Source organism: Planococcus citri, chromosome 4 (genome assembly GCF_950023065.1).
Source record: "Planococcus citri chromosome 4, ihPlaCitr1.1, whole genome shotgun sequence".
Classification (NCBI taxonomy): Eukaryota; Metazoa; Arthropoda; class Insecta; order Hemiptera; family Pseudococcidae; genus Planococcus; species Planococcus citri.
This window is the reverse complement of record NC_088680.1, coordinates 50,331,364-50,403,452: the sequence shown is the minus strand read 5'-3', so window position 1 is coordinate 50,403,452 and position 72,089 is coordinate 50,331,364. Positions and strand designations below refer to the sequence as shown.

Below are 72,089 nucleotides of genomic sequence, written 5' to 3'. Positions count from 1 at the left end.
CACACATACATGCACGAGTCCACCTTTTTATCAGAGAAAAAAAAACATACTACGTACGACCAACGCGAAGGAGAGGGTAAAAGTGAATTCGCATTTTTTCGTATTTCCAAACAATATTGAAATTTCCGATCGGTACCGAACGCAGCGCAGTTTTTTCTCCTCTCTTTTTCTACTCGCCTTGTTTCTGTTGTCGTCGTGCTCCTTCTTTCACACACTAGAATTCTGTAAACGCGCCAAAGAAAAAATAAAACGAAAAAAATACAATTTGGCGTTTAGGTTTTTCTTTTTTTTTTTTCAGTTCTTCTTTCTGTTTTAATTATACGTCAACCTTGTGTTTTCTTTTTCGAAGAGGGGTTTTTTCTTTAGACTTCTTTGCGAGAGGTTTTGGGTGGATTTATTTTCTACTAAGAGTTTGGCTATTGCAAAGTTAGCCTAGCAGCATCACATATTAGCATGTCATTGGTACAATAGTTGTACGAGGGGGGGGGGGGGGTATATTTGGTGTGGAGTTTATTTTAAGCTTCCAGCTTAGAGCTTGAACTTATCTACCACCGAACGAAGGTTTGAAATTTTGGAACTGTGATAAAAGCTAGGCCTTGGAATCGCATCTCCTCAAGTATATGGACTTTTGCATTACAGCTGAACTCGACGTAATAATTTTTAATTTGGATGCTGGATGGAGCTCTTTTTTACAGTATATGTATTAGAATATGTAGTTTATGGAAAAAAGTGGACTGCAGAATTTGAACAGATTTTACGGAGTTCAGTTCTTCATTTTCAGTGGAAAGTCAACCAGAAAAAAAACATTAGTCCAGTAGATGTTCTTGTGAAGGTCCTTCAGGTCGAGAAAGCATTTCCTGAGAAACTGAGAATTTGGGGTTCTAACTCTTATACCTGATCTGTTTTGGAATGAATGGCTAAGTATATAAATTCTAAAAAATATTATTTGAGATTCTGCGTTGACATAGCTACTGTCATCAAACTCCAAGATCACCTTTGAAGTTTTACCTATTGAGTGGCTTAAAATATGCAAATCGACAAATTCTTGGCTAGGTACCTAATTTTCTGTTCTTAAATATTTTTCTTTTCGAATGTGAGGCTTGATAAGGCATTCACTGTGCCAACACAATTTATATTGATTGAAAGATATCATTTTTTGGGGGGGGGGGGGGGGTTCTGAAACTGATGAAATATTTTGGAATTCACTCAGTTGTTGTCAATTTCAAAAACTTGAAAAGTCTATCTAATAAATTTGTGGTTATTTTTCTCAATTTAAAAAAAAATTAAAATGAATATTTGAACTAATTTTGCTAGAAATCCAACGTTAAGTCTAAAGTTTCAAAAATGATTTCTGTCACTTCAAATCCATATTTTGATTTTATTTTTTCTCAAAAACAGAAAAATTCTAAAATTCGCTGGAGACTAAAGAATTGCTTAAAAATCGACCAATCAAATCAAAAGGTTAATTAGTAATTAGTAGGGTATGTACGAGTACCAAATTTTAGTATTTTTAAAATGTTGATGCATCCTTAAGCAACAAATAAGTAGGTACCTACTACCTACCTTACAAAAAAAAAAATTGGAGAAATTCTTGGAGACTTGAATTGGCAGGAATGGATTTTGGAAATTGTGCTAAAATTGATCGAATATTTCATTTGAATTTTTTTATGTGGACACTTCTCCAAAACTAATAAATTTGAAAATTCTTCTGGAGGCCGGCCCCTGAACATAGGTCTCAAAAGATTTAATCTGACCAAAACATTTTGAATTGGCCAGATCAAATTGGATCAAGGGAATGACAGATTTGATCAGAAGAGCCTGAACAGATCTAATCCGATCAAAACTTCAAACTGACATCATATCTGATTAGATCTATTCAGATCTAGTCAGATGAAATTGAGTCCATGACTGCTCAGATCTTATCATTTTCTGCTGAAAACGCTCATAAAATTATTATTAAAATTACCTAGTCCTATATAAAAATTAATCGTTATTGAAACTAAAAAATAAAAAAAAATAATGTTAAAATATTCATAAAAATCATATCTAAATATTCAACTAAAAAAATGTATAAAATTTGAAGATCTAAAATTCCAGGCCCAGGGAATTTCCAAATCAGATCCAATCATTTTTTTACCAGATCTAATCCGATCAAAATTCGGAACCAATTTGGCCTGTTCAGATCAAATTAGATCTAGTGAATGTTCAGATCTGAACAGATAGGCCCATATATATGCTTCTTTTATTAAATTCGATCTGGTCTGACAAGGGAACGTCTTGAGGTGTCACACTCCGATTTGAACGGGACCATGATTTTTAGAAAGAGCATAGTCTAAAACCCCCAAAACCAACTTTTCAGCTGCCCAAGTTCATTTTTCGATTTTTGGCGAATTTTTGAAAATTCAAAATTGGCTGTTTTTGGCGATTTATGCTTTTTTCTAAAAGTACGTACTTGATCAGTAAAAATGGTCAAAATAAGTCCCAAAACTAATATTAATTACCCAAATTCAAATTTCACCATTTCCAGCCACTCTGGAGCCTCCAGCTAGATTTTTCAATTTCTCCAGAATTTTGAATTTGCTCTAGAAGGCGTGAATATGAAGTTGGGCAGCTAAAAATCGAGTTGTATATTACACTGGACCTGTTTAACGAGTTTATCCACATTTGAGCCGATTTTGAGAGTGACACTTCAAAAATGGCTTTTTGATCAGCTTTTTTCAAAATTGAAAAATCCAAAAAATCAAAAGTTTCCCATTTGTGTGGAAATTTTCGAAATTTACACAAATCGCTGTATTTTGTCCAAAACGAACCCCCCAAATCCAAATTTCACAATTTCCAGCCATTCTGGAGCCTCCAGCGCGATTTTCAATTTCTCCAGAATTTTGAATTTGCTTCAGAAGGCGTGAATATGAAGTTGGGCAGCTAAAAATCGAGTTGTATATTACACTTGACCTTTTTAACGAGTTTATCTACATTTGAGCCGATTTTGAGAGTGACGCCTCAAGAGTGGTTTTTTGAGGTGTCACTCTAGCTCCAAAACGGCCGGAAATGGTAGAAATTGCGCTCCGGGGGTTAGTTCTTGAAGAAATACAATCATGTTTTTCATATTGGATCTGATTAGGTTTACAAGCTACAACTTTGGTGGCCTTAAACTTCAAAGCATACAGGAAAACAAAGTTCAAAATATATGAAGATTTCAATTTTTTTTTTCTAGAGTAGATCATTAATTTTGAGCCTAGATTTTAAAAACCAGCAAATAATCTTGACGAGAATTATTCTCTTGAGCAGAAAAGTTTTGAAGCCAAAAAAATCATTTATTCTAAAAATTCTAAAAAATGGATTCCTATAAAAAAAAATGACTAAAAAATCATCAAAAAATTTATTTTAAAAAATTGGAGTAATAGTGCAAAAATGTGTTAAAATTTCAGTAAAAATTGTCTAAAATTCATATAGGATAACGAATTGTCCTTCATTATGCTCATTTGTTGATTCCACAATATTGATTTCTTGAGTAGGTTTTCTTCTTAGAGCTGATTAAAAGACCAAAAAAATTACTTCACCAAATATAATTTCTCTTCCTCTTCCTAAAGATTTATAGCTGAATCGTTTGAAGCATGTGTAATTAATTAATTGCACACATTTTGCTTTTACAATAAAAGATATAAAACTAATACCTACCTACGTATAGGCTTACCATAAAACTTGAAAACACTGAGAGACCAAACACCAAAAATTAAAGCACCCTACAAAGTAAGAAGAATTTCCCAAACAAAGAAACCCTCTAATGTAATTTTTTGTCTGTCGGATTACCCTTTTTTTTTTTCTTTAAAAAAAAAAAGAAAAAATTAACGTTTTAGTATAATTACGTATTCGTAAAACTGCGAACGGTTAAAAAAATTAGGCATCGCTATACTCGAGCGCGTTGAAATTGAAAAATTCATCAATTAAAAAAATCAAAATTAATAAGTAGGATTAAGAAAATCTGATAAATTTGCAAGAAGCGTTAAAAGAGCCCCTTTACCCCTTTACTTATATTTACTCGCAGGATAAACTCGATCAACGCTCAACGCTGAATTTACACATCCATTACTCCAACTCTTCAACTTCAACCTATAAGAAGTTACTTTTGGAATTCAAATTTTCATAGCGTAATATTTCGCCTAAGCCGTCTAAAATCTTCGACCATGTTGCTATTTACGAGCTTTTAAACCGAGCATAGAATATTTTCCACTCTTGGCACGTAATAAAGTTCTCTGTTCAAGGTCGATATGTAAATAAAAAACCGCGACGAGTTTAAATTTTAAAGAAAAAAGTAAAAAACGGTGAACTGAGTAGCACTTTGTTTTTCTGCTTTTTTTTTGTTTTTTAATTTCATTTAACAAACAATTTGCAGAACATTTCACATACATATACTAAGCTAATCATAAACAACTAAAAAGTTTTTCCATTACGACGAAATAAATCTTCATTTTCGTACGTAACGTATATATATACCATGGTGATATTATTTCTCGTCGTACAATGAAATAGTAGGTAAGTGTTTCTTATACATGAGGGCAAGCTGCGAAATGTATGAACTATTAAGACGCGAAAAAGATGAAGTGTAGCAGATAAACCGTCACTTGAGTGCCGAATTCCATAACATTATGGACTGAAAAATTGATATTATAATATACGTAATTTTGATCTATTTAAGAGTATTACTGATTGATTTTAAGAGATGAATAATTTTGGGTCGGGCTGAGAAAAAGAAAACATATTAAGTCAAATTTTATGAGCTGAATTTAATTTTCCAATTTTTGCCAAAGTTTTCAAGATTCAAGTTTAGATTTGTGAGCTGGTTATCATTAAAAAAAAAACCTCTTATAGCAAATTTTTGAATTTTCTACTTTCCAGTTTTTGAAAAAAAATTGTCATTAAAAAAAGGTTGAAATTGAATTCATTCTCTATAAACTCGGATTCATTATTTTTATGACTCCAGCTTTTCAGAAAAACATTCTTCAATACTGAAGGAATTCTTAGTGACAGAAAAAAATCGAAGTAAGAAAAATGGACAAAAAATATCAACATCATCGGACCAAATTCCAGGAGGGTAATTTTATTTTTCAATTTTTGGAAAATTTTTAATTTTAAAATTTTATTTATACTAGATAGGTACATATTTTTAAAAAAATCAAAATTTGATCAAACTTGAAAAAATCGATCTCCTGAATTAATTTCTGAACATTAATGAGTAATTCCAGCACCTACAAAGGATTTTTAGATATTCCAAAGAACGTGTTGAAAACGTTTCATGAAAAAGACTGAAAATGAAATATGAGCACCTACAATGTTGAATTAATCGCTCATCTTACCTTCCTGATCGTTTAAAACATCAATTTTCAAAATCATATTCCATCAGTTAAAATCCAAAATTTTTCAATTTGAAGAAAAATGTCTCCTTAGAAAGAATTAAAATGAAATTGAACTAAAAATAAGTACCAGCATTTGAGCTTTTTCAAAGCATTTACTTATAGGTATCATTATTTTTTTCGAAAATGATTTCGAGAAAAAAATTTATCCAATCAATTTGCGTGATCAATAAATTTCAGTTTTCTCTCTTAATTCGATCAAATTTTGAAAATTTAATAAAAAAGTTGAATTCACAAAAAAATTCGCCGAAAAGAAACAAAATGAAATTCATCCAGAGGCATGCTGAAGGTACGAGGGGGGGGGTCTCACCGCCCTGTTCCCCGGGCAGAAAAATTTGGGCGAAAAGTTGAGAATTTTTGGTCAAAATTGGATGGGCTGAGAAAAGTTGAGAGGCCAAATTTGGGAAGAAATTGTGTAAATAGGGAAAATCAAAGCATTACTTGTAAAAACCATGGGTTCAATACGTACCTACTTCTTAAATTCAGATCATTTTCCTTTTCTTTTCTCCGACTAAAGTTAAAGAGTGAGAAAATTGACTTCTCACATTAAAAATAATGTTGTTTTACTTGAAATTTTCCACAAAAAAAAGGGTTCTCCAATGCATTCGAATCAGAACTGCCACAAAGTCCCAACTTTTGCAGAAATACCAATAAAAAAAATGTTTTATTTTTCGCCGAAAATTCGGAAACGACAATTTCTAATTTTTTCCAAAATTGCTTGTTTTTGAAAATAGAAATTATGTCTTGAAAAAATTGAAGGATTACGAATTTTCGAGAGCTTTTGCCCTCTCGCCTCCGGGCTAGATAGTTGGAAGGTTGGAAAATTGACTTCTCACATCGAAAATAAAGTTTGTTTTACTTTTGAAAAATTATTAATTTTCAAAAGCTTCTGCTCTCGTTTCGATCGGGGCTTTATTCCTATTTTTGATTTTTTGAAAATATTATTATTTCCTGAAAACTATTGTTAACATTTTTAAATGTTGAAACTATGAAAATCGCACCCTATTTTTTCTTGCATTTTCATTGTTCGACTAATTTTAGACAAGACCCCTAATTTCAAATCATAAAAATAACAAAGAAATCCTTTAGTGATACACTCGTAGGTACGCAGAAATAAACGAATGAGAAGGGAATTTTCTCAGCTCGAAGTACGGAACGGCATACCAAACGGAAAACACTGCAGGACAAAATTATTGCGTCAAACTTTATACATCATCTCTTTAATGAGGCGGGTAAAAGTTGAGCGGTATGAAAGTTTCTTCGACTAATTCATAAAGATGTGCGAGAGTCACAGACGCGGTGGCGCTGCTCGTATTCCACTTTATCAGACTGATTCGTGTGGACCAAGGTGAAATTCGCCTTCAGCTTCGCTTCAATTGTAGTACATACAAGTACGAGTAGATACGAAAGTGTACTGACGATGGAGGAGGATAGAAAATTGTGGATTTTCACTGGCTCAAGTGAGCATTAGAATTGGCGAGTATGCGACGTCGAAAAATCAAATCGATTACCGAGACGCATGCTGAAAACACGTTGGTCAAAACCGAGGTGAAGATTTCCAAGATATTTTGATAGTTAGAATAATAAATATACACGTACGTGAGTATATAGCACGGATCGATGGTGTGTGTGTATGTGTAGGTTTGTCGGTACATCCAGGGACAGGGACTACGGCTAACACGGGCGGCAAGACAAAAGGAACGTCCCTTATGCATCGATGACCAGTGGCGAAGCTTTATCTCGCTCGTATAATACACGCGCTATATGCTACGCTAATGAGAAACGTTTTATAAAGTTTCTCAAAATTCGCGTGCGCGCTTAAGTGTGTGCTCGCCTTGCGCCATCGTACGTGTATATGTAACGAAAACAAAATTAATTTTCTGCATACGTTTAACCCGTCGTTTTTCAGCATAACGTGCTATATACGAGTATATATACAGCTTCAGCAGCACCCAAGTCATCGGCCAATGTCTATGTATGCGAGAGTATAAGAGAGCTAGAGCTTGGAATATTTTCGTATATGTGTAATATTTAAATTGAGAGAGGAAAATGGTAGCGGGGTGTTGGAAAAAAATACGCATAATAAATGGACGAACGAACGAACGAGAGAACGAGAACGAACCTTCTGTGCTGTGTGGAAGAAAGGCTGGACGCAATTAAAAGTGCATTAACTTTTTGCTCTGTGTGGAGAGGAGAAAAATTTCGCTACGTAAAAAATTCTCTACTCCGACACGTATTTATTCGGTTTTGCTCAACTTTATCACGAGCTGTGGAAAGAAGAGCAAAAAACGCGGCTGAAATAATTCGTTAATATACGAGAAACTGAGTGCTGGAGAATTTTTTGAGATTAGTTTCTGGAAAATTTGATTTTTCGTGTGTGAATAGTACTTTTGGATGAAGCTAGAGAAGAACCTACAATAAAGAGGTGTTTCAAAAAAAAAAATAATAATAAAATAAAAGATTTTTGCATGGGATAGATTTGAAAAATTCAAGGAACATTCAAAAATATATAGAGCCACAAGCCAGCCACAACACTCATGTAAAATCTCAATTTTTCTCACAAATTATTCAGATCGAATTGAGCAAGAAAACTGAAATTTGATTCATTCGAAAATTGATTGGATAAATTTTTCTCCCTCAATAAAATTATTTTCGAAAAAAAAATCATCTCAAACAAGTAAATGCCTTAAAAAAGCTCAAAAGGCTGCATATTTTTAAGTTAATTTCATTTTCACGTCTTGTGTTTTATTCAACACGTACATGGATCACATGGTAAAAGAATGGCAGAAAACGAAGCCAAAAGGAATCAAAACAGACAGAAGGCAGGAAATATCAACAGTACTATTCGCAGATGATCAAGCAGTAGGGTATAAGGTTGCCCAAATCTACCACTTTTTAGTTTTTTCAACCTGAGCCGCGCTCTATTTTTTGGAAACCATTCATTCACCAAATGGTACCTTAGTCTTTTGCCTGCCTTTAAACACAAAAACGAAAATTGCATCTCAAATAGCAAAGGCGCTATTTAAATCTGAGCAAAGGTCTCAAAATGGTATGATTTAGAGACCTAGTTGCTCAAATCGTACCACCAGTTTCTCAAATCATACCTATGAATGAAATTGATAGAAATAAAGCTCTGTGGCCTCCCACCACCTCAAAATCAAATTTTAATTTTCCCTATGTGACCATATAATGTTTTCCCTCCATTTTTACAATGCCTCTAAAATATCAAAGAATGGTGGGCTTGGGTATTTCATATTTATACAGCAGCATTCCTTCAAACCAATTTTATTTTCAAAAACACCAATGATTCAATGTGCTCTACATTGGTATCAGGGACATTGAAATGCAAGCTAGTAACATATTTTATTGGTAGAAAGTGCTACTTGCGGATAGTTTCTGGGATAGAGGGGGTGGTATGATTTGAGCGCCAGTATGATTTCGGCAACCTTACCCTACTAGTGAAACAGAAGATGACCTACAGAGATCAACGTACAATCTAACAAAGACATTGAAAAAGTATGATATGAGAATATCATCAGAGAAAACAAAAACAATGGATTTCAAAGGAAAAGAACCAGTAAGAAGCAAGATTGTAATAAATGGAGAAATCACCAAACACTACAGGTCAATAATTCCAAATACCTGGGAAACACGATATCATACCAGGGAGAAGTAGATGTTGGTAGAAAGATTGCAAAGTTCCTGAGAGTCACAGGACTGACAAATAGGACTCTGAGAAGCAGTAATGTGTGAAAAAAACAAGATTGAAGGTGTACAATACCCTTGCAATACCAATGATGACTTATGGAAGCAAGGTATGGGAACTGAAGAAATCGGATAAAAGAAGAAGAATGGCCGATGACATGAAATTCACAAGGAGAATGGCAGGGTTGACTCTTAAAGACAGAGTCCTATCTGAGAAAATAACAGATTTCCAGGGCTTGAAACCCGGATAGATATCACTCTCGGTTTTGGTTTTATATTTTTTGAAAAAGTAGGCTAAAGGTTTGCATTTTGGTTTTGGTTTTTTAAAATAATTATTTCTCTCCTTCAGGTTTTGCTTAAAGGGTTTTATTTCAAAGGACTCGGTTTTCAGCTTCAGTTTTGATTTTTTCTGGTACTTTGGCAGTGCCAAATTTGTCAACTTTTTTAGTTTTCTGGCCTTTTCACCTTTAGCATAAGTTTTCACTCAATTTTTACCAAAAATGCAGTATTAATTAATTAGGCTAATTACCTACCTGAAAAATTCCAAAACCAAAACCAATTCAGTTTTCAATTGGTTATGCTCTCATTTTTGGTTTTGAAGTTGGAAAAATAACGCTCCTGGTTTTGGTTTTGGCTTTAGTTGTGGGAAAATAACACTCCTGGTTTCGGTTTTGAGCAATTTTAATTGGTTTTTGGGCGTTTCAGTTTTGGTTTCAGTTTGCAAGCCCTGCAGATCTCTGAGTGAAGCCATCCCATTGGGCGAAACTCTGCCATTGATATGTGACAAAAAATTTGGTGGGAATTGCAACACTTTCTGCCAATACTTTTCTGCTCATTAATCAGCGCACATATTTTTTATGAGATAAATTCTGCCAATGTCCAATATTCATGAATTTTTTTGGCTCTGTCGTGTCCGGGATCTAACCCAGGTCTCTGAGCTGGAGAGCTACTTTTCTACTTACCTAACTACTGGGACATGTGATGGAATGAATGCAAATATTTCTATACTATGCTAAAACATTCACATAAAATACTGCATTTATGCGTGTTATTTAGCAAATACGCAAAAGAATAGGCCAAAAAACAGGTTGGTGGCAAATACTATCAACGGACAATAGAGCATTTACAAAATTGCTGCATACCCTAGCGCCTGAACCGTGAGAGGACAACTTCGCCGACGCTACTATAGATGCCTACGACTTTTCATGTAAGAAACGCAATTTTTTCGATTGTACTCGAGTTCGGGTGAATTTTTATGTAGTCTCAAATTAAAGACAATAAAATTCTGTATCGATTGATGTTAAATTTTCATCATTTCGCGTAAAAATAACGATTTTATGAATACTTCTATTTTACTGATTTTTGAATACTATGTACGTACGTCATCTTTAAACTAAAAATACTCGAAATTTTCAATGAGCACATATGTGTTTTGAATGATTAAAATATTCAGAATTTCATCCTCTTTAAAATGAGTTTTTCCCGAAAGCTCTAGCTTTTACCGTTCAAAAGTTTTCGAAGCTTCAAGTTGCAAAAACCAGCTGCGGGCAGTAATTATTGAACTTTGAACTGAAATTAATCGAAATTTTCAGTGAACACACAGGTATTTTAATACAGCGAAATGTTCGTAATTTCATTTTCTTTAAAATGGGGGTTTCCCGAAAGCTCTGCCTTTTACCGTTCATAAGTTCTCGAAGCTTGAAGTTGCAAAAACAAGGCGAAAACCAGCTATGAGAAGTAAGGTATTGAACTTTGAACTGAAATTAATCGAAATTTTCAACAAACACATAGGTATTTTAATACAGCAAAATGTTTGTAATTTTATCCTTTTTAAAATAGATTTGTACCCAAAGCTCTATCTTTTACCATTCAAAAGCTCTTGAAGATCAAAGTTGCCGAAAGTGGTCAAATTGTATCATCAATATCAGTTTGCGTTGATATTGATCAGTGATAACTTTTGCAACTTTGATCTTCAAGAACTTTTGAGCAGTAAAAGGCAGAGCTTTCGGGAAACCCCCATTTTATAAACAAGACGAAATTACAAACATTTCGCTGTATTAAAATACCTATGTGTTCACTGAAAATTTCGATTAATTTCAGTTCAAAGTTCAATAATTACTGCCCGCAGCTGGTTTTTGCAACTTGAAGCTTCGAAAACTTTTGAACGGTAAAAGCTAAAGCTTTCGGGAAAAACTCATTTTAAAGAGGATGAAATTCTGAATATTTTAATCATTCAAAACACATATGTGCTCATTGAAAATTTCGAGTATTTTTAGTTTAAAGATGACGTATATAGTATTCAAAAATCAGTAAAATAGAAGTATTCATAAAATCGTTATTTTTACGCGAAATTATGAAAATTTAACATCAATCGATACAGAATTTTATTGTCTTTAATTTGAGACTACATAAAAATTCACCCAAACTCGAGTACAATCGAAAAAAATGGCATTTTTTACATGAAAAGTCGTAGGCATCTATAGTGGCGTCGGTGAAGTTGTCCTCTCGCGGTTCAGGCAGAGGGTAAACTATCCCGCACAGCGCTGATATGACAATGCTCTATACTGGCAACTCCATCAAAAAATTGTGTTTATCCTCCTAGTGGCCAGGGGTGAAACTAAACTTTACCACAAGCATCTGATTTGCTGATTCAAATCTTGTGGGCATGCAAGATTCAAACCAGTTGAACTCTGGTGACAAAATTGAAAAGGTGCGAGAAGGTGAACAACAAACCTTCCGCCATCCTCTCTGCCCCCCTCAAGAACAAATGGAACCATTTATATCTGAACAAAACAATGCTGTGATTGGTTGTCGACGTTTGTTGTTCACCTTTTTGTTACCTACTCAACAATATGCACACTAGCTCTCCATACCAATTCTACGTCCCAATAAACCAATGAATCAGAGCATTTTTGATAGGAGTTAGTTTCAACCCAGGCCGTTCAGATCGCGCTATTGTTGCGACAAAAACACTCAATGTGTTTTAAATGGAGTTGCCAGTATTGTTAGATGATAGCATTTGTTAGTGGTGTATTTTGTAGTTTCTTCCAACACGAAGAAACACGCCACGTAATTTGAAAGTGCTGTGGCTTCATGTGAGAAAAATACACTACAAACGCCTTCTAAACAGCGCTTTTTCATGTGTATATTCAGAATACAAGTAGTTACCTACATCAATAAACCAACTGGTTTTGGCGTCTTTTTAAGCGTATTGGCAGATTTTCCCCCAATGGGGCAGTCATGATGAAGATAAAAAAGTATAGGAAAGATTGGAGAAATCATGTTGAAAGGATGGAGGAAACACGATCGCCGAAACAGGTCCTCCAATATACACCAATGGAGAAAAGATGCAGAGGGAGACCAAGGAGGAAACTCACCAATACCTTAGACTCATCCCCAACAAGTTCCACACCATAGCAGACAGGCCAACAGGCCTACCGCTTATAAGGAAATGGCAACAACGACTCTTTTTTAAACTTTTTTTTTCAAATTGAAAAATTTTGGATTTGGACTGGTGGTGGTGGAATTGGATTTTGAAAATTGATTTCTTAGACAATCTCAGCGATGAGTGATTAATTCAACATTGTATGTAGGTGCTTCTATCAGAGACGTGCCGAAAATTAGTGGGAAAAGATTTAAAGAAGGATTAAATAAAACCACCAAGGTACTTCAAAAAATGGTAAAAAATAATTTTGACTGGAAAAAATTCGGTTTAAGCTGAGTGTAGATTGATAGATAGTCACATTAAAAAAAAAAAAAAAACTGGAGAAATGCAAAATTGACTAAAAAAATGAGACTTGAACTTGACAAATTTCACCTTTTCAAAATTTCTATATTTTTTCACCACAGACTTACAAAATTAACGAACAGATGATAGTGAAATAAGAAACAGTCTTGTATTTGCCTCAAAACTAGAACTTATACACCGGTCGACATTTTCAACATTTCCATATGAAGAGTCGAGTAAGCACAAGACGCAGATAAAATAGTATCTAACTCAACTGTTAACGCCAAAACCACTTTGTACAAACCTCACAAGATAATCAGATAAAGCGCAAATTAAATTACCAAGTCATCGTACTCGTACAATCCATCGGCAACTTTCTCGCTGCTCGACTGAATAAAAGCTCCCTTAAAACCCAACAGTTCTATCGACTGAATTACCGAACGTATTTTGAATAATAAAAATAAAACAAAACGAGAATAAAATTCCTACTCCCAAGTTGAAATAAATTCGAAGAATATCATTCTTTTTACACATATAATAGGTAAACTTATCAAATTACTCGTTGGTACCTTACCTACCTATCACATTCAACTAAAATAAATTGAGAATTTCACAATTACTTAACAACATTTTGATCAAAATTAATCAAATATTGCTGTCAAACAACTTGAAGTCTTGTTTACAAATATATCAAATCAAAAATAAGACAAACTTACAGACCTACTTTTGAAATTGGAACATTGAAGCAAGTTTGAAAACTTTAACAACTTCATAAAATCTTTTTCAATTACTTCTACATAGATTCTAGTTTATATACAATTATGATGACTATTTTAGAAGCTAGAACGATAAATAGGTACTTCTATTCAATCATTATTTTTTACAACATTTTTCAAACTGTAAAGCCTCAATTTTCTATCCCTCCCCAGTCCCCACATTTTTTGCTCTTTCTGTCTTGGTGAAAGATTATAAAAATTCTCAAGAAACTGCAGGATCCTACTTTCTTTGAGTTACAGCACAGACATAAATAATTTTTTCATCAACAGGGTGTCCAAAAATTCGCGATTTTTTCTTCATTTTCACTTCAAAACTTTGAAAAATAGGTAGGTATGTAATATCAATTTTTTTAATCCAAAAAAGTAAACTTACAAATACTCTGAGTAAAATCAGTATATAAAATTGTGTGAAAACACAAAACTCGTAAAAATTATAATACCATAAAACCATCGAAACTCGTAAAAAAAATCATAATAAAGTGTCGTAAGTAGGTACCTACAACATCGAAATAAAGAAAGAACTTCTTTCTTCATCGTCGGCGTTAAATTTCAGCTATTGAAAAAAAAAAAAAGAAGAATGAAATACCCAACTCGACCTTATTTTTACATCAAAATGAAGACTCCCAAGATACAACTTTACACCATTATTTTGCCATATACCTTGGTAAAAATAATTGTGGGTTCATAGCGATGAATTATTTAAACTGAAAATAACTTCATCGCGGCGAGGACCGAAGACATCATCGATATTATTTTTTAAAACGGTTCTCAAAGGTTGAGGAAAAACGGCGAAAAAAACGACACTATAAAAGTTTACATTCAATCGAACGATTAAATAGAAGCAATACCATTTAAAAGTTTTAAAAAAGCTCGTAACTCGGGGTGTACAGCGCGATGCGGTCAAATTCGTATGCAAGGAATAAAAAAGAGAATAAATTTGGAGCGTGCGTAAAATGCGTACCCGTTTGTATTAAATTTATTTGCTGCAAATGGCGAAGAAAGCTTGTATAAAAAAAAAATACAAGAAGAAGAAAATCACAAACGGACAAATTGTAACAGTTCGTTACTTTATAAAAAATCTGCTTCAATTACATTACATCCAATTCCTTCCGTTTCTCTTTTAAGCAAAGTTAAACCTTTTTCTTTCCTCGCTTCTTATTTTTTTTTTCAACGTGAAAATTCTCAAAACCCGATGTTCATCTTTTTTCTACCATTTGTATGGTTTTTTTTTCGTGCGGAATTTTTTTGGTCTTCGTTAAACACAGGTATTGGCGAATGAAGATGTCCGGGAGAAAAGTATTTTCTTCCTTATGGTAAGAGCTGAATTAGTGGTCATCGTGAGTGTAGGTATAGATAAGTAAGTGATGAATTGAAATACCTATTAAGGTATCCATAGGGTTTAGCAAGGGAATTGTGTAGGGGAAAAGGGTCTTGGGAAATTGACTATAAGATTAATTTTATGATACTTTAGGGGTAGGTATAACGATCGAGTAAATATTACTTTAATTCGATTCGCTTCAGCTTCGGTTTTTAGTTGATGGACAATGTTTTAAAGAGGTCTACATTCGGTTCAATTTTTGAGAGTAAAATACCACATGGATCACACTACAAGTTCAGTAATTCGATTAATTTTAATTTTAAAATAATCTCAACCGCGAACCAAATAATATAGTAAAAGCTTTAAACTTTTAAGGCATCTCAGTAGGCGTATTTATTTCGACAGCTCATGATACACGCACTCGGCAGCACTTATTTGTACAATCTCCTTATGCATAGATATAGATAGATAGGTAAAGTAGGTAGGTTGAGTATTGTCGAAGGCTGTTTAGAAGTGCTTGTTTTTCAAATATTAAGATTAAATGAAGCGTAGCCTCTTTTTGCTTTTGTACGCGTACGGGGCGCGTATATCGGGGTCATCGATGCGTTAATTCAAGGGTAGTATCGTATACGCCACCGGAGTACTGTTTTAAACGCACAAATTTGCAAATAAAAAAGAAACCGAACAACGAGCTATAAGCGAGAAGAAATACAAGCACGTAAAAGAAAAAAGCAATCGAAGAAGGCGCCTTTCCCCATAAGGGTTCGAAATAGATGAAATAGCAGAATAAAACGTAATTTCCAAGATTCAGCTGGATGCTTTTGCTGCGCCCAATTCGCATACACATTACACAGTGTACGATAAATCGATGCCTATGTATTAGTATACAATGTATAGTATGTTACCATGTAGTAGGTATATGGTCGAAATTATTTTCAACCAAGTACATTTAATTGATTACCAACCTGTAAAAGACAAAGTCAGCAAGTCGTAGGCTTATATGTACGTATACTCGTGCCATGGTTATCTCTGTGATGCGATTGTACCTCTAATACTTGCTTAAATGCCTATCGAAGAGCATTGTGTGAAAGTCCTTGTACATATTAGGTAATGCCAAAGGATCTTTGAACTCGGTAAATTAAATTCTGAACGCTGGAGGGGAATAATTTATCGAAATTTTAGACGTTGATTCAATTTTCATGTTCCAAAATCTCAAAGCTTCCAAGTTTATCGAGCGAAAAAATCTAGAAAATGGCTGAACCGATTTCGATGAAACCTGAAACCTCACTAGGCCTGCACGATTCCTACAAAGTAGTAATACGTACTACCCTCGACTTTCGGTGAATCATTCATAAACGAATTGATTAATTCTTTAATTTATGAATCAATTCTTTCGCGAATGACTCTCAAAAAAATGATTCAATTCGTCCGTGAATGATTCATCAAAAAATGAGTAACTGAATCGATTTGTTCGCGAACGAGTCACTTATATGAATCAATTGATTCGTTTGCGAATGATTCATCAAAAATTGAGTAAATGAATCGATTCGTTTGCGAAGGATGAGTCAATTATACGGATCAATTCGTTCGCGAATGATTCATAAAAAATTGAGTAACTGAATCGATTCGTTCGCGAACGAGTCACTTATACGAATCAATTGATTTGTTCACGAATAATTCATCAAAAATTGAGTAACTGAATCGATTCGTTCGCGAACGAGTCACTTATACGAATCAATTCGTTCGCGAATGATTCATCAAAAAATGAGTAAATAAATCGATTCGTTTGCGAAGGAGTCACTTATACGGATCAATTCGTTCGCGAATGATTCATCAAAAATTGAGTAAATGAATCGATTCGTTCGCGAACGAGTCACTTATACGAATCAATTCGTTCGCTAATGATTCATAAAAAATTGAGTAACTGAACGATTCGTTCGCGAACGAGTCACTTATTCGTTCGCGAATGATTCATCAAAAATTGAGTAAATGAATCGATTCGTTCGCGAACGAGTCACTTATACGAATCAATTCGTTCGCGAATGATTCATCAAAAAATGAGTAACTGAATCGATTTGTTCGCGAACGAGTCACTTATATGAATCAATTGATTCGTTCGCGAATGATTCATCAAAAATTGAGTAAATGAATCGATTCGTTTGTGAAGGAGTCACTTATACGGATCAATTCGTTCGCGAATGATTCATCAAAAATTGAGTAAATGAATCGATTCGTTCGCGAACGAGACACTTATACGAATCAATTGATTTGTTCACGAATGATTCATCAAAAATTGAGTAACTGAATCGATTCGTTCGCGAACGAGTTACTTATTCGTTCGCGAATGATTCATCAAAAATTGAGTAAATGAATCGATTCGTTCGCGAACGAGTCATTTATACAAATCAATTGATTCGTTTGCGAATGATTCATCAAAAATTGAGTAAATGAATCGATTCGTTTGCGAACGAGCCACTTATACGAATCAATTCGTTCCCGAATGATTGAGTAATTATTGATCAACTCGTTTGCGAATTGATTCACTTCGCTTGAAAAGAGATCAATTTCTATTTTCTATACCTACAATAGTTTCACAAAAACCGAATGAATCGTACTTATGCATATAATAAATTGATCCGTTCGCGAATGATTCACCAAGAAATCAATCAATTTATTTAATCGCCAATTGTTCGTAAATGATTCGATTCGATTGTAAACAGATCAATTGCTGTACAAAATATGTTTCAAAAAAAGTGAATCAGTTTGTTCGTAAAAGTTTTTTATTTGAAGAAAAGTCGGTTTTCTCATGTTTTTAAAATTTATTTATTTCAAAAATATTTTTCATTTCCCACTTCTATTTTCATAATTGTTACAAGTTTCCTTAGAGAGATGGCGGTGGTGAGGAGGAGGAGGAGGAGGAGGAGGAGGAGGAGGAGGAGGAGGAGGGGGGGGGTTAAGAATTCTTTCCCAGAGATTTTTTTGCAGATTCATTATTTTTCTGGCTCCAATGTTTAGAAAAACATTCTTCAACGCTGGCGGTATTTTTAATACCTATAACAGTAAAAAATCAAGCACAAAAACATACCAACCGCATCAAACCAAATTCCAAGAGGGTAATTTTATTTTTCAATTTTTGAAAAATCTTTAAATTTCCCATTTTATTGATATTGAAAAAAATAAAAAATAAAATTCGATCAAACTGAGCTAAAAATCGATCTCCTGGATTAATTTCGGGAGATTATTATGAGTCATTCCAGTACCTGTACAACCGATTTTTGGATTTTTCAGTGCTGAAAACGTTTCATTAAAAAAGTCAAAAATGAAATACGAGTACATAGATACCTATGAGCCGGAGATGTAACGAGCTGATGTGTCGTGAGGGGTGGAGGATGATACTAAAATTTTCTCAACTTTTTACCTTGATCCCCTCTTCCTCCGCCAGATTTTTCCAGTCAATTGGCCAGACGTGGTTCGAACAAATTTTGGAAAGGGAGTTGAAAACAAAAACGTTGAATAATTTTAAATTTTGAGAAATGATTAAGTAGTAAAATGAAATAAAAATTACCTACTTATACTCATGGGAAAAAGCCAATTTTCGACCTCACCGATCGATTGACGGAGGTTTCGAGACCTTTTAGTAGATTTTTAAAAGCCCTTTGAGAATAGAAAAATTATAAAATAGGTACCTGGAAGTTTTTAAAATGACCGAATAGGACCATCAATTATTCGAGAGATTGAAAATTGCACATATATGAGCTAAATTTCAGCATAGTTTTTCAGCATAGTTTTTCAGCATAGGCAACGATTTTTTCATTTTTTTTTCTCCAAAAAGATTGCTAGAAAATTTTTTTTTGGATGTGAACCAGTTGAAATGGATTTTGAAGAGTACGCGATATTTCTGAGTTTATACAGGAAGATGAATTTCATTTTGGTTCTTTTTAATGGCAATTTTTTCAAAAATCCAAATATCCACTGAAGCCTTCCAAATGGCTTGAAATCTCCACGAATTCATTTGGGAGGTCGAAAAAAGGATGTAAACCAAATTTTAGCTTTATACTTCGGTTTGGTCAAATTTTAATTTTTTTGTTAAAAATGAGCCATCATTTTAAAAAGATACAATAATGCATTCTCCCCTTCTTCAAGTTTTAATTAGAAATCGGAATATCTTTACGCTTCTCGATCAAAATTACCAAATCAGAAGAAAGTATATTGATCCGAGAATGGAGACGTTATCGTACCAGCATCATTTTTCTTACAATACGAGCGAAAAAAAAAAAATAAGGACCCTTCGCGTTGTTTGACTAATAAACCTAATGAAATCAATTTAAAGAAAGGGATATCGTTTCAAAATGTATGATTTCTTTCGACACAGCAAAATGCTACACATCCTTAACGAAGGAGCTCACGAGACGACCGATATGGTACTTTTCTTACACTATAAAAATACGTAAAAGCGTAAGTGAGCTTTCTAAACGCTCCAAATGTTACCTATTACCTCAGCAACTCTTCATTCTGTAGAGACTCAAGGTGTGCAAAAAATTCATCTTCGCGATTCTAATATCTATGGTGAAAATTATTACTTCAAAGAATATTGAACTTTCACATCTCGTCTACGAGAAAAAAAATTAACCCAAAATTCGACCGTTTTACTATTTATTACTTAGGCTACAATTTCGGTGTTTTTTTTCTCTTTTCTCTTTTTTTTTGAAAAAAAAAAACACACGAGATAGACCGCTGCAAAGGTTATTTTTATTTGCTAGTTTATGGTATTGCGTGAGGACTATATAAGCTTTAATAGGAAACAAGATTACTACATAGTGCGAGCAACTACGCCGGAGTTAATATTCCCTTATGGGTTGTAAAACTTACACGGCGTGTTGTGAAATGCTCGGTATTGAACAATTGTTATTTTATTTTTAATCACTCGTAATTGGTTTAACCTTGGAGTAACGTGTATTTGCCATTCTTATACTACCACGTATTATACATGTGGCTTTGCTATCTAAACGTGTACTACTTGTACAGTAGTAAGACCTTTGCATTTAGCGTGTAAAGGCAATTAAAATCAATTTCGTCGCTCTCTTTACCATTATCCATTTATATATATTTTTTTCGTGAAAACTGGAAATACACGCCGCCGCCACCGAAAAAGGTCGTATAATTATCGACATAATCTCTCCGAAAAAGACGCAGAGCTACTAGCATTTGTAGGTACAGCTGCCGTCCGAGAAAGTCGGTCAGATAACACATGGACCATCGTGACAGAGGCAGTGAAGGTGGCGTAAAAACCACGCTCTATAAAGGGTTTCTTTAAACTTACCATTATTGTACATAAATTCGTGGGAAAAAACTGGTTCGACGACGATTTATTTTGGTAAGAGTAGGTAATATTCAATATAGGCTATAGCCAATGCGAATAGGCTAATAACGTCGCATCTGTCAACACGTGTATACTATACATCAAAGAGTTCGTTCAAAAGACTATCAATCTGTAAAATGTTGCCACATATTTGATCCTAGCGTGGGAGAGTTTGGTCAGGAGAAAGGATACGCTTTTGAGATGAGGGTGGGAACGATGCATATTTTCATCGATTTCTGCGAATTATACATATTGTTATATTGCATCGATAAAAAACATAAAAATATCGTCCAACGTGAGATTCCAATTTTGTATTTCAAAATTACCTACTTTATACGTACGAGGGCCATGGTTCATGAATAAGTAGGCCTAGGTTGCAAAAATGAATGAAAAGGAAATTTAAAAACTTGAAGAAACGTTATTTCAATGTAAACCAAACTGAATCAATTACTCAAGATTGCACTGCCATCAAATTACAAAACCCCAATAACATGTTTGAAATTTGCATTTCCTTCAAACTACAAAATCTAAAATCAATTTTTGGAGTTCACATCTATCCAACCATAAGTTAAAAACCGTTTGAATTGACCTCTGAAAATAAGTGGTTCAGGGTTCTGGTTCCCAAAAGTTTTCAAATGTGGTTTTGAAATTTTTTTTGTTTGGTTCCAAAAGGTACCTTTTAGAGAGGTTTTCACCTTTTTTCTAATTTAGGTAAACTGTTTTCGTTGTTCTGCAGGTGGTCCCAGCACCAATCAAAAAGAACTGTTTCAAAAGTTCCAGTTCCAAAATATGGCAAAAATTGAGAATTTTTAACATGTTCCTTTTTATTTCGCTCATTCTGCCTAAATATTCATCTTCTCCGAACTAGGTACAAAATTTCAAATAAAATTTTCAGAGTTCGCATCTTTTCCTATCTGAGAAATTTCAAATCAATTATTCATAATTGCATTGTTTTCAATTTACTAAATTTCGTATCAATCATCGGACTTTGCATGTTCTCCAAATTGCTAATTTTAAAATCAGTTTTTGAAGATCCCATTTCCTCCAAATTTGGAAATATTAAGGTAATTTCCGGACTTGCATCTTCTCTAAACTACAAAATTTCAAATCAATTTTCGAAGTTCGCATCTCCTTCAAACTACAGAATTTCAAATCAATTTTGGCTAAAAAATTCAAAATCAATTTTTAGAAGCTCTTTTTTCTTCTAAATTTGGAAATCTTAAATTAATTTTGTGACTTTACATCTCCTCTAAACTACAAAATTTCAGATCAATTTTTGGTGTTTTTTTTCTTCTAAGTTAGGGAATTTCAAATTAATTTTCGGACTTTGCATCTTCTCCAAATTGCTAATTTTAAAATCAGTTTTTGAAGATCCCATTTCCTCCAAATTTGGAAATTTTAAATTAATTTTCGGACTTGCATCTTCTCTAATTACAAAATTTCAAATCAATTTTCGAAGTTCGCATCTCCTTCAAACTACAGAATTTCAAATCAATTTTGGAGCTATTTTTTCTTCCAAATTTGTAAATTTTCAATTAATTCTCACACTGTGCATCTTCTCCAAATTGCGAATTTTCAAACCAACTTCTGAAGTTTGCATCTTCTCTAAACTACAAAATTTCAAATTAATTTTCGAATTTCGCATCTCCTCCAAACAACAGAACTTCAAATCAATGTTCAAGTTATCATCTCCTTCAAACTACAGAATTTCAAATCAATTTTGGAGATTATTTTTTCTTCCAAATTTGGAAATTTTACATTAATTTTCGACGTTTGCACCTCCTCCAAACCAGGTACAAAATTTCAAACTCAATTTTCGAAGCTCGCATCTCCTCCAAACAACAAAACTTCAAATCAGTTTTCGGACTGTGCATCTTCTCCAAATCGCAAATTGTCAAATCAATTTTCAAAGTTTGCATTTCCTTCAAATTTGGAAATTTTGAATTAATTTTCGGACTTTGCATCTCTTCCAAACTACAAAATTTCAGCTCAATTTTCAAAGTTCGCATCTCCACCAAACAACAAAATTTCAAATCAGTTTTCAGACTGTTCATCTTCTCCAAATTGCGAATTTTCAAATACTTAAATTTTCAAAGTTTGCATTTCCTTCAAATTTGGAAATTTTAAATTAATTTTTGGACTTTGCATCGCCTCAAAATCACTAAATTCAAACTCAATTTTTGAATTTCGCATCTCCTTCAAATAACATTACTTCAAATCAATATTCAGAGTTCTACCTCCTTCAAACTACAAAATTTCAAATCAATTTTGGAGATCTTTTTTCTTCCAAATTTAGAAATTTTGAATTAATTTTTGGGATTTGCATCTCCTCTAAACTACAAAATTTCAGTTCAATTTTCGAACTTTTCATCTCCTCCAAACATAAAATTTCAATTCAATTTTTGAAGTTTGTATCTCTTCTAAACAACAAAATTTCAAATCAGTTTTCGCACTTTGCATCTTCTCCGAATTGCAAATTTTCAAAAGAATTTTTGAAGATCGAATTTCCTCCAAATTTGGAAATTTTAAATTAATTTTCAGACTTTGCATCTCCTTTAAAGTACAAAATTTCAACTCAATTTTTGAAGTTTGCATCTTCTCCAAATTGCGAATTTTCAAATCAATTTTCGTAGTTCGCAAATTTCCTACTTTAGAAATTTTAAATTAATTTCTGAAGTTTTAATGGTCTCTAAATCGCGAAATTTCAATTCAGTTTCCATAATTTGCACCTCATTCAAACTACAAAATTTCCAATCAGTTTTCGGTATTCACATTGCTTTCTAAATTGTGTAATTTTCAAATCAATTTTTGAAGTTTAAATACCCTCCAAATTAAATATGAAATTTCGAATCAATTTTCAAAGTTTGCACGGTTTCAAACTACAAAACGTTACCTGATTTAATTTTAGTGTTCGCATCGCCTCCAAAATCTAAGTGAAAATTTTATTTTATTTCTAGGATCCCATCTGCCTCTAAATTATGAAATTTCAAATCAATTCTTGAAGTTTGAATTGCTTTCAAACTACAAAAATGTAAATCAATTGTGGTGTTCCTATTTCCAACAGATTACAAAATTTTTCAGTTCAATTTTTCAAGTTTGAATTGCTTCCAAATTGCAAAATTTTAAATCAGTTTTTGAAGTTTGTTTTGCTTTCAAACTAACAAAATTTTGAATCAATTTTTGAGCTCGCATCATTAGTTAAATTTAATCGAATTAAAATACCTAAGTCAGAACTGAAAAAAAAAATGATCAAAAATCTAATACCTAAATTTAAATTGAAAATCAAACTGATAACTAAGAATTGAATCAACCACACCTGTAATTTCAGTGCATATTTTAAAGATAAAAATTTACCAGAAAGTGGAAATTTCCCATCTTTGAAAAAAATTTCTCTCATTCAAAAAAACAACTTGTTTTACGTTATGCAGCTTATAGGTAAACAGTGAGCCCAAACAAAGCAATTCGATTGATATACTCGTAGGTATAAAAAGTACCCTCGAGTCGAACATTTAAAAAAAAAAGTAAATTTAAAGAATAAAATTGCACCAGGCGTGTTATTCGACTTCAATAGCGTCGTTTAAAGTTTAGCTAGCTAGGTACATAAAAAGGAAGGAAATTCTTAAAGAAATTAGAGACCAAAATCGCTGCTTTTTACTTTTAAGCAGACTGCCGTATCATTTTCTTTAAACGCGTGGAAGGGTAAAGGGATACAAGGAGAAAGAGCATAAAAAACCTATCGTATTTCTTTCGTTAATCCTTTTCCATTCACAAGCCACGCAACACCTGTAGGTACGTAAATAAGTATTGCAAACAATATGCAAATATACCACACAATTATACGCCTATTTAAATGGTTACAAAAATGCATCCCCTATAAACAGGAAATTTTTGTTTATGCACATAAAAAAAGAACAGAAAAAAGAAAAGAAACACTATAAAAACAAACCATCAACTTTCACCATCTACACGTAAAACTTTCCGCAACTCGTTTAAGAAAAGATGCTCTACAAGGCGAATATAATTCAGTATCCCTTAGACATTTAATCCCAAATGACTCGAGTGTTGTTGGTAAATCTGTGATATACCAAAAAGCACCACATCGATACCCTTAACACTTTCCTTAAACGTCTGCGGCCCAAAGAAAGAAAGAGAAAGAAAAAAACAACAACAACGCAATCTTATCGTTATAAAAGAACCAAAAGAAAAAGGTGTCAGAGAAAGGTAAATGGAAAGAAGGAGGGAAAAAATCTCGCACGTCGCAAATCTTAAAATAAGAGATATTTTTCACTTTGGTTAAACGCCTAATTTGTAAATTGATTACGTTACAGAAATCAGGTGGTCCTTGGAGACGACTGGGAAAGGTCGAGGAGCACTTAAAAGCCTTTAACACAAATGGAAATTTTCTCCTTTCGTCGTCATCGTTTTCTTCTACCAACCGCCGTAACGCCACCGAGAACAAGAACCTATTAGAATTCTCAAAAGGATTCTCTTTCAATTGGTTAGTTTATACCGTCCCAACTCATTATCATCTTAGTCTTTCGCTCTTTTCTTATATACGTAGTATATATTTTTACCAGACGCTTTCGGCTTTCTTCTCTCTATCGCTTACGTATACGTATCAAGCTTCTTATAAATACCTACTTGCTGCATCAAAGCGCACACACTGAGCTATATTTTCGACTTTTCTTCCAATCTTTCAACTTTTTTTTATCGACTTGGAAAAAAATTCTAACAGCTAAGACGACAAAAGACGATAAAATTTTAAAAACTACCCCATGTCGGTCTATTTACCGCGAATAATTTATCAATAAAAACGAGTTAAAAGTAGAAAAAATTTATTTTTAATGTGCCGTAAAAAAGGCTGTGAAATAGCAATTTTTTTTCTCGTCTTGGTTATTCTCTTTTTGGCCCATTGTGGTTGTAAAGACTAGAAGCTTCACTTTTGTTATGGTTCGTTATTTTAGTGTGGAATATTTTTATCGCTATGAAATTTGAGAGGTAGAAAAAAGGCTACAAAGTCAACAGAAATATGAATGGGAATTTTTCTCAAACTTAGGTAGTAAGTAGGTAAGTTGTCTTTATTTTTATATTGATCATTTTCTGATAATATCTTAAAAGCTGGAATGGATTAAAAATGTGGCTGAATTTTTTTACTATGATTGATAAGATACTTTTAAACTGAATTTTTGATTTTTTCCATACATTTCGTGGTTTGATGACTTCAGAATTCTCATAAGGAAAATATGCTAGCAACAGTTCATGATCATTTTTTAAAAGAAACAGTCTCCCATTTTTTCTTTCTTTCTTTTCTTTCTTTTTTTATGATTTTCAATTCCCCTTGCTAGTTGCTATTTTGAGATCTTTAAATGGAAAAATTTAATCACCCCTTCCATTGCACGAATTGATGGACACAATAAATTAAGATCCAGAGAACACCTAGATCTAACCTGATCTAATCAAATCTAATAATCAGATCTCATCACCTTCCTTGAGGTAGATGTGATCTGATATGTTCAGATGAGTAGGTATTTGTCAATCCAGATCTGATAAAATGTGTTCCATTTCCGGATACTGAGAATGAATGTCCTGATTAGATCGAGGGAACTGATGTTATAGTTTCAGAATTATTTTCCATCGTTTTGTACTGATTCAAGTTACGTCCAAACAAAGCTGAAGCAAATCGTCCGCTAAATGAAGTCAAACCTGAAGCCAAGTGAATACAATTTCACCAAGCGTCAAAAAGTCATGGGGTCCATGGGATTTTTTTGGAAAATTTTTGAAAATTTTGGGTCCAAAAAATATCTTATTTGGATGCGTAGACTCAAAATTGCACCCAAACCCCAAAAAACTCGACTTATGTTTAGAAAAAAGACAATTTCCAAAGTTGAAGACTATTTTGGACTTTTTTTTTGTTGAAAATATTGGGCCCAAAAAATATTCTTTTGGTTGCGCGGATTCGAAATTGCACCCAAACCCCAGAAAACTCAACGAGTGACTAGAAGAAACAATCACATTTTTCGACCATTTTTGGGCAATTTTTTTGAAAATTTTGAGCCTCTAAAAATACTTACCTTATCGGACGCAAAGACTCAAAATTGTGCTCAAACCCCTGAGAAACTTGACTTATGATTAGAAAAGGCAATTCACGACGTGGTAGCTGCCTATTCACATTTTGCAACATTTTTGAACAACTTTTCTGATATTTTGGGCCCAAAGAATACCTCATGGACCTTGTGACTATTGCTATTTTACTGTTTTAGGCCCTTTTTTACATTTTTTATTGTTGGAATGTACCAAAAATCAAAATTTTGAGACCTATGGATCCCTGTGGGACTCGTAGTTTTCCGATTGGACTGCTAAAAGGGGTGTTTGTCTCACCACCCCCTCCCTTCCACCCTGACAGAAATCACTTTCGCTTCGCTCGGACTGAATCAATTTTCTTACCTTCGACCAAATTAAAACGAATATGTAGATCAATTTTTTAATTTATGAATCAATTCGATCGTGAATGATTCATCAAAAATTATGCAATTCGTTCGCGAATGATTCACCAAAAATTATTCAATTCGTTCGCGAATGATTCACCAAAAATTATGCAATTCGTTCGCGAATGATTCACCAAAAATTATTCAATTCGTTCGCGAATGATTCACCAAGAATTATTCAATTCCTTCGTGAATGATTTACCAAAATCCAAAAATCAAGTAAATGAATCGATTCGTTCGCGAACGAGTCACCTAAGTATACTAATCAGTTGGTTCGCGAATGATTCACCAACAATTCTTCAATTCGTTCGCGAATGATTTACCAAGAATTGAGTAAATGAATCGATTAGTTCGCGAACGAGTCACCTATACGAATCAATTCGTTCGCGAATGATTCTCTAAAAAATTCAATTCGTTCGCGAATAATTCACCTAAAAATCAATCAATTTATTCAATCACCAATCGGTTGTGATTGTGAATGATTCGATTCGATTCGATTCGATTCACTTCGCTTGAGAACAGATCGATTCCTATACAATAGTTTCACAAAAACCCAATCAATCGTAAATTAGGTAATTCATCCGTTTGCGAATTGAAAGACGAACCATTCACGAACGAATTGATCAAATCTTCAATTTACGATTCAATTCGTTCGCGAATAATTCATCAGAAATGATCAATTTGTTCGCAAATAATTCAATAAAAATTGAGTAAATGAATCGATTCATTCACGAATGAGTCACTTATACGAATCAATTCATTCGCGAATGATTCATCAAGAATTATTCAATTCGTTCGTGAATGATTCATCAAAAATTGAGTGAATGAAATATGAATCAATTCGTTCGCGAATGATTCACCAAAAATTATTTATTTCGTTTTCGAATGATTCATCAAAAAATTCAATTCGTTCACGAATGATTCACCAAAAATTATTCAATTTGTTCGCGAATGATTCACCAACTATTAATCAATTCGTTCACGAGTGATTCACTAAAAACTTCAATTCGTTCGTGGATGATTCACCAAAAATTATTTAATTCGTTCGCGAATGATTCATCAAAAATTCAATTCGTTCGCGAATGATTCACCAACTATTGATCAATTCGATCGCGAGTGATTCACCTAGAAATCAATCAATTTGTTCAATCGCCAATCGGTTGTGATTATGAATAAATCGATTTGATTCGATTCGCTTCGCTTGCTGAAAACAGATCAATATCCTATACAATAGTCTTACAAAAACCGAATCAATCGTACTTACATTGATTGATCCATTTCCGAACGATTCACCAAGAAATCAATGAATTTATTTAATCGCCAATCGTTTGTAAATGATTCGATTCGATTGTAAACAGATGAATTGCTATACAAAATATGTTTCAAAAAAATTGAAACAATTCGTTCGTAAAAGATTTTTATTTGAAAAAAATCGGTCTTTATTCACATTTTTGTAAGTACCTACCTAGGCCTAACTTAAGTATTAGATTTATACAATCTCCTGAAAACTAAAAGTTTTGAAGCCATGAAAACCAAGTTTTTTTTTTACCTAATAGGTACCAAAATTAATTTTGCAAAATTTTCCATCTTTGGCAGGCTATCCAGAGGATATGCTTGAAATTGACGTGTACTTTTTCAAATTTCTAGAGGACTACAAAGAACAAAATTAAAATCTAGGTAGTTATAGGTACTTTTTGATAGGCTAATATATATTTCTGTAAAACAATAACACCAAAAAACGCACACACATCATGGTATCCAATCCACCACATACCATATAATCTTCTCCAGCACACAATACACGTGTTCGTGGCCCTCCTAATACGATTTTTTCCCACGTAATAGCGCGCGAGATTATCAAAACGTAGAATAATTTCGCGCTCGCAATATCTTTGAATATATTTTCGTGTTAAAATTGAAAACTAAAACCGAATCTAATAGTCGAATGAAATTTCGCGACGACGGAATTGGAAAATACACTACGAAACTGGCAGAGAACGAAACGAAACGAAACGTAATAATTTATTTTAACTTGGTGAAATTAAAACTTTCACGAGGAAAATACGAAATGAAAAATTAGTCTTCGTATATTAAACGCGCAGAATACTTAATACGTTTTATTTTATACCGGAACGTACAAGGGTATAATGAAATTTCACGTTTTGTCATTTTTTATTAGATATTAATTTGCTATTTGGTACCAATATCGTTTTTGTCGTTAATCTACCTATAAGCTTACTTATTAACGTAAGTTTCTCTTTTGAAAAAAAAAACATCTCCAAATTGAAAATTCATTTCAATAATCAATATTATACTTAATTGAGGAATAGAGAGTATCCAACGACCCATCGAAAATATCTTTACCAAATTCGATCATCAGAAAAAGAAACGTAAAAGAATTCGAAAAAATATACCTACCCGAGTGGCGAGATGAAAAAAAGAACAAATTTTTTAGCACGTCCATATCTATAGGAAACACGATAGAGTAAATTTTCATATATTCGAATATAAGGTCGAAATACCTACATAGGAGCGATAATACATTAAACCCGCATATCCAGCTCGTAAGATCATAACCAAACATCGATAAGTACGAAAAAATTCCAATCTCAGCCAAGGTCCGTTTTTATCTCCCCTACAATATATTTCTATTTACTCTACATCCAGAAGAATACCGGGGGAAAAAATCAACAAAAAGTATTTCAACAATTTCAATTCCAATTCACACGTCAAATATTGTCCCACGGCATTCGAAATAAACTGCCGAAAATTATAGTCGCAGCGAGGAAAAAAAATACCTACCGAAGGAAATAAAATACGCCCAACGTGAAAATCACGGTTTAGTCATACCCATCTACCTACCCTTACACACAATATAGTATTGCTAAGGCATATATAGCACAGCTCGAACGAACTTATCCATAATTCACCGCATATATATACTACAGATACACACTCACACAAAACGAAATGTCCGAAAAATTTCGAATTTCCCGACTTCCAGTCAACTTGACCAAAGTGGACGCGGACCGGACGGTGTCGTGCTTTTGAATAAAAACGTCGTCTTCGCGTCGATGTCGTTCTCGTTCGTCCGACAAATATTGAAAGACGAATTTTTCCTATATAACGAGTTGAATAATCTATAACCAACGTATAGCGTATACCTAAAGAAAGAATATGAGGAAAATACACCTTCTTCTCTCGAGAAGAAAAAACTACCAGAAAAATCTACCTACATTTTAATGAAATTGAGATAAGGGTAGTATACGGTAGTATGGTGAAAAAAATTTCCAAGATGAGATGCGAGTTTCGTGTCGTTTATTTTTAATTAGCCTAGGTGGGTTTGGAAATTTCCCATCTCGTTATTGTTGATCCTATGCTCTGTGTCTTTTTTAATTACGTTTGTATCATTCGAGTATATTTAATTTGTTTGAATGTTCGATTTCGAATGAGCAGCGTAGGTATCTTTTGAAATAATTGAGAAAAACAACCAAAACCATAATTCTCTGGTGCTTGTCTCTCAGAAAAGAGAGAAGTAAAAATGGATCTACCTAAACTATTCCATATTCAATCGTAATGAATTCGCACTTGATTCAGTAAAACTTTGAATTATGACGTAATGTTAAAATAATAGACTTATGCGGGGCTCAAGAGGGGGGATTTTATATCATTACTCGAAAAAGTTATTTGAGATTATTTTAATAGCAATTTTTCATTAGGATTCTGAAAAAAATTATTCGAGAAAAAAATTTTGAATTTTTGGTGAATCATTCGCGAACGAATTGATTCGTATAGGTGACTTTTCTGCGAACGAACCAATTAACTTACCTAATTTTTCGTAAATCACTCTTGAAAGAATTGAATCATTCTTGGTGAATCATTCGCAAACGAATGAAATAATTTTTAGTGAATCATTCGCGAACGAATTGAATAATTTTTGGTGAATCATTCGCGAACAAATTGAATAATTTTTGGTGAATCATTCGCGAACGAATCGATTCGTATAGGTGACTCGTTCGCGAACAAATGGAATAATTTTTAGTGAATCATTCGCGAACGAATGGAATAATTTTTAGTGAATCATTCGCGAATGAATAGAATAATTTTTGGCGAATCATTCGCGAACAAATTGAATAATTTTTGATGAATCATTTGCAAACAAATTGATACATACGCGTAGATTGAAGAATTTTTTTTTTCAAAACTATTTACATATTTACGGAACTGATACAAAAATCAACAACCTAAAATTATCAAAACTATTTACAACACTATTTAAAAATTATATTTAATTTACAGTCATTTGCGTACTGCACTTGGAGGCTGATAAGGTCCAACATGTGGACGTGGAGTCTGCTCAGCCTCCTTGTGTCATCACTTTGGTCTAAAAGAATCACAGCCTCACAATTCGGGTGTTTATGGAGCCAGTTCACGTATGTGTTTGCTTTTTGGTGAATAATTAAGTCTACTGGTTCAAGCCGGAGGTCACTTTGAAGTTGCTCATTTGTGACAAACCAAGGAGCCTTAGTTATGGCTCTCATGAACTTATTTTGGAAATGCTCACCCACTTGACAAGAGATTTGCTGGTTAAGCCGAAATGCCGGCTGATTTTTGTAAATTTGCCGTAGAAAAAAGCCGGTTAGAAAAAGCTACTTTTTATAAAAACAGCCATTTAAACAGCCGTTTTTGACCAGAGAATGGCAGAATTTTTTATTTGCTGAACTGCCGGTTCTCACAAATCAGCTGTTTTTTATTCACCAATTATAGTGCACATGCGCAATGGGTATTTACAACTTCTTTTTAAAAAATTGAATAAAAGTACGAAGTGAGGTACATATAATTATACCGCTTGAAAACAGTAATATTCACCTTGCAATGATAGCTGCGTGGTTAGAGCATTGGATTGTCAAGTGGGAGTCCTGGGTTCGATCCCCGCTTGGGCTGGAAATTTTTTGTAGATTTCAGGTTTTTATTCAGCGATTTAATGCATTAGGTATTTAAACAGCAGCCAATTTTTTCCTGGTGTTTTTTTAATGGCAAATTTACTGTCATATCTGAGCCAGCTTTTTCACTGGCTTTTTTTATCGGCGAATCTATTGTCAAGTGGGCAATGACAAGGCGATTTGACTTTTTTGCGACGCCCCAAATTTCACATCCATATGACCATGCAGGAAGAAATATAGTTTTATAAATTACCCTCTTGTTGGCCAGGCTCAATTTTGAATGGCTTCTGAGTAACCATTAAAATTTTTTAAATTGTTGATTCATATGGTCACGTTTCTTTTTAACATGTTCTTGCCAATTATTCAGCTTACAAAATAGGTGTAAGCCCAAGCAGCAGTTGTGCTGTTCCACAGGGACTGGTTTGCTGTTGATGATAGTAGGAACATATCCGTGCTTGCGGAGCGCAAAATCTATCTGTACTGATTTATTTTCATTCAGCTGGATCTTCCATTTTCTAGTCATTTGATGATATTGCTTACGGCTGTTTGAAGACGACTTACAGCTTTCTCATAATTATCGTCACATGCAATGACACCAGAGTCATCTGCAAACAGCATGACGATAGTATCTTCAGTAACTGGGAAGTCACTTGTGAAAAGAAGAAAGAGTAAGTATAGGTCCCACCACACTGCCTTGCGGAACACCAGAGGCAATTGCTGTATCTTGTGATGAGCCACAGCCCCACTGAACTCTAAAGGTGTGATGCTTCAGATAGGATATTAGTAGATCACATAGACGGCTAGGAAGATAAGCTCTTAGTTTGATGATAAGTCCCTCATGCCAGACCCTGTCAAAGGCACAACTGACATCTAGGAAGGCAGCTGGCGCAAAATTGAAGAATTGATTAGTTTGTTTTAATTTGGTCAGAGGAAAGGAGATTGATTTTGATTTTTTTAACTCACGTAACTTCTTCCCAACTTCTCTCAAATTCCCCACCTCACCCAATTTTCCCAAGAATTCACACCTTTTTCCAAACGTTTTTTTGAGGGGGTGGGGGAGGGGGTGAGACAACCCCCCTCCAGCTGTCTACTTGAAAAACTACAAGTCTCATAGTGATTCAAAGATCTCAAAATTCCGATTTTTGGTACATTCCAACGATAAAAAAAAAAAACATCTTGCGCAGTTCGCAAGATCAACCGACTTTGCTCTAAATCACCCCCAGCAATTTACCAACATTTACCTCAGTAATTTACCAGACATTACCTCAAAATTTACCAATTTACCGAAATTTACCAATTTACCATTTACCAAAATTTACGGAACTACCAAAATTTACCGATTTACCAAAATTTACCAATTTACCCAAATTTACCAAAACTTACCAATTTACCAAAATTTATCAATTTACCAATTTACCAAAATTTATCAATTTACCAATTTACCAAAAATAACCCCAGCAATTTACCAACATTTACCTCAGTAATTTACCAAACATTACCCATTAATTTGCCAATTTTCCAAAAATTACCCCAGCAATTTACCAGACATTACCCCACTAATTTACCAATTTTCGACTTTTGACCAGAAAAGACGATTCTCAAAACTTGTAGCCGCCCGATCATATTTTACGACCATTTTTGACAATTTTTCAATTTTGGCGATCCCAAAAATATTATGTAAGTACTTCATGGACCCCATGACTTTTTGACGTTTGTTGAAATTCACTCAGATTATACTCGTATTTGTATTTAACGATTTTTCCACATTTTCGGCCAATTTTCAAGATCGAGTACCTATGTTTTTTTTTTATTTTTTTTTTACCAACATATTCTTACAGTACCTACTTGAGGGGTCCACCTAGAAATCAGCTCAAATTTAGTCGAATTTAGATGTATCCTCTGAACAGGTCAAGAATAAACTGCTACTAGATTTTTAGCTGCCTACTAAATTTTTTTTCCTCTTCCGCAGAAATCAAAAATCACTCTGTAGGTTCCAGAATGGCTCGAAATTGTGAAATTTGGATTCAAAGGTTTGGTTTTAAACAAAGCAAAACAATTTGTGTAAAATTAAAATATTTCTCTACTAACATAAAAATTTTGATTTTTTGAATTTTTTTCTCAGAAATATTCTGATCAAAAAATATAGTGAAATCGACCCTCTGGAGAAATCTAAAATCACTCTGGAGACTCCAGAATGTCCAAAAATGATGAAATTGAGACCGGGAGAATTTATAATAGTTTTAGGGCCAATTTTCATAATTTTTACAAAATAAGTAGGCAAATATTTTTTTTTTAAAAAAAACACAAATTGACGAAAATAGTCAATTTTGAATTTTCCAAAATTCATAAAAAAAAATTGAAAAATCAATTTGGGCTGCTGAAATTTTTATTGTGAAGGTTTCAGAACACGCTCTTTCCAAAAATCCATGTTCAGCTCGGAGGGGGATGGCTTTAGTGGTTACCTTGTTAGTCATTCAAAATGAAATTTTGTTAAATCAGTAGGCACTTCATATTTTATAGGTACCTAGGTATTACCTAATACTTAAGTATGCACATTTTAGAAATATGAAGATAGAACTTGTACAATTTCAAGAATTGCAACAAATTTTGAAACTATTCAACAGATATTCAGCTTGATTTCGAGATTCGAGATGGAAATCGTGAAAATTGATTATCAGACTACATCCAACGTACTTTGCAGATAAGGCAACCCGTATAACTTTTGTAATCGGAATTTTCTATTTAGGACACTTCGTCTTTACATCAATGACCACTCGAGACGTATTTATTTCAAGCGAAACCGAACTGATTTGACCACAAGGCCATACACACCGTTTAATTTGCCAGCCCAGTTGTCAAACAGTATAAAATTCCAGCCCTGGAAAATTTTTGAACTGTCGTCGGGCTCTAAAAGGTGTGCGATGTAACGTCGTCGACGAAAACTATAATCAAAATCTGTCCAAAACAACTGAGTTGCGAAACTTGTCCAAATCGAGAAATAAATCAACCTCGTGGCCCCCCTCGCAAAAGTTTTTCATTTCTCGCGCGACGTCTAACTACAAGTAAAATTTGTACACAAGGACTCGGCTACGCCGTCGTCGTTGCCATCAAATTACGACGTTCTATGGGCCTTCGCCGCCTCTCTCTCTCTCTCTTACTCAGTCTATCTCTGTCTTGCTCTCTTTCGATATACACAGTTCATTATGTTGAGTTTACGTGCGTGCGGCTCGGCTTTTCGCATTGTTGTCGTCAATTCGTGCCTTAATTCGTCGTACGTCAAAGCCTCCTCCTTTCATAATAATGTACTCTATATACATACTACTGTGTACTGCACTACGCGAGTATAAGGTGGTTCGAGGGAGCCAAAATCCTCACTCGTCCCATCGCTTATTTAAATACAGGCGCCGGTACGGACCGGTGCGAAATATTACTTCCGCACTGCATTCGCCATCCCTTTTTAGTTTACACTTATTTTTTTTTTATTTTTATTTCACCCGACATTGTTTCGTCGTCTTCTTCTTCTTCTTCTTCTTGTACCTAGTTTTCGCTTTACATTCTTTTTAACCTTGTTACACATTTGATAAAGTAGTTAGAACACCGCGTATTCATCGCCAAAACGTTGCTCATTTAATTTGCAGTTATGTGGCTTTTAGTTCGCTGCCTTTTTCCAGTTAGGTTAAAGGTGTAGTGATTTTGTCTGTGTGTGAATGCGCGCGCAGCTACTTTAAATTTTTTTTTTTGATTTTTTCGAGTTAATTTTTTGGTCAGAGGGTAAGTTTTTTTTTTACATGATTTTGGTAGGATTTGAATTTTTTATCAGTTTGGATTTAGGTACTTGGTATGTTTGATGATTCATTAAACGTTTTACTGACCTAAAATCTTATTTGCTTAGATTAAAATTTAAATAATAGCGAAATGAATCAATTTCAGCTTCACATAAAATATCTTTCTTAACGGGTAGATACCTACTTCAAAAAGTAATTTACTCCTTGCAAGAGCTTTGAAATCTGGAAATTCGATGTAAATTATATCAAGTACGTCTCCAATCTTCATCGAGATTGCGAGATTCATACAATAAAATCAATTGTATATTTCATGACACGTGTTTTCCACGAAAAGACTCCTCTATCAAGAAAAAAAACTTGACCCAATTTTCCTCCTTTTGCAAATGTGTTTTCTTTATCAACAGGGAAATGAGGTAGAAAACAGCAGCTCGGTTTCATAAAATGCCATTTTTTGGAATGCAATTGGAGGTACCTAATACCTAACCATTGGTAAAGATACGATAGAAGACTGAAAAATCGAAATATATTTTTTGAAAATGAATTTTTTTTCAAAGTGTGCAAAAAGTTGATAAATTTCTGAATTTTAAGAGCTAATTGCTGCAATTTTATCAATTTTTACCCAGAAAAACGTTAACGACGAAAGAAAAACACAAAATAAGCAAAATTTCAGTCTTTTTGCGTAAAAAAGAAGCATTTTAAAGCATTTTACACCCAAAAAAAGCACTATCATTTTTCACCATTCGCCTTAGAATGGAACGAGTCGCAAAGAAAAAGGGCATTATTGTCAGAAAAAAATAGGTACATACATAAGGGAAGGTATCATAAAAACCCTAGCCCTACTCGTCATGTTATTCCAGCCTCCTGAGCAATTTCATTTTTGACTACAGTACAGTTGTTCTCTAAACAAACCTTTCCATTCCTATTTTGACTTGACCAGGTATCGCCTAATGGATCTGCTCATGAACAGATTGCCTTGATCAGATCAGAATACGCTCTGATCTGATTAGATCTGGCCTGGTCTAATTGGATCTATGGAATGTTTGGATCTAATCAGATCCAATTATTTTCCGCTAGGCAATTTCTCAGCAATCTCATCATGTCGGGTAAATTACACAAATTTCAAAAATATTTTCAACGTCCCCCCCCCTCTATAGGAATAAAAAAGATTGATTTTTTATAAAAGTAGGTAGACCTGCCTAATTCTTGACAAAAAAAAATTAAAAGCAAAAAAGTCTTACCAAAAATTTAAAAATTTGAAAAATTAAAAAATTAAAAGTAATGAAAAAAAACTAAAAAGTGTTGAAAGTAAATCAAATTATCATACTTATAATTTACTCAAACATTTTACGTATATTTTTGAGTACCTATTTCCTAATCATGGTGTTGGGTAGTCCTAAAGTTGGGCTGTTTTTTCATTCCTTTCTTGAAATTTTATGGAGCGTAGTAACCAATAAAAAATCGTGGCCAGATGGCTTCAACAAAGGTTTGTTGAAGTCAATTTGGCTATGATTTTTTGTTACGTCAGCTGTATCAAATTTTTAAAAAAAGTGATGAACGAGTCGCCCCAATATGCACTTTTTAACGAATGTCAAAGAAATCACAAGTAGTCACAATTCCAAAAAATTACTTTTCAGAAAGTGAAAAAAATCTCATTTTTTTGTACAATTAAGTTTAAAATTGAAAAAAAAAATGAAAATTCAAAAAAATTAGATAGGTATTAAGTAGGGGTAATGGCCCAGTTTTTTTTTACTCTCTCTAGCCCCCCCCCCAGAATTTTATGAAAAATAAGTCATCAAAGTCATGAATCGATTTGAAAACCACATTAACATGTTTTGTGCTTCTTTTGGAACACAATACCCTTGAAAAGCTGCATTTTCCATTCAATTTTCATGGTTCAGGAGACTTTGAAAAATGTGATGTGAATTTAGTTGATTTTCTTAACAAAATTTTTAAAAAGTGTGTTTTGATTTTAAGGATTGGACGCGCTAATGCCCATCAAAATTAGTTCGTGAGTACATCGCTGAATTCTACACACTCTGGTCAATTAGATGAGCTAATTATTTTCCATCAAAGTTGTTTGCTAAAAATTTTTAGGTGCTAACTTTTTGAAATTTTTTATTACAGGAATCTACGAAATATCTGCTGAAAGTTCTCAATGTTCTGTCAATTCATAACATGTGTACTTGTAGGTATGAAGAAGAAGAAGGGAGTCGTAGTAGAGGTGTTGAATGTTCCCAAAAATTCAAAGCATATTATATTCTTTATTCTTAGATTTTTGGACGAAACTAGATTTATTTGTACAAATTTTTGAAACTGATACAGAAAGTATCTCAACATTCTCAATCATCACAAACATTTTTGAACTGGATCAAAGAGAAATCTATAGAGAACCTGAGAATACTCCACCAGCTAAAATTTCAGAGGCTGAAATTTATTTTTCAATTTTTGAGGAATTTTTGAAAATTTAAATCTATAGAGACCAAACACGGAAAAAATTCAAATTTTACCAAATTGATCTAGAAAGCTGAAATTTGATTTGTATCCTATTTTTGACCTTTCGAGAGTGGATCGGTGATAGTTCCAAATCGTTCTGGAGCTTCCAGCGGATTTTCGGATTTTCCATTTTTCAAAAAAGCTTGGGCAAATATCTTCTAAATCTGTTTGTGACGGTTCAAATCCAAAATTTTTTCCAGAAATTATTTATGATAAGAAATGAAAAAAATCAAAACCTGCTGGAGAATCCAGAATGGTTCAAATCTATCGCCAATCCAATTTTTTCAAAAATAGTAACCACTAAAGAAAATTTTGAATTTGAATCGACACATAATTTTTTGGATAATATATGCCTTAACCTTTCGAATAGGTTACAAAGATGGTAAATTTGAATTTAATACGTGCTGAAGTTTATTTTCATCCCACTTGTATAGCTTTTTCTCGACAAAATGGAAAACTCGAAAATCCGCTGGAGGCTCCAGAACGGTTCGAAACCATCACCAATCGATTCGAAATGTCAAAAACAAGACAAACCCCCAATGTATTGCTGTCTATGTTAATTTGATGAAAAGTTCTATTTTTCCCATTTTTAGTCCAAATTTGAACTAAAAAAAAGTCTAAAATCGAAAAATGAATTTCTCCTTTAAATTTTAGGGCATGGTGGTGTATTTTAGAATCCTCTATGGATTCCTTTTAGTTTGAGTTCAAAATTTTGAATGGGGTTGGCAAAGTGGAGATGCTGAGCCTCAAAAATTGTTAAAATTACGAAAATTTAGGAGCAGTGGGGGGGGGGTTATTTTCAAAATTTCAAAATGGATTCTGCAAATTAAAAAATTCAAGGAAATTTCAACTTTTGAGGACCTTCCTTTTTCTTTCTACACTTCAAACCATTTAAACAAAAAATTCATTAGATCGAGCTAAATATTCTGTGATGAGATTTCGTTTCCCATTTTACTACTTTGAAGTCACGCTCCTGAAAGTTAGTACGATTGTGATGATGGGTTCATAAGCTGTCTTAAACCACTGCAAATAAGGGCTGAATTTAAAGATTTTCGAAGTATCCCAAAATGCGCCAATTTTCTTCATCTTCCAAAATCCACACTGTTTCAAAAACATATCTCACATTTCAGCTACCTTCTGTAAAAAATTCTTCACCCCTCTCTCCCTGACCCGAATCTCCAAGTACTCGACCACAGATCTCCAAGTGCTATAAAAATCATTCAAAAATGTAGGCTTTTGCATTTTCATTTCAAAAACAAAATGAAACACCATCAACTCTCTATATCTACATAGATGATACCCATACATAATTATGTATAGGTACGCCATAAAATAAGCCCTTTCTACCCTTGAGACACCCATCGACTTGTTAAGAACCAATACACTTGCACCTAGTATTCATTACTATCGAAAATTCCAACACTTATGCCATCGAAGAGAAGAAAAGACGAAGGTAATGATGTCGGTGGTCACTACTACACTAGTACTTGCATTTTAGTACCAACATTCTCAACACAGATGAGCTGATGTGGTTTGAGAAAATTTAAAATTCTAATCGAGCTCGGCGCAAAAGAATGTATTTTAAATTCCGCGATGCGATTATGTGGGAGGAAAAGAATCAGCATATAGTACATATATACGAAAACAAGGTGACTTATACAACTACGTCTTGGGTTAGCAAAAGCTGTACAAAAGTCAATAAAAAATCAACGCATTGGAAGAAGAAGAAGAAGACGACGACGAAGAAGAAGGCGAAGACGTACAGGCAAGCAGGGCTATGTCGATGGCGCGGACAGGGCATTTGAATAAGCGCGCATCATTACCAGCTTATAAAATTCAATTGGTCCGGCGAGAGAAAATGATTTGGCCAACGTTGTCAAGCTTTCGCATTTGCTTTACACACATAAAGATGGGCAGCCGAGAGCTCGAGCTCGAGCTGTCGTTTGTTTTATGCGAAAACGTGTATCGTAGTGTACGACGACGTACTGTAGATATATACGAAAAGGCATCTATACAAACGTTCATCTGACAAACAATTTCCTGCTCCAAAGAACAACTCGATAGATCAAAATGGTAAATGAATTCCATCGTATGAACTGGACTTAAAACCCTCCGCATTAACAATGTTACTCATTTAGTTTTAGTTAATAATTTTCAGACTAAATTATAGCTCCGGAAATAATCAAAATACGGTCGTAAGTAAACCGAAACTTGCTGTATTTTGTACCATCCTGTATAAACACAACTGAATAGTCGACTTATTTGCATATTATTTTAAATTTACGCGATAAAACGTTTAATGAAAATCGGACTTTATATATGCGAAAAATATACTCACCTTCATATTTTTCGTAGGTACTCTTTTAAAGTTTTCTTTATTTTATTTTGTACGTAGTGACGAACGAAAATCTTTCAAGAATAAAACAAACGTTATAAAAGCAGAAAGACATTTTGTCAAAAGGAATAATTTGTGTGCTGTTTGTTCGGACGTATTCGAGGTAAGATTTCCTACATTTGTAGCTACCCAGATATTAAGTAATAAATTTTACCACGATATAGAGTAATTTTTTCCACATTTTATTTGGTTTTGATAAAAATGCGATTTTTTCACTCGAATATTCGCCATAATACTATCTACGAGCGTCGAGGTTAAGAAATATACCAATAAAGTTATAGGGCAAGGCGAGGCAAAGCGAAGACAATTTTTAGTGTTATAATGATGCCTTACACATACACGCTACAGCTATTTGAATACACCGCTATCTAATAAGTTGCGTGACAATCTTCGGCAGGCGTATTAGATACGAAATTACTGTTATACATGAAAAGCGCTTTATTTATTAATGATAATATATTTCGTTTCCACTTTATTAGCGGAATTATTTTAGATATGAAGTTTTTTTTTTTACAATTTTATAGGTACCTACGTAATTAATAAATAGTGTGTGTGATTTGATTTTTTATGTGCGTTGATAGGTTAACACTTACATCCTGGCTACAACATGCGGTCATTATTTTCACTCGGATTGTATGGAAGAACACATGAACGATTCGATAAACGAAAAAAGATGCCCGTTGGATAATATACAAATTCATTATTCGCCTTTAAAGTAAATCCAAACCTTTAATTACACGCGATCAGCGTTGGCACGATTTTTTGAATCGAATCGTAGCACGAAGTGTAATTTGATTCTATAGCTGTGTATAGCGAGTCATTGGTCTTTTCACGGGGTGATTTTTGTTTAGAAAAATCAGGTTGTTAAAAGCTCTGTGGAATTTAAAAATTCGTTTCAAAGTTAAATTTCAGATGTTTCAGTTTCAATTTTTTGGCGAATAGTTCAAAAATTAAGATATCCTATGGCTCGTTTTTCGAGAAAAACAAAAAAATTAAAATTTGATAAATTGAGGTAGAAAAACTAAAATTCAATTCGGACCCTATTTTCAACCATTCGAATGATTTGTGGTGGTAGCTAGTGTATCTGGAAGCTCCAGCAAATTTTTAGATTTTCTAGCTTCGGAGAAAATAGAATTTATTAATAAGTCTGAAAAAATTAAAATTTGATCAAATTGAGATAGATTGCTTAAAAATTTTCACTCTTTTTTTTACCACTCAAGTCAATTGGTCACGATTTTAACTCATTTTGGAGCCTCCAGGAAATTTTTAGATTTCCAAATTTGGAATTTTTGGTTCAAATATCATTGAAAAAAAATATTAAAATTCGATCACATTGAAGCACAAAATTCAAAATTAATTGACGTATTATTTTCAACCTCCCAAATCGATTAATGGTGGTTTGGAGCAGTTTTGAAGCCTCCAGCAAATGTTTGAATTTTTCTAGTTTTGGAAAATTTTATTTTTTGGCTTCAAAATCGGTTGACAATGGTTTGAAGTCAACCTCTAATATCTAGAAATTTTTTGGATTTCCTTGTTCCTCAGATTTTTGATCTTTGGAGAAAATGGAATTATTGATGGGTTCAAAAAATCAAAATTTGATCAAGATGAGGTAGAAAAACTACAATTTAGCTCGGACTCGATTTTCAACCATCCGAAATCCGAATGATTCATGGTGGGAGCCAGTCTGTCTGGATAAGCTCTATCGAATTTTTAGATTTTCTAGCTTTGGACAAAATAGAACAATTGATTGGTCCAAAAAAATCAAAATTTGATCAAATCGAGATAGCAAACTTAAATTTAGTTTTCACTCCATTTTTGACCACTCAAGTCAATTGATCACGATTGTGACTCATTTTGGAGCTTCCATGAAATTTTTAGATTCCCCGATTTGGGATTTTTGGCTCCTGAATCGATTGATGGTGGTTTCGAGCAGTTTTGAAGCCTCCAGCAAATGTTTGAATTTTCTTAATTTTGAAAAAAATCATTTTTTGACTTTCAAATCGATTGACGGTGGTTTGAAGTCAACCTCGAGTCGAACATTCAGAAATGTTTTCAATTTTCTTGTTTTGGAGATATTGTCATTATTGGCCTCATTTTATCTATAAAAAAATAAAAATTTGATCACATCAAAATAAAATGCTGACCTTAGGTTTATGTACTATGCTTTCAGCTATTTACTCAGATCAACTGGTGGCGATTTCAAACCATGAAACCCCCTCCCCCCTCATTTTTATACTTCCCAGTTTTTGATTTTTGGCTTCAACCTGCGTGAAACAAAAATTAAAAAATTGATCACATTGAGGCAGAAATCTAGCATTTTGTATAAACGTAGATATTTCCAATTTTTTGAATCGATTAGTGTTGACTTCGAGTCGATCTGGAGCCTCCAGATAATTTTTGAATTTTTCGGTTCCAAAAAATTGCTATAAAATCAGCCAAAATGAAATTCAATTCCTAAAAACTTGCATACAACACATGACCTTATGATTTTTACCTTCAATTTATGGGCACATATTTTAAAAATCTGTTCTTGTCGGTTCAAATCCAAAATTTTCTCCAGTAATTTACCAACTTATTTTTGAAAAAAAAAGTTGGTAAATTACTGGAGAATTTTTTTTTCATTGACAAGAAAAATCGAAATTTTGTTTTCGTCGTTTTGAATTTATTGGTGGCCATTTTGAACTATTCTGAAACCTTCTGCAGATTTAGGGATTTGGCAGCTTTCAAAAAATTCTCATTAATGGGCCCACCTTTTTCCATTTTAAAATAAATCAAAATGTGATCGAACTGAGATAGAAAATTTGAAATTTGACATGTACTCCATTTTCGATCATCCAAATCAGTTGATAGTGATTTTAAACCATTCTGGAGTCTCCAGCTGGTTTTTAGTTCTTCAATTTCTTGATTTTCAAGCCTCATTGTTCTTGAAAAAAAATCAAAATTTGACACAGGCAAAAAACTGCAGAGGTTTATTGGTTCAATCTCAAAATTCGAACCCCTGATCCGTCTATGAATTGATTTTTGGTGTTTTAGAGCCATTTTGGAACCTCTATTAAAGTTTCTAGTTTTGGATAAATCGTTATTTTTGGCCTCATTTACCTATTTATGAAAAAAAAAAATCAAAACTCGATGAAATTGAGACAGAAAGCTGCAATTTACTTGAACCATATTTTCAACAGCTATAGCAACTCGATTGGTGGTGTTTCGATTCGACCAGAAGCCTCTGGTAAATTTTAAGACTTCCCAATTTTGTATTTGCCTCCATTTTTCATGAAAAAAAATCAAAATTTGATCATATTGAAGATGGAAGCTCAAAACTGATGGATCTGTAGGTACCTTAATTTTGACCTTCTGAATCGATTAGTGGTAATTTTAAGCTGTCTTTAAAGCCTCCAGAAAATGTTTTCTTTCCTAGTTTGGCCTCATTCATGCACGAAAAAAAATCAAATCGAGGCAGAAAGCTGAAGTTTGGTTCAACCCCAATTTCTGACCTAAATCGATTGGTGGTGGTCTCGATCAATACTGAGGTTTCTAAAAAAATTTTGTATTTTCTAGTTTTGAAAAAATTGTTACAAAAATAGACAAAATTAATTTCTTTACCTAAAACTAGGATGCACTGTCAGCTGGGACTTTTTTGATCGATATAACCGCAAATTTTTAAAATCAGTTGCTGACGGTTCAAATTCAAAATTCTCTCTAGCGATCCGTTTTTGAAATTTTTTTTAATAAATATGGATTTGAACTTGCAGAAACGGTTTCGAAAATTTTTCATGATTAATTGGGTCTCAAAAACAAAATTCCCAAGTTTATAGGTGCTAAATTTTATTTTGGGCTTTTTCAGGTCAATTTTTCCAAAACTGGAAAATCCAAAGATCTACTGGAGGCTCCGGTGTGGTTCAAAACCGCCACCAATCGATGCAGGTGATTGAAAATACGGTTTAAACCAAATCCCAGCTTTCTATCTCAATTAGGTCAAATTTTGGCTTTTTTTAAATGGAAGAAATGGGCTAAACCGAAGAAAAAGAAAAACTTTCAAAAGGCTTCAAAATGATCTGAAACCACCGCTAATGATTCAAGAGGTTGAAAATAGACCATCAATCAATAATTTCAAGCATTCCAACTTAGTGAATCAAATTTCGATTTTTTTCATGAAGAATGAGGCCAAAAATCTCAAACTGATGTTTATTAGCTCTTGAAATTTATACAAAAATCATTTAAAACAACTTTTGGATAGGTAGGTACCTCTTCTATCCCTCTTCCCCAGACTCATGTTACGAAATGGGTAATCGTAAAGTGGCAAGGAGGAGAGCGAGGGAAGAAAGACTGACGCGAATTAAAACCCCAAACCATTTCGAATGACAATTTCAGCCCATTTAATTTCTCTAATCCAACCGATAAACTTTTTTATCAGACTCAAACCCATCAAATGGACAGAAAAAACTGCGAAAAAAGAGCCAGAAATAAACCTAGGTCCGCTAGAAGTAAGGGTAAGTCGTATGCACTTGGAAGAGCGCCCAAAAGACTCGACAAAATGCACCATCGCCGCAGCTCCAAATACCCACAATAATAATAGTAAAAATCCCGCCACAAAAACATCCAAACAACGGATCAAACTTACTCATAAAGAGTGCAAACCGATCGTTTACGAGTGAGTATGAGCATTACACGTGGGTATTTTTCATCGTATACATACATAGTCATCGTATATTCACGTAAGTGCATGTGTTGTGGACGTACTTTTCCCATTTCAGAGAATCAAATCTCGACGAAAGGTTACTCAGCGCAAAAGTAAATCCACTTATGACTATTCTAATGTCGCCGCATCTGAAACAATATATCGGTAAGTTAATCGTTTATAGGTTTAGCTATACGTAATTATACGATATCATTATCGATATGAAATTGCTACTTTGGATAAAAGTGTGAGGAGAGGGGAGGTAGCGAGGTACAATATATGTAATATGTCATGCAAACCTATAATTATCTTCATTTATAAAGTCGTCCGACAGTATAAACTTTTCAATCAATTTGTGTAGACAATTCTTGAAAAATATCGTCACTCGATAGTTCGATATCACGAGCAATTTTCATGTATACAAAATAGAAAACAATCGAATTCGTGCGAGTGTATCTATTACATATTATAGCTGAAAAAAAAACCAGCACACACGTCGAGTTGTGCGATTAAAAAATCATATGTTTTAAATGTTTTATCGCTTATCTGCGTCAAATATCTAATCAATAATTGACGAGTAATTATCGGGGCTATAAAATTAATTTATTCGATAATTATCGAATTTATCTACTCGTACACGTTACGTGGTGGAGAATGTGAGAATGAGAATGCCAAGTGCTAACACCAAAACCTGTTCGACGACTTGTTGAATAAATCGTAAAACAATGCGATGCGTCGTTCTCGAGAAACAAACTATGAATCATCGAATTGACGCGATTAATTTTTATAAAATTAAAAATTATTACTTCGGCACGATTCGCAAATCCGTATGGGCTGCGAAAAATTCGATGGAAATTCTATGAAATGGACGTAAATTAAGTTTTGGAATCTGATTGTTTGGCCGGTGGTGGACGAATGAATGAATGTGAATGAATGGATATAAAAATGGCCTTCGTTGAAACGAATGTATATAATTTAAGCGAGGTGGGTTCGAAGAGTTGAAGTTGAAGCTATTCGATGGTCTCCCTGAAAAAAAAGGGTAGGTAAGTATTCTTCTAGGTACTTATATGGCAGAGCAAGAGAAGTAAAAATGGACTCCCTCTGTTGATGCAAAAATAAATTTAGGGGGGAGGGGGTGTGAATTCATACAAAAAAGAAGGTACCTAGACCTACGATCATGCATCATGTTTTGACAATATTGCCCCAATTTTCGAACTCGTATGAGAAGCAATGTGTCTGAAATGTTGAAAATGATCCGACTGGCTGATTCAAGATCCAAAAAATTGAACTCTATTTACTCGTGGAAAGTTTTTGCCATTTTAAAGAACATGAGAAGGAAGGTGCAAAATGCAGATTTTCTGACTGATTTCTCGAAACTGTCACGAGTTGGAATCCCCACAACTACCGGTTCAAAATAGGTGCCAATTGAATAAATAGTCAAGATTCAACGATGTTTCTTTCTGGTGAAAGAATATAGAATTACTCATCCGTGCACGCGTGTTTATACGTTTTTAATAGTCAAATATTTTGGAATTTTTCACGAATTTCTTAGTAATTTAAGATATCAATCTAGTCCATTTTCAGAACATTTTATTAAATTTATAGTACATATTCAAACTTGGTTTTGAATTTTTTTCATCTGTTTTATTTTATTTTTCTTTCTTAATTTAGTACGAGTACGTAACTTAATTAGCTCCAACAACAATACCTAGCTATCTAATTCAATTGTTTGATACTGTAACAAAATAGGAATGAACTAATGGAGTCTCCTCTACAAAGAAAGTTTTAAATCATGAACATTTTTTTTCTTGAAATTCGATGTCAATGATAAGATCTCAAAAATTGGAATAAAATAATTAAATTTCAAAAAGTGAACTCTAAAATGACTTACGATGCATATTGAAATAAAAATACCTACCTAACTGAGTGAAAAGAACACAATTGAATCATGAATTGTATTCAGATTTATTAAATTCTAATGTAAGTATAAGTAAACTAAATGTTAAACTAAAATGAATTCAAAAGAATTTTTGAAAATAAAATAAAAAAAATTAAGCCCAACTAAATTGAATTGAACTTAAAAAAAATAAATAAATAAATAAAGTTGAAATAAATTAAACGAAATTTACCTAATCAAACTTGAGAATAAATTTAAATTAAGAAAACGTGAATTGAATTGAATTAATTACTTAATTAAAATTGAATTAAGTAAAATAAAATAAATTGGAATTAATTAAATTAAAATCGATTGCACTAAATTGAATAAACTAAAAAAATAAATTGAATTAAATTAAATTTACGAAAAATACTTAGGTGGAAATGAATTAAAACTAAAATTATGATTCAAAAATAATTAAAAAATTGTTGGAAAATGTTTTGAAGTTCAATCTTTTTGCCATTTTTCTACCGTCTCCACTCTTTTCTTTTCTAAATTACTCTCCAAAATAAGTACAATTAGATTTACATAGGTACTCAAATGAAAAATGGGCTTGTCTTGAAAACACTGAAAAAATTTGAAATTGACAGTAAAAAGTCGATTTGCAAAGTTGTGGGTACCTAGACCTACCTTCTCCAATCAACTTCTTGATGTTTTTTTCAACATGTGTGTTTCTTCTGTTATTCATTTCATAGCTATTGAAAGGGCGAGCCTCAGGAATCAGAACGTTATAATATAAATACCTAATTCAACCAAATGAAAAAAGAATTCTCAAAAATTATCTTGTTTGATCAAATCTTCCATAATTTCTTTTTTTGTGACTTCTTCGCAAAAGATCAAAAGTGAACCTCACAGAAATACTCCTTTGAGATAGTCGGTTAGTCGCGCATGCCAAAAATTGAATAAGGTTTGTAATGTCCAAAAAAGACAAAATCAATCAGAAAAATTGTTTGAACTTGGAGGGACCCAGGAAAGGAGAGGACAGGAGAGGGGGTAAATTACAGGTGATTTTTTGGTAAATTACAGGTAGTTTCTTGGTAAATTACAGGTAGTTTTTTTTGGTAAATTACAGGTAATTTTTTGGTAGATTACAGGTAATTTTTTTGGTAAATTACAGGTAATTTTTTGGTAAATTACAGGTAATTTTTTAATAAATTACTGAAAACTTTTAGGAAAATTACTGGTTATTTTTGGTAAATTACCGTTAATTTTTGGTAAATTACCGTTAATTTTTGGTAAATTAGTACTGTTAATTTTTGATGAATCGTCTGAGGCAGGGCTTGAAAACCGGATAGATATCACTCTCGGTTTTGGTTTCGGTTTTGTGTTTTTTGAAAAAGTAAAGGTTTCGGTTTTGGTTTTGGTTTAGGTTTTCAGAAATAATATCTCTCTCGTTCCGGTTTTGCTTAAAGGGTTTGATTTCAAAGGAATCGGTTTCGGTTTTGGTTTTGGTTTCGGTTTTTTCCTTTTTTCTCCTTTTTTTAGAAGGAAGAAGGCCAAGAAAGTGATCATTTTTTCAAGTGCTTTGTGTATGTGACTAGAAAGCTGCACTTTGGCAGTGCCAAATTTGTCAATTTTTTTAGTTTTCAGGCCTTTTTACCTTTAGCATCAGTTTTTACTTCATTTTTACCAAAAATGCAGTATTAATTGGGCTAATTACCTGAAAAATTCCAAAACCAAAACCAATTCAGTTTTCAATTGGTTACGCTCTCGGTTTCGGTTTTGAATTTGAGAAAATAACGCTCCCAGTTTTGGTTTTGGTTTTAGTTGTGGGAAAATAACGCTCCTGGTTTCGGTTTTGGTTTCGGTTTTGAGCAATTTTAATCGGTTTTTGAGGGTTTCGGTTTCGGTTTTGGTTTCGGTTTGCAAGCCCTGGTCTGAGGTAATTTTTGGTAAATTACTAATATTTTTTGGTAAATTACCGGTAATTCTTGGTAAATTACTGGTAATTCTTGGTAAATTACTGGTAATTCTTGGTAAATTACTGGTAATTCTTGGTAAATTACTGGTAACTTTTGGTAAATTACTGAATTCTTGGTAAATTACTGGTAATTCTTGGTAAATTACTGGTAACTTTTGGTAAATTACTGGTAACTTTTGGTAAATTACTGAATTTTTGGTAAATAACTGGTAATTTTTGGTAAACTATTTTTCAAATTGCAATTTTGTCCACGATTTGTGGACCAAATTGTACCGAAATTTTACCATTGATAGAGAACTCCCTGAAGTATAAGTGGTACAAATTTCAGCTTCATCCGTGCAATAGTCTTCTCACAGCGCTCTCTCAAAGTGTCACTAATCAAATAGTGCTTTGCAATTACCCCAGTCTACCTTACTAGTAATTTGATGATTTTTGAAAAACTTGAGAAAAATTGTTAGGTAGATTTAAAAAAATTACATACGTTAGCCTGCCGAAAACTTGAAAAAAATGACCAATTTCTGACGAATAAATGTAAGTAGTTGAATTCATGCCATTTTTAAAAATTTATTTTTTGACATTTTGATAGGCGTTTGAAAATTGTGAAAAAATTTTGTCGCATCATCATTAAGGTATAGAAGAAGGAAAAAATCCCTAATTTAAAATTTCTTTTGCTGAGGAGACTGCTCCCATTTTTCTCAGTAACTAAAATTAATTCTCTGTCAATGTTTTCGAAATTCTCTAACATTTCTCCGCCTTTGCCTCGATAAAATCCTAATGTACGTAGGTACTTAATCGGTTACTTGGGTCGAAAAGGGATTCAATAAAATATTTTTGAAAATTTGCGTCATAGAGAAAAGGCTACTGTATACTTTTTTTGTTGTTGCAAAACTAGTAAGAAAACCCTCATTTTGAGAGATTTCAAAAATTTGCTGGACCCTGGATTTACAATTGAACGACTAGAACTTTTATTATATTAACCCCGTCCCCAATTTTTTCCCCTTCAAAATGTTAATAAAACGACTTAAATCTATATATATGTATGAACCATTAAGTAGGCATTGGAGTTTTTTGAAACAAAAAAACTTCATTCCTAATTCCTCGAAAAATATTTGTTATTAAAATGTAGGCTATACTAAAAACACATCTAAACACAAAACGCTGAAAATTATATGTAAAATTATACCCTTTTTGAAGCCAAAGACGCGGCGATTTATCGAGGCGCGAAATTATTGGTTTCACTTTAATTTGGTCGGAAAACTTGGGTGTATAGTTTTGCGGCGATGGTATTTCAGAATTGATTTTCGTTCGCATACATCGAAGGAGGAGGGAATAAGGAGTTTATGAATTGAAAATCAAGCTTAGAATTATTAAATGGCTTATTCGGATCGTTTTAATTGAATATACTTAAACTAGCTGGATTTGGTAGATAGGCTTCGATAGGTTGGTAAGTATTTTCTAGACGCGTAAAACTTACCTCCTGTACAGAATGTATGTGTAATATGTATCTGTAAATTAGCACACGGCGAACCTTCTTCTTCTACAACTTGTGGTTATATCGTCGACGAATATAAGTGATAATTTGTTGTTGCCTACCTACTCGTATGTTACAGAACAAGAAGAAAAACGTGATCGAATCAACGATGTGAATTTCAAAAGGAAATCGTTAAATAAAATAAAAGTAAAATCTTTGGAATTTCCGGACGATAGCAACGCCAGAGGAGTAGGAGGAGGAACGGCCAAGTTACAGAAAAGTCGATCAACTCCGAGTCCTTCGAATTGGGTGCAAAAAACATTAAAATGTAAAATTGCTGACGGGCAAACTCGACCAATTAAACGCTGTGATTTGTAAAACTGTGTTACCATTAAAGTCACCGTGGTCTATAACGAAACTGAACAAAAAAAAATACAATTACTCGCGTAATTACCACAAATGGTTTGAATTTATTGGCCAAAATGTTGTTGATTTTTATTATTATTGTAATATAGATTTTGCACTTTGTAATGGCTCTATATGTGTATAGTTTTTCATCACACTGGTCGACTTAATATTCGTATAGGCGATACGATGGCTGGCGATGGCGTAGATAGAGATGGCGAACGTGGATATAATTTTTAATCTTGCTCACACATTTTGCTGCTGTATGGTACGATACACAAGTATAGGCCTACGATGGCGGCGGAAAATAAACGTGGCCGAATATTCGGAATTTTTTATATTTAATCATCGAATAACAAGTTTGCTCGCGCCATTTATTGCGTTATCAAAATAGCGATTAATGACTATATTTTTTGGCTCGGCGAAACGACAGAGTGGAAAATTCGAAAAACGAACGTTTAGAAATTTTAATCACACTTCGGAATCGAGGGCAGTTCGCTCAGCTCTTTCGTTCGTACTTCGTTTCGTAGTAATATAGGCTTTATATTCGTAGTGCTGGAAAGTGGAAAGTGGAAAATGGAAAGAGGACGGTGTATAACGGAAGCGCCCGTCCCGCAGATACACTGGCTCTGCTATAATAATTTACCTTGAGATAACTTATATTAAAATGTCCTTCTCGTAACGCGCAGATCAGAAGGGAAGGAGCGCGACGCCCGAAAATTAATAACCGGCAGAAATTAAAATTCGGTTCGTAGCTAAATGGAATTTGAGAGAAAGCTTAATACGAAATTCGCCTTTCTCAAACGTCCGACTCTGCGAGTAATAACTGAATCCTACGTAATTAAATAAATTCTTCTTGCGAGCAAAAATGTGTCGAAACGACAAATACATACGACGAAGAAACGACGATTTTTATTTATTTATTTTTTATGTTCACCTAGTTTTTTTTTTAGTTATTTTTTTGGAAGGGGTCGCCATTTTGGATAAAATGCTATAGCTCAAGTGTAAATTAGCCGAACGAAAATATTAAATTTTAACTGCGTTTAATTAACCAAATCTGCAGTTTTAATTTCCAGTTTCAGGTTGGTCCTGGTGCTTTATTTTGAATTAGTTGAAAGCAAATTCGCGTATACAGGCCTGAGCCAGACCTTTTCAGGGGTAGGAAATGGAAAAGTGAACATTGCAAAATTCTTGAAAAATGTTTAAAAATAGGTAAGTAGGTACATATGTATCATTATACAGCAATACTAAGTCAAAATAATTTTTCTAGTTTTACTGCGTTCCTCATTTTATTGTTATTAAACGTCGAATTTTAAAACGAAGGGGTCCAAAAGAGTCCAAAAGGGCTCAAATGAACGTGTCCAAAAATCCATGGCTCCAACTTTTGCAATCAGGGTTAAAAACAATGACATTAAAAATTTTTAAAAACTGACTAATTTGATAGTTTAGTTTTTTCTTTCAAATGATGAGCTATTTGGACGAAAAATATAAATAGATCATAAAAGTTAAAAAAGGTCAAATACGCTTCAAAAAAAAAAACAAAACAACTTACCTATCCAGTGGCTCCAAAAATATGCGTATGATTTACATACTCAAATCCAGCAAATTTTTTATAAAAGGAATTTTCTATGGAGTTTTTGATTTCATTTTTACTTTTTCGAAGATTGGAGGGTGGTTTATATTCATTTTGTAATTCTAGCTTTGAAAACATAAAATACTCGTATTAAAAAATATGTAGTACCTACCTACTTAGCTACAAATTTCAAAACTTTGAAGCTGCTGATCCAATCCCAAGATAACTAGATTTCTGAAATGTTTCGACGTAGGTACATTTCTTTGAGCTCATTCACTCACCATTCCTGAAGCTTCCAGAAAATTTTCAGAATTTCCAGTTTCAGATTTTTGGCCTAAATATTTTCCATAAAAAAAATTGCAATTTGATTACATAGGTAAGTATTGAGGCAGAAAGCTCAAAGTTGATTGATGCATTTTTCTGATTTCTTGAATTGACGTTTCAAACCATTCTGGAGTCTTCAGCAAATTTTTAAATTTCGTACTTAGTTTTGGATTTTTAACCTAATTTTCAATGAAAAAACTACAATATGGTTGTCAAAAGGCTCAAAATCGATTGATATCTTACTTTCGACCTCTTGAATTGGTTGATCGTGATTTTAAAGCCGTTTTGGAATTTCTAGCAAATTGATTGAAGCCTCTATAAAATTTTGGAATTTTCCAATTTTGAAAAAATAGCTTCTAAAAGTGTTCGAAATGAAATTAAGCTACAAAATACTTGAATACACTGACCTCGGAACTTTTTCGATCAATTTGGGCACAAATTTTCAAAATCTGTCTCTTTCTATTCAAATCCAAAATTTTCCCTGTGGATTAATTTTTGAAAAAAATGACAAATTTCTTATTTACTGATACTTACCCTCGACGTAAAATATTAAACGTTTGCTACTGCCTTATTTTCGACTTCCTGAATTGATTTCTGCTGGAGCCTCCAAGGAATTTTTAGATTGTCCAGTTTTGAGGGGAAAAAGGAAGTAACACAATTATGTTTTTTAAACCGTGACAGAAGCTTTTTTTGAAAGTTTTGTCATGAATCGATCAAAGGGGTTACAGAGACAGTAATCCGAGTGTAATTATATAGTTGTTGAATTTAATGTTAGCCCTTTTTAGAGCAATTTTCTCAAAACTGAAAACCTCAAAAATCCTCTGGAGACTCCATGAGAGTCTCAAAAGCGTCACCAGTCGATTCAAGTGATCGGAAATGAGGTTTAAACCAAATTTCAATTTTCTGTCTCAATTTGATAACATTTTATTTTTTTTTTATCAATGAAAAGGACCAAATCTGGGAAACAGAATAATTTTCTGAAGGCTTAATTGAAATGAAACGACTGAAACCAGTACTAATCGATTTAGAAAGTCAAAAATGAGGTGTTTATAAATTTTGAGCTTTATATCTCAGTACATAATAATGTGATTTTATTTTCTCCATGGAAAACAGGATCATAAATCCCAAACTGGAGATTTTAAAAAAATTTTAAAAGCTCCAAAATAGCTTAAAATTGCCACCGATTGATTCTCCGGTGGTCGAAAATAAAGTGTAAACAAAATTTCAGATTTTCTTTTCTCAATTCAATTCAATTTTTATTCAATTTTCGACCTTCTGGAGCATTCATTGGTATAGTTTCAAACGGTTTTGGGACCTTCGGGGGTTTTTTAAATCTTCCAGATTTAGAAAAATTCGCATAAAATGGGTCAAAATAAAATTTTGCACCGATAAACTCTAATCTATACTATCTTTGTGAGCATTTTAATCGATTTAGGCATAAATTTTTGAGAACCCTTCTTGCTTGTTCAAATTTATATTTTAATAATTTTTTTCTAATGTAAGACTCGAAGAGTTAAACAATCCTTCTAGAGGCTCCAAAACAGACCAAAAAAAAAAAATCACCAATTAATTTTGTAGGTTACAAATAAAGTAAAAATCAATTTTTAGTATTTTTATGCCAATTTATTCAGAAATGAGGGCTTTTTATCTTTTTTTCCAAAAACACCTAGTACCTAATTACTGGAAAAAATTCTGGATTTGAATGGGTGGAAACAAATTTTAAATATCTACTCGTATTTGTGCTTAAATCGATCAAAAATGTCACACAGATGACTTAATGTGATTTTGATCCTATTTGTGGATATTTCTCCAAAACATCAGCTAGAGGTTTTAGAATGGCTCGAATGCATCGTGAATGAATTTCAAAGATCGAAAGACCATCCAAAAATACATCAACAGGTCAAATTTTATCAGATAAATTTTATTTAATGATTTTAAGGTGAGCGAATTTTGAAAATTTTTGATTAGGCTTACCTATTTTTATGAAAACTGAAATTCAATCAAATTGAGAAAATAAAGCTGTAATTTAGTTAATACATACTTACCTACCTTATTTTTACCTCCTGAATCAATTGGGTAGAGATTTTGAGTCATTTTAAAGTTTTAGGCAAATTTTTAGATTTTTTAGTCTCGAAAAAATGTACATGAAAACCAACTTGAAAGCATCTTACAAACTTGGACGTACCATCTTTATGACCTTATTTTTGAAATTCCTCAAAAATATCTCTATAATCGAATCGGGGGGGAGGGTGAATAATGGGCCACAAGTCAAATCTCTGCTTTCTATCGTGGATTTACCTAAATTTTGATTTCATATGATTTCCAAAACCGAAAAATCTAAAAATTCACCGAAGACTTCAGAACGATTCAAAATCATCACCAATCGATTTTTGAGAGTTACTTCGCATCGATTCTCATCCTCTAATCCTCTACAGGCCTGAATCCATCATCCATGCAAAAAATATCTACACGTCTTAAAAAGTTACTAAAAACACTACAGACTGAAATATACAAGTGCTTTACTCATCCTTATTACTTACGCGATTTCACCCTCCACCTCTCCCAATCCTACTCTATAACACCTTCGAACCCATTTTTTCAGATCAGGTCCACGCGAAGGCCAAAGTTCACCAGCCAACACCTCTGATCTGCATTACTTTGTACACGTGCTGCTGGACATTGGTCAACATACGGTCATACCTACATATGTACCTATACCAACTCATAACTAGTATGACTCGTGATGTCCACTGCTTTGTTCTACGCGTATAATATTGGTAAGTCGACTATCTCGCGTGCTGGACACTGGTCAGTTTTCAGCCACAGTCAACCGAGTGGACAGAGAACAGCGGCGAAACAAAAGTGAAAACTTGATCGGTACACGAGCTCTTGAAATATCGTTCTTCGTTCGATCGCAAAGGTATACCTACAACCTGAACCTAGTTATAGGTACTATATCTCATTAGCATCTAATCTAGTTATACACGATATCCAGGTGTATGATTTTTTTTTTTTAAATACGAGACCGAAACAGGTTCCAGGAAGTAATCCAGATTGTTCTTGATGTTCGTTAGTGAATGAGGTAACATATGAGTACTTGTAGCGAATATCCAACGTGTTGATACAGTTTTCAAGTGAGAAGTTAATCGTGACATTTTTCGGTTAATTTATGCGCATATTTTGAAGAATTAGTGTCATTGTGATGTGATTTATAACGTTTTTTTTCCTTCGTGGGTTATCGGAGCTTTTAAGATGAGCTGTGCGTACTTTCAACTGAGTTGAAGATTCCGCGAAAACAACAATACCCGAAGTGGACTCTGAAAATACGTAAAAATTCGTTGTGTTTCTCTGTCTGTCGACCCTTTTCTTGGAGTCTTTTTCATTTTGTACGTAGGTACCTATCTGAAGATTTATGCAGATCGTTCGGACTTTGCAATTGATAAGCAATGTACTTTGTAACGGTACAATAAAAATATTCATAATATGGGGAAAATTGCTCCAGTCACTTTCTACCATACAACGACAACCTAGAATGAAAAAAAAAACACTTCTCTCGTACATAAAACTGGTTTACCAATTTGAAAAGGCGCTCAACCTTACACTATACGTTGAAGCAGTGATTCGTACATTATTCGATAAAAATTTCAAACGAAATTTCCAACATAATAGTTGAATTAAAGTGGACACGAACGATGCCCTATCTTACTATACGTACAACGAAGAATTATATTTACAGCAAACTTACACGTTAAAATAAGAAATTCAAATCGAATTAAGGGTAACGCATCGATAACTGGTTTTCATTTACCGGAAAAAGATTCGCTACCCCTTTCTCTAGGCATACACTCGGACATAAATTATCCGCACAATAAGGAAGTAACGTCCTTTAATTGAAAAATCATAAGGATGTAAAAGGTTCCTTTAAATTACAATTTGTTACAATAGAAGGCACAGATACCTGCGTTTTTTTTTTTTTACTTCTTTTATCCCTTTATGTATAGGACACCAGACGCCGGCCAGGGTCAAAGCTCAGACGTTCGGACTGCACTCTGCGCAGCGGTACCTTTTTCTGGACAATTGTCCGCAGACAATCTTATACTTTTGCTGGTCAGTACTTTGATTTACATGACCACTTATCCCTTCCTGGATATAGCGTGGTGCCTGGTATGGTGCATAACGAGTGTTATGAATTTTAAATCACCCTAGACGACCGCGTACCTACCTACCGTGATTTTTATGTACCGGGAAAGCGCGTTCGTATTAGTGGTCATTCTTCTTATCAAAAAAATTAGGTGCTTTTTTCCAATTGTCAACCGAAGAACAGGTACTAGAGGTGTACTACTTGTTAGATTGTCCGTTAAAATGTATCGAATCTACTTGTAACTGTATAAGAGTTATTTCCGGTTATAGAGAGATTTGGGTTTTCTTTCATTTTCTAGGCTTGGTTGGTGATTTAAAGTACCTAGCTAGTACCACGTGAATTTGAAAAATGACCAAAAGGTATGAAAATTAGTGTTTTAAAAAGAAATGTTAATAGAGAAGTAGACCAGACTGATCTAGCATCTTTGCTTCCGCCATCTGTATCCATCAGTTTTTTTTAAATCTGGTTTAAGAAACCATGATACAAAAATTGACCCTTTAGACTTTAGAGATGAAAAATCATTGAAAAATCAACACCCTGTTTCACATACAAACTAGAACTACAAATATTTGCTAAATGATTAATCTACCTACTTGTGATTTTTTTAAAGGAAAATCTAAATTGAAATCGCATGACTTTGCTTGAAAAAACTCAACTCCATCAACGACTATTTTCTGTGCGTAATTTTCAGTAATTTTCATGATTTTTTTGAAAAATCAATATTATTAAAATTTGGGTCAAATCATTCTGAAATCAAAATGATGGTTATGAAAATATAAATTTGAATCAAAAGCCTTTGCTTGATTTTTTTTAATTGCTGAAAATGTCTTTGAAAATGTGCTTAGAACAAGTTGGGAGTTGACACGAGCATCCGTTGGTCTTTCGATCTTTGAAATTCATTTACAATGCATTCGAGCCATTCTGAAGCCTTTGACTGAGTTTTGGACATGCCAGTTTTGGAAAAATTTCCATAAAAAGGGTCAAAATCAACTTCAGTTATTTTTGAAACGGTTTTGATATTCCTTTCCGCCTGTTCAAATCCAGAACATTTCCCCAGTAATTTAGAGAAAAATCCCTCGTTTGTGAAGCGATTGGCATAAAAATGCTAAAATTTGATTGTTACTCTACGTGTGACCGATAAAATCGATTACTGATTTTTTTGGTATTAGTCGGGGAGCCCACATAAGGATCTATTCCAACCCCCCCCCCCGGTTGATCCTCCGGAACAACTTTTTTCTTAAAGGGGTAGTCCTAAGGAACATTTCTAGTCCTTGTACTCAAAAAAAAAGTAGCCCTACTTACAAAATGGCGGCCATTTTGATTGGCAGGTCAGCCAAAATCGCAGATTTTACGTTCCATGTTCCAACATGGGACTTGCGCGAAATTTTTTAAACCTTACAAAAGTAGATTGAAAGATCAGGCAAAAATTCCTCACACGTCAAAATTTCAAGTGCTAAAGTGCCTTTTTCGATTTTTGGTGAATTTTTGAAAATCAAATTTGAGCCAAATATGAGGAAAAAAATCAAAATTTTACCAAATTGTTCAAGAAAGCTGAAATTTGAAATATACCCTATTTTCAACATGACAAAATCGATTGAAGACGGTTTCAAACCGTTCTGAGCAGTTCTGGAGCCTCCAGCAGATTTTTGAAACTCGAAATTCCCACAAAATTCCATCAAATGGAGTTGGAAAGCCGAAATTAATTCTGCAAACTAATATCAATACGCTGTGAAGTCGACTGCAGGTAAATTTCAAGTCGTTTTGGAGCCTCCAGCGACTTTTTGAAAATTACTGGAGCCTCCAGTAGATTTCTTAAACTTGAAACTTCCTCAAAATTTCGTCATATGGAGATGGAAAGCCGAAATTTACTCTGCACTTCAATTTTAACACCCTCTGAACACGACTTCAGGTGGGTTCAAGTTATTTTGGAGCCTCCAGCGACCTTTTGAAAATTGCTGGAGTCTCCATGCACCAGATTTTTGAAACTTGAAATTCCCACAACATTTTATCAAATAGAGTTAGCAAGCTGAAATAATTTTAATACAATATGAAGCCGACTACTGCATGGTGGTTTCAAATAGTTTTGAAAAAGCTTCCGGCTACTTTTTGGAAATTTAAATTTTCCAAAAAACGCCATACAACTTTTCAAATAGTCCCTGGAGGCTCCAAAACGACTTGAAATCCACCTGCAGTCGACTCGTGGTGTTTTGAAATTAGTTCGCAGGGTAAATTTCGGCTTTCCAACTCCATTTAATGGAATTTTGTGGGAATTTCGAGTTTCAAAAATCTGCTGGAGGCTCCAGAACTGCTTAAAACGGGTTGAAACCGTTTCCAATCGATTTGGCATGTTGAAAATAGGGTATATCCCAAATTTCAGCTTTCTTGAACAATTTGGTAAAATTTTGATTTTTTCCCTCATTTTTGGCTCAAAGATTTTCAAAAATTCACCAAAAATCGAAAAAGGCACTTTACTTCAGCACTTGAAATTTTGACGTGCATGTGAGGAATTTTTGCCTGATCTTTCAATCTACTTTTGTAAGGTTTAAAAAATTTCGTACAAGTCCCATATTGGAACACAAAATCTGCGATTTCGGCTGACCTATCAATCAAAATGGTCGCCATTTTGTAAGTAGGGCCACTTTTTTTTCAGTACAAGGGCTAGAAATGTTTCTTAGGACTACCCCTTTAAGAAAAAAGTTGTTCTGGAGGATCGACGGGGAGGGGGTGCAATAGATTCTAGTGCGGGCGCCCCGACTATATGTTTTGGAGCCCCTAGAACGATTTTTAAACTATTTTGGTCTCAGAAAAAAATAATTAAAATAATTATGAAGTGCAGAATGGCTTGAAATCATCACTGATTGTCTGAAGTGGCCAAAAATATAGTATTATACCTATTAACAAAATATCAGCTTTATTCTATCCCAGTCTTGCCAAGTTTTTTTTTTTTTTTTTTTTTTTTTTTAAATCAGAAAATGGAGCTAGTAATTGATATTTCTTCAAAGCTGTGATACTTATTACTTATCCGGAAATCCGCTGGAGGTTCTAGAACCACTCTAAGCCACTGAAAATGTCAACTTGATTGGTACCTACATATACCTATACTGACTTATTTTCATCGTTTATGTTTTTTTCATGAAAAAGGGGTCAACGTTAAATTTTTGAAAATAAAATTGAAAATTTTTACCCACAAATTTTTTATCCCATGTTGATGTCAACTCCCCCCTCTTCCCCAAAAAATCACTTTGTTTAAAAAATGTCACAAGTAGGTATTTTCTACAATTGAATCAAAAAGTAAAAAATTAAACAACCTAATCCATACTTTAAAATTAAGTTCGCCGTCTCAATTTTTCAAAAGCAATCATGTAGGTATATAATTTTATCAACTCATTTGTTCTTGTTCTGCGATTCGCAATCATAATTAAAATCGCCACTGCGTAAGAAATTTCCTATTCGAAATAGTAATTTGGAAAAACGTTGGTTGAGCTGTATGCTGGTATGTAATATACGTAGTACAGTCTACGTGTATGGCTCACTCGTTTCGTATTCGTATACGTATTCGATACGTCCGATGGTCGAGGCCAGGGGATGAGGATTGAGGATGGCGTGGTGTTAGATCGTATATTACGAAGGCCTTACAAAACACCACCATTTCGGCCTCATTTATAGTCAAAATAGCCAACTTACTATGCCAGATGTTCGATATTGAAAACGTTTCAATGAAATGGAAATTGAAAAATTTTCCATCCAAGCTAATTTGACGAATATTCCGAACACCTTGCTCAGCGCGCTTTTCCATCACAGAAGGAATTTCATCGAAACGTTTTCAATTTACAGCAATGGCGGAGAAAATTCGCTGCGTGTGTAATTTTTCATCATTAAGGCCACATATCTACCTAGCTATATGTTGCTAGGTAGGTATCCACATTTTACGACTATGTGGTCGAAAAATAATTATTTTTCAAATTATTATAAATGGTGAAACTCGAAGAGAGTATAAAGGTGTCAACAACATCAATAGGGGTGGTTTAATTTTCTAGGTAGGTACCAACAGCATCCATAATCATCATCATCATCATCATCGTGTTATGTATACATTAAAATATACCATAAACGTTGTACGCGATATTAATACGCGTTTTCTGTGTAATATTTTAAATAATGATAATATACCTTTTAAACGGTTCCTTTCATTGACTTTCACGCTTTATAAGATTACATCATTCAGATGGGTTAACACACACGTATAACGTAACGTTGGATACGCGATGGTCAGTTTAGAAATTTATTATGTAGAAGCTACTAACTTGCCAATATAAAAGCCAGAAAACGATGACGGGTAGTCTTTTAATAAAATAATTTCCGTACGGTTAATAATATACGTATATGAATAAAGCATACATAAAGTATCACGCCGAACCTTTGCACCAAAAAAGGGTTATAAGCTGCCCTATATATCGGTGCTCGGCGCGGCGCGCACATCGTCTTTTAATCAAAAAAGGTTTTCGGATTTTATCAGCTGTTGGTCTGCTCGGCGTTATTGGTCAGTTATTTACATTTACTGTACGATAATCATTTCTGTAAACCTTGCCATATCAAAATGTTAACAAAATAAGAAAATAACTTAGGCGCGTTGCCGTTAATATTTGTACATAAGCTTTGGCCGACACCAGCACGAGTGCGATGCCAGTGTCCTGCTGCATGCTGGATTAAAAATTTACAATACTCGTGTACATTTATTACCAAGTTACTATGTATAGGTTCTCGACGGCTAACAAGGTCTTATACTTTGGCGAACTTTGTTTGCACTCGTGTGATGGAATTTTTTGACTGATGGTCGTGTTTTGTAATTCAAAATAATTTTATACTCGACTTGTCTCGACCATTGGCGTTGTATGGGTCATTGCAAAGATGAACGAGTGAGGTGACCATGCTTGTTGATGGAATTTTCAAGCTAAGGTGTTTCATGAATTTTAATACAGATGAGATGAGATACGGCTGTCTTGAAGATGATATGGGTATAGGAATTTGAAAGGTCGATATTTTTTGAGAAATTTTAGTGAGATGTAAAATAATGTGGGTGGTGGAATTGAATTATTGAAATATTTATATTCTCTTAAGAAAGGAATATAGATCGACATGGGATGAGGAAGATGTGCCATATAGTAGATGATGTGATGACAGGATTTAGAGTTTTGAAGCTTATAATTTCCAACGTTCCAGTTTAGATTAGATGATAGAACTTTTGAAATTTCTTTTGCAAAATTTTCATATTTTTCTAAGGTGTTTTTTTTCAAAAATTATAGCATTTTTGACCAAAAGTTATTACAAGAATCGTCAAAAGATTGAATGAAAAGACGTACTCCTCCCCATCCCTCATCTTATTTTAGAGAAGTTTTGAAAAAATTGCCATAACTGTTTACAGTTTCCATTAAACAAAATAAATTTGATTAAAGAGAGCAAGGAGGCTGAAATACTCAATTGGCGACGATTTCAAGCTAAGTACATATTTTGAAAGCATCTAGCAAAATTTTTAGATTTTCCAATTTTGGATTTTTGACCCTATTTTCGTTGAAAAAATTGCAATTTGATCATACCGAGGCAGAAAGCTCGAAATTGATCGACAACTCATTTTTGACGTCTTGAATCGATTGGCTGCGATTTTAGCGATTTTGGAGCCCCCAGCAAATTTTTAAATTTCCCAATTTGGATTTTTAGCTCATTTTTTATGAAAAAATGTATATTTAATCACATTTTGAGGCAGATAAAGCTTCAAATTTTATTGATTCCTGTTTGTGAATTCTTGAATCGATGGGTAGTAGTTTCAAGCCATTTTGAAAGTCTCCTACAAATTTTTTGAATTCTCAGTTTTGAATTTTTGGCTACTTTTTTCCCTAAAATACAAGTGGAATTTGATCTCACTGACAATGAGACAGAAAGCTCAAAATCGATCAACAAGTTATTTCTGATGGCATGAATTGATCGGTGGTATGGTTTTTAGCCATTCTGAAGCCTCCGGAAAATTTTTGAATTTTCCTGTTCTTGATTTTTGGGAACATTTCCCATGAGAAAAAAGGTCAATTTGACCATAGATACTATTAAAACAGAAAGCTCAAAATAGACATGACATGGCATTTATTTTGAAAGTGCATACAACACAATCATAATTTGCTTTTAAAACCACCTATAGGCTACTATTTTTTGATAAATTAACCCTTTCAGTCACAGCGGTCACTGTAGTGGACGCCACTTTGAATGCTTCTAGGTAGACTATAAATTAGCGTACAGTGATGACTGACATATCATTGGAAAGAGGAAAGAAAGGAGAAGCAGAATAACGAAGAAAAACGACTCTATTGTCACAAGAATGAATTAGTTGACGTGTATGAAAGCATCCAGGTTGGAGAAAACGCCAAAAATGAAATCAGCCAACTTCAAATGTTCATAGCACTTCTATCGGTGACTTTAGGAAGCTGGAAATAATTTTCCCGTATTCTACACGGTTTCCTCTTTCCAGCGATATGCTACATGCCTATGTTTACTTTTGTTATCACTTCAGAGCAAAGTGGAGAAAATATGTCCACCTGAGTGGACGCTGTGACTACAGGATACCCGAAGTGTTACACTCAAAATCTATTTTTGAGGAGTTTTATGTAGTTTTGAGGCGTATATGCTATATCAATTCAAATATTGATGAATTCTAATAGTTATGGTGATATATCAACGTGAAATGTCCCAAAATTATTGTTAAAACCCCCTTACAGATAGTAAAGTGTATGCATTCTGAGATAAAACCTCAGACTCAAAATTATTGAGCAGTGACAAAGATGATATAATTAATGGTCTAGATCACGAGAATGAGAGTGATTATGTGAAATAATCATGGTTCATGAGAAGTGAATGCTTTGTGAACATATGTTCTCAGCAAGTGATTATAATAGAAAAATGTACATGTATAATACAAAAACTCAAGTTCATCTGTGTTCAACTCATGAAAATAATGGTTTTGGTTCATTTTATTTCAAGTGAACATCATTTTTGTTGTTTTAAAACATTAAACGCCGAATAAATCAATAAATCATTTTTCAAAAAAATGAAAAAAGAGCTCTCATAGTCACAGTGTCCACTCCAGTGGACATGCTGTATCTCGGTACATAATTGAGCTAGAGAGTCCGGGAAAAAGCTAAAATGATCAGGATGATGCCCTGAATTCAAATCAATCATGAAAAAATTTTTATATAGCGAATCAAAAATTCATGACTGAAAGGGTTAAACTAGATGGAGTAATTTATCACTTTTGATTAATTTAATAACATTATTAAAATTTAATTTATCATCAATGAATTTGTTTAAATATCATCTTTTGATCAGTGATTTTCAGGCCCATGTAAATACGTGTGGTTGAATCAGACAGTTTTCAATTGGTGGGTGTTTCAGACCCATGTAAATACGTGTGGTTGAGTCAGTCACAGTTTTTAATCAGCGGATGCTTTCAGACCCAAGTACAATCCTGTGGTTGAGTCAGACACAGTTTTTCATCAGTGGATGCTTTCAGACTCATGTAAATACGTGTGGTTGAATCAGACACAGTTTTCACTTAGTGGGTGTTTCAGACCCAAGTAAGGACATATGGTTGAGTCAGATACAGTTTTCAATCAGTGGGTGTTTCAGGCCCAAGTAAAGTCCTGTGATTGAGTCAGACACCATTTTTAATCAGTGAGTGTTTTTAGATCCAAGCAATTGGACATGTGGTTAAATCAGACACAGTTTTTAATCAGAGGATGCTTTCAGACCTAAGTAAAGTCTTGTGGTTGAAACAGAACTAGTTTTCAATTAGTGGGTGTTTCAGACCCACCCAAGTGTAGTCCTGTGGTTGAGTCAGACGCACCCACTTGACAAGAGATTTGCCGTTTAAGCCGAAATGCCGGTTGATTTTTGTAAATTTGCCGTTTAATAGCCGCGCAAAAATGACAGTAAATTTGCTGTAGAAAAAACGCCGGTTAGAAAAAGCTACTTTTTATAAAAACATCCATTTAAAGAGCTGTTTTTGACCAGCAAATGGCAGAATTTTTTATTTGCCGAACTGCTGGTTCTTGCAAGTGAAAAGTCGCGGGCTCGAATCGGCTACTTTATTAAAAACAGTTGTTTTAATCAGCTGTTTTTTATTCGCCGATTATAGTGCGCATGCTCAATGGGTATTCACAACTTCGTTTTAAAAAATTGAATAAAAGTACAAAGTGCGGTACATGTATATTGTATACCGCTTGAAAACAAAAATTATTCACCTTGCAAACATAGCTGTGTGGTTAGGGCATTGGATCGTCAAGTGGGAGTCCTGGGTTCGATCCCCGCTTGGGCTAGAAATTTTTTGTAGATTTCAGGTTTTTATTCAGCGATTAAATGCATTAGGTATTTAAACAGCCGTTTTAAACAGCCGATTTTTTCCTGGCAATTTTTTAACAGCAAATTTATTGTCATTTTTGTGCCGGCTTTTTCACTGGATTTTTTTATCGGCGAATCTATTGTCAAGTGGGCAGTTTTCAATCACAATCAGTGCGTGCAGTTTCAGACCCAAGCAAGGACATGTGATTGAGTCAGACACAGTTTTTAGTCATTGGGTGTTTCGGACCCATGTAAATACGTGTGGTTGAGTCAGACACAGTTTTCAATCAGTGGATTCTTTCAGACCCATCTAAATAGGTGTGGTTGAATCAGACATAGTTTTCAAATAGTGGGTGTTTCAGACCCACCGAAGTATAGTCCTGTGGTTGAGTCAGACACAGTTTTTCATCAGTGGGTGTTTCTGACCCATGTCAATACGTGTGGTTGAATCAGACATAGTTTTTAATCAGTGGATTCTTTCAGACCTAAGTAACGACCTGTGGTTGAGTCAGACACAGTTTTTCATCAGTGGATGCGTTCGGACCCATGTAAATACGTGTGATTGAGTCAGACACAATAAGTAACGACCTGTGGTTGAGTCAGACACAGTTTTTCATCAGTGGATGCGTTCGGACCCATGTAAATACGTGTGATTGAGTCAGACACAGTTTCTAATCATGTGGATACTTTCAGACCCAAGTAAGGGCATGTAGTTGAGTCAGGCACAGTTTTCAAAATCAGTGAATGCTTTCAGACCCAAGTAAATACGTGTGGTTGAGTCAGTTCAAAATCAATGTATCATGTATCACATTTTAGTATGATGAACATTTTAATTTTGCTTTTTAGAAACTGGCTTGAATAATAGATTTGCACCAAAGAATATTTCAATAACAGCTTTAGGGGTTATGATTCTTCACTTTGTTAACGTCGTTTTTCAATGACTATATAAAGCCACGTTGTTTTACAAAAGCTACCTATCCAAAATGGATTTGTGTGGTTAAAAAACCATCTTCCAATGCAACGATTCTCTACACAACTAGCACTAGCGTTGTTTGTCAAAAATTACCCCAAATGAATTTTTATTTAGCTGCCTATTTAAAAACATGTTTAGGGATTATAGCTCTCCATACAATCAACGTTGTTTTTCAAAAAGTACCCTGAAAGTAAATTATTTTATGTACTTGAAAGATAAACTTGATGAGGTACCTAAATTAATAATAAGCAGTCATCAAACAGCATGGAAATTTGATCATTTTTCGACAGAGGCTTAAAAAAATCAGTAAATTTGACATTTTTTAAAAATTCCAACTAAAAAATTGAAACAAGTTTTTTTTTAAAAAGAAAAAAAAGTGAATTAGGAATAGTTTTAAACTGAAACGACAATGGGTGACATTTCACAAAGTACAAAGTAATGATGTTGGAATAGGTATACCTACCTACAGGGTGCCCAGAAATATCGAGCACCCCCAAGAAAGTTTTTCATTAAAAATATAGGTTGGCAACGTGAAATAGATGCATATGATTGGTGGAATGTTATCTCTGCAGTCCAACAACCAATCATGTGCTATCATTATTATCATTCACTGTGACCAACCAAAGTATCTTAGTAGAAAACTTTTTTAGGGGTGCTCGATATTTCTGGGCACCCTGTACCTATACCTATGTAAAAATTTTGCTAATATGTGTGCAAATCCAAAAATTGAAAAAATTTTCCATGAAAATATTGAAGGAGGATGGGATGTTAAGATGGTGTCCAGTTTTTGACACGTTAACTCTTGTTCATTGTTTTATTAACCTGAATTAAAGACTTAAATTTATTTCCAAACTGGCCAAATTCAAATCTCTAAATGAACTTCACAAAAATTCTAGACAATGAACAATGGCTGAAAAACATACTTATCTAAATTCCATTTTCAGAATATCCAAAGTTTACACAATGAATCACGTCACCATAAAAAAAACTGTAAAAGCAATTTGATTTTCCAGTACGTTTCAATTTTTTTTAAAAAAAAGTCAACTCATTGCACAACGATAGGGTACACATTTCTAACACACAAAGTAAAATTACACCAACCGACGAAACGGTCGCGGTTTCGGATAAAAAATTTAAATATCGACCTTGGCAATCCGCGAGGAGCTTTTCATCACGAGATATATGCGAAGACCCGGCCAGCATCCCAGGCTACCCACCGAATACACAAACATTACGAGCAGTTGGAAAAACGACATTCCAATCAAGGCCACAACAGTAGCTCGCCCCTCGAGTAAAACAATAGCAACGCCGTTTGATCGAGAAAAAGTTCTTTCAACCGTTAAATTTTGAAAGTTTTTATCGACTTGGTCAGATCTTCATCTATATAGGCTTGCATATGTGTGTGTAACTGTGTAGAGTATTCCCTATTCCAATGAGTCAATTAGACGAAAAATTACTCGTACTATCCAGTCTAAATTCTGAGAAAATTCCAACAATCGTGTGGTAGGTATGTAGGTAAGCTAACTAGTCATCGCGCGCGCATTTACCACGTTAGTTACTTGATTATACCCGCGGGCATTATTCGATGAGACTGGGAAGAATATACGAGTATCTTACACAAAATATCCTCTATTCGTACATTAGCATCTTGGCGATTACGATTAAATATCGGTATCGTCGACGGCGTTGAAATTATATTCTTATTTAATCGTCCTCGTTCGTCGGTGTTCTTGCTTGTTTTTCGATGAAACGCATTCTCGAGACTGTGTATATGGTCAATTTAATAACGATATCTGCGGCTTTCGCTCTTCAATAACCAACGGATCAATTTTTTTTTCCAAAACCTGTCATCCGAGAAAAAAATACACAATTTTCACCAGTATAGTAAAAGAATTATAATTCAAAAATGACAGAAGAAAAAAGGGTGATACATATTTCTTTTGGCGATAAAATAAAAAAAAAAGGGTACTTCTTGACTGAGTTAGTTGGCAATTTGGATTGTATAATTTGGAAGGGTTTCACCCCTTCGTAAAATATCGCCAAGTGTGACAAAATAAAAACCCTAACGTTTTTTTGCACCTCGAATCTGTTTTCGATTCATTATTGCTTATAAACCATGAAGAAAAGTTGTCTGAATTTTTGATATATGTCCGTTTCGTGTTTGACAATTTTTTCTTTTCCTTCGCCGATAATCACACGCTTATTACAGAGTGTACCTTTTTTTTTTGTTCGATCACCTTTGAAAATTGAAATTGCGCGCCAAGTACTACGAGCTCTACCGTGTATCGATGTTAATTGATAGCGAAAACGTCTCAATAAACTGTAACCGTAGGTTTACCTACTGTAATAAATCGAGAGGAAAATATTTGAAGAATAATCGACTCTGGTTTTGAAAAAAATTTACTCGCGTCTCTCTCCCTTGGGTTTGAAATATACGTCTACATGCTTGGGAATTTCTCAATCGAGAGTGTTTTTGTAGCTGGTTTAATAGAATTTTGCAGTTGATTTTGCTATATGAATCGACTACCTATAGTTTGGTTTTGGTTGCTTTATTAATAGGTAGGTATAAATTTTTGTAGGGATGCTCTGCTTTTAAAAATATTATAAAAATCATTGTCAAAATTAGAAAAAAAACAATAGGCAAGTACAAATAAATTACCCAGGTAAATCTATGAAAAAGAAATATTGAATTAGGCAATTAAAATTTAAAAATACTTACATAAATTAAAGGTGTGAAATTTTTATATAAAAATGAATGAGAAAAAATTATCAACGGTTTTCTGAGATCCATGTGATTTCTGATTTCTACAGCGTTCAGGTTAACAAACCTGATTTTTTTTATTTTAAGAACAGTCATAAAATTGAATTTGAAAACATTCGTCAATGTGCAGGGATCCAGAATATAAGTAGTTTTAAGAAAAAATAAAAAAATAAAATCAATGTAATACGTTTTTTGGTCACGTTACTAAATTCAGCTCAATTTTCAGGTTCTGATTTTATTTTCAGTTTATAGGTAATTTCATTCTCAGTACCTACCTACCTACTCCATTTCAACTTGAGTTTTTTGAAATTCGATTTTCAGTTTCTGATTGATTTATTTTTAGTTTTCAATTTCATTTTCAGTTTCTGATTTTGTTTTCAAATTTCAATTTTATTTTCGGTCCTTGATTTTCAGTTCCATGCTTCACTTTTGGTTTTTTCGTCCAACTCTCAGTTTTCAATTTCTTTAGTTTTGAAAAATTTTCTGTTTTAAATGTTATTTTTAGAGTTTCCGTTTTATTTTTGGTTTTTGAATTTATTTCTTAATTTTCAGAATTTTTAGGATTTGGTATTGAGTTTTCATTTTTATTTTCAGTTTTCAATTTTGCATTCATTTTTCGATTTTATTTTTAGTTTTTAACCTAATTTTCAAAACTTTTATTTTCATTTTTGATTTTTTTAAATTTTTAATCATTATCTTACTCACTTTTCAATTCGTGTCTCAGTTTTTTTATATACCTACCTACTTAATTACTTATCAGTTTTTAAATTTTGTGTTCAGAATTTTCAATTTCAATTTTCAGAAATTTAGAATTTTCTGTAACAGTTCCATTTTTTGATTTCATCTCCAGGCTTTGATCAAATTCTCAGAATTTTCGCATTTTTTTTTCGAGTTTGGATTTTACTTTTAGTTTTATGGTTTCAATTTTAGTTTTTTATTCCATTTTGAGTTTAATTTAGATTTACAGACTTACAGAGTTTCACTTTCATGTTTCTACTTTCAAAGTTTACAATAATTTTACTCTCAGTTTTCAAATTTGTTTTTAAAATTATCGATTTCATTTTCAATTTCTTATTTCATTTTCTGAGTTCTCTGCATGTCTTCTATTTTCACTTGTAGTTTTAGTTTCAGTTTCAGTTTTCAATTATATTTTCAGAGTTTTCAGTTTCACTCAGTTTCATTTTTCGATGTCAATTTTAGTATCGATCTATAATTTTCAAAACTTTCGATTTCATTTTCTATTTTTATCGATTATGATTTCCGTTTTCAATTTTATTAAATCTCTGTTTTTCGTTCATCTGATTTCGATTTTGTATTGAGATTTTCATTTTTACGTTCGCCACTGATTCTGTTTTCAATTTTAAATTTTATTTTCAAAATTTTCTGGTTTACTTCCATTTTTAGTTTTTGATCTAATTTTTAGAATTTTTAATTTACTTTTCGGTCTTTGATCGATTTTCAATAATAATTAAGTTTCTTCATTTTCAAGTTTGGATTTTCAGATTTTTATGTTTCTTTTTCAAAGTTTACGATTTACTCTCATTGTCAATTTTCTATTTAATTTTCAGTTCTTATATTTCATTTTTAGAATTTTTCTTTGTATTTTCAATTTTTTACTTCGTTTACTCAATTTTCAACGTTACTTGCATTTTTCGATGTTTTTTTCACTCTTTTTTTCTAATTTTCAGAACCTTCAATTTCATTGTCAGTTTTCTATTGCACTTTTCGTTTATACTTATTTTCTCAGTTTTCAACTTTATTTTTAGAATTTTTGGTTTTATTCTGTTTCTTAATTTTATTTTCATAATTTTCAGTTTAAATACCTATAGGTAGCCTGCTTTCATATCTCGCCTTTAAATTTAGTTTCAACTAATTTTCAAAATTTTCAATTTCATTTCCGGTTTCTGATTTTGTTTTCGGTTTTAAATTTTATTTCAAGTTTTCAATTTCAATTTTTAGCTTTTAATTTTCAGATTTTATTTTTACGTTTCATTTTCAAAATTTTAAATCCTACTCTCAGTTTTCAAACTTCATTTTCAAAGTTTTCAATATCATTTTCTGCAAGTTGGAATTTTATTTTCGGTGTTCTATTTTGTTTTTAGAGTTTTGAATTTTATTTTCAGTTTTGTACTCATTTCGATTACTAGAATTTTTAGTTCCATCATGTTTCCGATTTAATATTTTGGTATAATTACAATTTCATTTTAATTAGCAATTCCAAATATCAATTTTCAATTATTTCTACAGTTTTTCAATTTCATTTTCGGTCACAGCTACCCACATTTTGGGACTCAGCTTTGCTTAGCTGGCTAGTTTTAATTTTCTGGAATTTAAAAATTGGTCGAAAATTCTCTTCTTTGAACCAGTGTTACCAATAGCAGGTGCAGAAGTTCAAACTTGCTCTTTTCAGATTATTATGAAATTTTTGTACTAAATTGAAAACGTTTTAAAGGCTCAGAATAGTTCAAAAGTGCTTGTTTGAGTGTTAAAGTTTTCAAAGTGGATTATGATGACGTTGTTGAGGTCAAAATTTGAAAAATTCAAGGTCCTTCTCTCAGGTACTTCACCTTTATTGTAATAAAAATTATAATCTAGTGAGTCAAAGGCCAATATCACATACTTGGTCAGAGCCTTTCAAAAATAGAATCCCAGTTCTTTTCGCGAGTAGTCACCTGTCTGTTTTCGAACGATATTATTTTTACTCATTATCGAATTTTATTTTTACCTACAAACTGAAATGAGCATTTGGCGTATAGTTTATTCAAATACGCCTACGATATCCATTCAAAATGTCAATTGCTGTATTGTACATTCGATCATGTAAATGACATCTCGCACTAATGCGTCACAGTTCGAATACCTACCTGCCGTACTTACGTGGGTGGAAAATTGTCCTTAAACTTACAATCATATATTTTACCAAAAAATACGCGAACTGTAAGAGCACCTTGTATTAATCTACGCACTAGAAAACCTTTTCAGTCTTTAGTCTACGACTAGTTGAAAATTGACAAAGGTACCTATATACCTAGCTATTCGTTTATCTAATAAAACATTGCAACCAGAGATGAAAATTATAGGTTTCAAATTAATTGCCGAATCTTTCCCGATGGTGTTTTTTTTTGGTAGGTAC

The 72,089-nt window shown here is 33.4% G+C and overlaps 1 protein-coding gene across 2 annotated transcripts; it reads left to right on the top strand.

The window, feature by feature from the left end:
* The first annotated feature begins 35,062 nt into the window (after window positions 1–35,062).
* On the top strand, window positions 35,063–50,931 carry LOC135842924 (uncharacterized). 2 transcript variants are annotated; one of them, XM_065360611.1, is made up of 6 exons: window positions 35,063–35,495; window positions 40,398–40,500; window positions 40,979–41,112; window positions 44,809–45,045; window positions 45,149–45,237; window positions 50,540–50,931. In XM_065360611.1, the coding sequence occupies exons 3-6, from the start codon at window positions 41,033–41,035 to the stop codon at window positions 50,776–50,778; spliced, it is 645 nt and encodes a 214-aa protein (XP_065216683.1). In that variant the 5' UTR covers window positions 35,063–35,495; window positions 40,398–40,500; window positions 40,979–41,032; the 3' UTR covers window positions 50,779–50,931. The 2 variants fall into 2 exon arrangements, with proteins under 2 accessions (XP_065216683.1, XP_065216684.1); XM_065360612.1 differs by lacking the exon at window positions 35,063–35,495 and adding an exon at window positions 36,876–40,075.
* Window positions 50,932–72,089: the final 21,158 nt, after the last annotated feature.

What these genes read in the sequence shown, in the direction of transcription:
- LOC135842924 (XM_065360611.1), top strand. Translation starts at nt 41,033, where the DNA reads ATGGAAGAACACATGAACGATTCGATAAACGAAAAAAGATGCCCGTTG. An exon ending in ATTCATTATTCGCCTTTAAA is followed by an intron (nt 41,113 to 44,808) that starts GTAAATCCAAAC and finishes CTTTTTTATCAG; the next exon opens with ACTCAAACCCATCAAATGGA. An exon ending in TGCAAACCGATCGTTTACGA is followed by an intron (nt 45,046 to 45,148) that starts GTGAGTATGAGC and finishes TTCCCATTTCAG; the next exon opens with AGAATCAAATCTCGACGAAA.